Source organism: Columba livia, chromosome 1, assembly GCF_036013475.1.
Source record: "Columba livia isolate bColLiv1 breed racing homer chromosome 1, bColLiv1.pat.W.v2, whole genome shotgun sequence".
Classification (NCBI taxonomy): domain Eukaryota; kingdom Metazoa; phylum Chordata; class Aves; order Columbiformes; family Columbidae; genus Columba; species Columba livia.
In genome coordinates, this window is record NC_088602.1 from 129425219 (window position 1) to 129482177 (window position 56959).

A 56959-nucleotide genomic window follows, 5' to 3' on the forward strand; every position below is an offset into this window, starting at 1 on the left:
TTGTCATCAAGTAATCTATCTCCCTGACACAGACTCCTTAAGCTGAGGGCAGTATTTTCAGAACAGCAGCCATTCAAAAATCCTTCGAAAACCTCACATAAGCCTTTCCAAATACTGTTTCCCCCTCCTTGTATTCATGCTGTGTCTCTTCAAATGTTTGAGACAAAAATCTTCTGATTATGCACAGGAACACAGTTATTCCAGTTCCTCTTTCATTGGACAGAAAGGCATCTGATGTTGACTATTCCTATAAACCAACAACTTCAGAACATAGTTAGCAACATTGGCAAAAAAACCCGCAAGTAATTAAAATTGTGGGTGGCCAACAGTAACACCACTTGAAGGAGTATGTTGTGCTTTCAAATGTGGACTGATGAGAAAGCTTTAATAGTTTAGAGAAGAAAAACAGAATTAAGTTCAAGTTAATTGGCTGTTTCCTTTTCCTGTTTCCACTCTAACGCTTCAGGCTGAGTGGCAGAGTAGGACAGCAGATGCCTGTCCATGAAAGGAAACTTTAGTCAGCCTCCGTCTCAAGCTCTGTATCTTCCAAATTCAGTTATGTTTCAGCATGACTCACACAGCTTTGGGACATCTTCCACTACAGTGTCTCCTGGGCATCAGTCACCTACCAGATAACTGAGCATCCTCAGCCAGGATGTTCCCCATCACAACCTCTCAACAGCTCATGGGACATAACCCTATAAAATACCCTGACCCAAATGTATTGTCATTGATGGCAGTGCTAGGAACTCACGAGAACTACATATAAGTCCAGTTCTTTCTGAAAGCTAGTGAAGTCTCTGGCTCAACCACTTTCCTCAGCAATGAATTCATCAGTGTAATCTCAAGACATGGAGAAGTGTTTCCCCGTTTTCACTCCACAGTTTCATTGAATGGTCCCTTTGTTCTCATATTATGATACAGGAAGAACAGAGGCTCTCAAATCTACTTTTTCTACTCTAGTGATTTTTTCATAAACTAAGTGTCTTCTATTATATTCCTCCTTTCTGAGATAGCGATCTCAGTTTTATTAAACTCCCAGAGTTTTTACATGCCTTAATTGCTCAGGTCACTATTTCCTGAAATCTCCTCTTTAAGAGCAGACTTCTGTGTCCTCCCCAGAGCATTCAGACAAGATTGTCCACACTGGCACTGAAATATCACGCCTGTGATTATTATAGAGTTAATTTAAACCCCACAAGGGGTAACATGAGCCTAAATGTTTCCCTTGCCATTGCACTGTTGACATTGAATTTCAATTAATGTTGTGCTGCCTAGTCACCTTCCCTGTTTAGGTCCGACTGAAGTCTTCCAGAGTCCTCTCTGATACGGGTATACTGAATTACTTTGTCTTCTGCAGAAGTTGTTGCTTGACTGTTTGCTTTTCTCTCCCCTTTCCAGATGAACAATAAACACAACACAGGGCACAGGATAAATCCTTAAGATATATTGCTTTTAACCTTTTGCCATGATGAAAATTAATTTTTCAATTGCACTCTTTACTTGCTGCTTATAGGACAGTTCTTGTTCAAAGACAATTCATCTCATCTTACACTGTAATGCTTAAAATTTTTTAACATTTTTTGTATGCACAATTTAGGGAAGGCCACTTTGGAAAGTCCATACTTCATTCTGGATTGTTTTTTTCCTACTGTTCAGCCTAACTGAGGCCACTCTATACCTATTTGTTTTTAAACCAGTAGCATTCTTTCAATTAAAAGCTCATTTCTCTATCTGATGATTACTGTTAGGTGTGTTTCTGGCTACCCATCAGATATCTTCCCTGTTTCAATTTTACTAGTCAAGGTTGTTAAGCCAAAACTACAGTGACACAATCTTCATTCTCCAGAAAATCCTAGAAGACATTCTGACATCTGTTTCACTTTGAATTAATCTTTATTGAGAATGACTGATCAGAGCTATTCACAATATTCTATAAGCGATATTTTAAATAAAACATTCGCTTGATACTTTCCTGGATCCCATTTACCTTTTAGCAGTTCAGGGTGTGTGATCAGTTAATAATTAAAGGTCCTTTTCCTCATTCTCTCTCATTTTCAACTGGTGAGGTCCCAGGGAAAAAAAAATAAAAGACCGTAATTCATGGCACTAAATTTTGCATAGCTGAATCTCATCCAAAATTCAATTTCATCCAAATCTCAGAGCTCTTTCAGTATTCATTTATAACATCCTGATCATTCTGTCCTTATGCCATCAGCAAATTTCATCCAAATGCTCTTTTTATTCATGCCAAGGCCATGAATACAAATATGAAACAAGATAAGGCCCCAAAGTGACCTACATTAGTAATCCGTTCTCCCTATCAAGATTTTGTCTTTGTGAAGCAGTCTCAAAGGCCTTTTAAAAATCGAAATATATCAGATTAATTTTTTCTCTTTTAATAACTTCTTTATTGGCACATCCAGAAAAGTGAGAAAGGGATTTAGGAGATACTCTTTGCTTAAATGATTCATCTTGGTTATCATAGTCTTCCAGGCATTTTGACATATTTTTAATTACCAGTTTTCAAGAAACAGATGAAAGTTTCGCTATTCTGCTTCCTCGCTTCATCCCTAGCACCTTTTTTAAATTGTGTGTACAGTCTGTATTGCCTCTCCTGATGCTCTAGAAGCATGGCAGCTTTCTATGAGAGACCACATATTTTCCTTACGCAAGAAGCCTAGGTGCCCAACTACTTCTTTCTTGAATTTATCTGGAACTCTTGGAAGTATGCCATAATATGTTTTAAAATCTACCATGTTTCCTTATGAGATCTCAATCTCTAAAAATTACTTCATTGTAAAAAATAGAATGGATGCAGGACAAGATTATAAAAGCCTCCTGCATCCTCGAAACTGAAGGTGGATATGAAAAAACCTCCCTTGATCCAACACATCCCCTAATTCTTTCATAGGCTTACTGGTTCTCACACCCTGGAAGACTCTCATTTATACTTTTCATTTATTTCATTGCTTTCTCTGGAACTCCCTGTTCTAGCTTCCCTCCTAATTATTACTTGCTGCGAATTCAAGCTTCTTCCTGCTGTAAATTTTGAAACCTCTTGTGTGACTCCCAGTTTCTCAGAAATTATAACTTAAGTCACATGGGTATCATTTTTTCCCTTTGGTCCACAGGGATGGTTGTCATTCAAGACTATTGCTGATATCATAGGTATCCACTGTGCTTCTAAGGATTTTTGTCTTTTACTATTAACTCTGATGTCTGCTTCTCAGTCAGAATGCAATGGCATGAACTGCTCATTAGTTCGAGCTATTGTGATTAAACTTTTTATCCTGTCTGCATTTTCACAGCATCTGCTTTTAAAGTGGTAGACAGACTGTTAATCAGACTTACTATGCTTCAGTGTCTGTGAAGTGTAGTGGCTCTTTGAAAAGTGACTTGAGGTGGTTGTACGTTTACTGTCTCACAGCAACTTCTGTCTGCACTTACAAGCAGACAGAGCTCTCCTCAGTTCCAGCTCTGGGATGTGACCACAGCTTTCCTTTCCTGGCATTGCCTAATATGAAGACCCAAACTTTGAGGCACAAAACATGGTTTGTCTTTAAGGACAGCTACTAATTGATCTTTTGGTTAGTTCACTTTAACTCTCTGAAACAGAATACAATTTTGTCAATCCAATACAGGAAGGAGTAGTATCCAGCTTCTTCTCTCAAAGCTATTTTAATTCTGAAGGGCTAACAAGCAAGAAAAACAGTAAAAATTATTTCAAGTCAGAAGATTACTCAGAACACACCTAAGCATCTTAACTGCTGAGTAAGACGGTACCTTTTCACATACAGCTTTTTAGTTGAGAATCAGTTTATAACTTTCCTGCACATTGCTTTGTATTCATTGAGTCTATAGTAACATAATGTGTAACAATACCTCTGTGAGCTCTTGGGCCCTAGAATCTGATATTATCAGTTTGTCTGTCTAACTTCTGAAATGTCTTACTTGTAAGTACTTCATCATCTTTAATGTAGTAACACTACATACACCTTTTGAGTCAGTAAAGTGCAAGGTCAAACCGAGCAACTCCCTAACGGAACTCAACCAAAATGGAGCAGTACTGGAACAGGTCTCCATTTCTATCTCCAGCCAGAAAAACCCAGTTCTCCCTAAATATGAGTCATGATGCTAAAGGCATGGAATATTCTTATTGATCAGTCTGGATGTCAGTCAAGCTCTGCCCCATCCATTCCCGCCCCGCCAGCTGCCTCACACCTCTGGGCAGGGTCCTCAGAACAGTCCTTAGATCCCAGACAACAGCTAAGATAACAGTAAGCTCCTGCATTCTCTTTGTTCCAACTCTAATACACTGGAAAGCCACTTGAAGAAAAACATTAACTCTGTGCTGGGGTGTTATCTTCTTGTTCTCAAACTAAATCCAAACAATGACCATGCTAGCTACAAAAAATAAGTTTATAATTGCATGAAGAAAATTTACTTCCTTTCAGTCCAACCAGCACAGAAGTTTTACACTGAAGGAAAACCAGTATGAATTGAAAACATAGGTAGAACAAATCTACTTTGTTCACTGACAGTCCTCTTCCTCAGAAAGCTGCTTTTTCTCATCCAAGTCTGCTAGAATAGCACATAGCAGACCCCAGACCACTGGAAGTGCTCCAGACGACCGTGATGCCCTGGTCTGCTGGACCGTGACAGCCAGGAATCTTGTCCCTAAAGGTCCCCCGCTCTCTGGCCTTACAAATGCTGAAATCACAAAGGAGTCAGAATTTAACTATTACTTATTCTCATGTAAGCACTTGCTGACTCTTTCAGCTCTGACTTCATCCTCCAAGATTTTCAGCTTGAATTGAAGCTCCAGAACAAGACTCCTCCAAACGATTTTCTCCTACCCATCTGTCTAGAAGACGTCACTCCCAAAGGCCCACTCAGAGCACAAATCGACCAGAGGGAACCTGTAGGAAGGGCTGGGGCAGACCAAGCACATCATGGTTAAAGCATTTTCTCCAGCTTGTAGGAGCAGCTTTCCTGCCAACTCCTGCCTCCCCACATTGTTTTCTGTCAGAGATATCACAGTATGAACATGCAATTACTTACAGTAAGTATTTGTCATTTTGTATCTCCCTGGTACCTCCCATTTACTGACTCAATGTCCTGAAAACCAGGGTTTATAATCCATCTATTTTTGTCTCTATGCATATTTAATCATTCACACAAAGAAGAGCTTCAAGAAAAAAAAAAAAAAGCCTTAAGAAAGCAACTGCCTCCAGTTATCCAAAGCTGGGTAATGAGAGCATTTGCCTGGTATATGCTGGCACGTCTCTAAAACAGGCATTTGACTTTGGGCAGACATAGAAGGAGCAGCCTCCTCCTGCTCATGATACTTGGAAATGAGCCCTGATCTGCTCTGGTACCTACCTACAGCCACTGTGCCTGTCTGAAAGATAAGGGGAAAAGCAGGTGACCCAGGTTTAAACCTTTGCTATAAAGCTATGAGAAGAATCAAAGTCTCTTGTAGAGATCTAAAAAAAACCAAGAACTCCTGTAGGGTTCATGAAAATAAGAGACAAAATACAGGATACTTCCTTTTAGTCCTTGCAGACAGAAAGGTCATGGTTCAGACTAAAGATTTAAAGGCACAAGAGAACCAGAATGAAATGAGACATTACAAATACACCAGTTAGGGGAAAAACTTCAGTTAGAACTTGTGCCTTATCAGTTGTCAAAGAATCCAATCAAGAGACCAGAAGTAATCAGGAACCAGGCTTTGTTAGTTCTGCAATTCACAGAACTACCAGCTTCAAAGCACATTAAAATGCAGCTGTAGCCTGAAAAAATTACTGTCACAACAACGTGTGATGGCATGGAGCACGCACAGAGTCAGGCTTGGAAGAAACAAAGAACAAACCACTGGTCACTAAGAAATGAAGTCTGGGACTTTCCTTCTTTCGAAAAAGACTTTCTGTATTGAAAGCATAGCCAGCGTACCTGTCCTAGACTTCTGAGGATTTCAGAGAACGATTTATATGGTTGCAGGTCCTATTTGATAGCAGCAGTGGGCCCATGGCAGAGACAGGATAGTCCACGTAGAAACTGTACTCTTCCGGATGGAGAGAGACAGAAGGGATTCTGTCCACCTGAAAGAGTCCGTTATCTTTCCCAGTGACCAAAACCTCTGGAGCAGGGCTGATGTGATTTTTTAACGTAACCTTGCAGGGTTACACTGGCACGCTCCTTTAACAGACACAGTTGTTAACCAATAAAACACACTCCACTGCTGAGAGCCTGAGTGGAGTTTTAAGGATACGCTTCATACTGTGAATTCAGTTAAACCTGCTGTTAAAGAAATGTTCTTGACCCTAGGATTTCCTGTAGCATAGTCCCAGATGTCTCTGCTTAAAAAAAATAATCAAAAGATAAAAGATAAATGGAAAGGTACAGCAAAGAAACAGTCCAGACTTGATGCATCTCAAGGAGGGTGACCCTGAGACAAAAAGTATGCTTGGGTTTTTCAACCCTCACAGTCCATGCACCTGCTCTTCACTTGTCCTTCATGTGCTGACCACACTTCTTTTAGTCCAATGATAATTCTGCGTCTGGGGGTTTCTTTCTTATTGGATTCTCCTCCTCTGTCCTCCAGGCAGCTTTTTTTACTGTTTTTGATGGTTTGTAGTTTCTACTAACAGTGTTTCCTCTTTATGTCCTGGTACTGGTCTTCAGTGCGCCACCATCACCAAGCAACCAGGTCGTGACAGGTTCACAGTATGTGGCATGGAATTCCAGTGATCCTAGCCACTCATGCTAAGTTTGGCTACTCATGCTAAAACAGGTTATTCAAACAAAACAGCACAGCTGAATAAAATTTAAAAGTCAGTTAGATTAAACATATCCTGAAACACCTGCTGAGCAAGGGATAATATCAGATTTAATGGCTTCTTTTACTCTCATCTACAGGGGGACGAACACCACTCTGACAGTAACAGCATCACTGCGCTCCCTCATGTGTCATCACCACTACACACCAAGTGCTACACTGGAGTTGGTCACAAAGCACGAGAAAGGCCTGGCAGATGGGAACAGCCCCCTCCGCTCGCACATATCACAGCGTGGGCTCTCCTGCCAGAAGACAACATGGATCCCATTCTGCCATTTTGCAGACGCCGCTCCCCACGCGTGGGGGGGGTGACAGAGGTGTGGGGAACGGACGCCCCCGCACGGCTCCAGCGGCAAGGATGCTGCGGAGGGGAGGTCCCCGCCGCAGCCCGAGTGTCAGTGCATGTCGGCAGGGCCGCAGCTCCCGGAGGAGGCGCCGGGACGCACCGCTGCCTTCCCCAGCCCGCCCACGGCCGCCACACGCGCCGCCCAGCGCCGCCGGGCCCGGCGGGAGACGGCCCCACGCCGCGCGCCCCGCCACCGTGCGCGATGTGACGCGACGTGACGTCCGCCGCGCGGCGGCGGGAGCAGGGGCAGGCACCACCACCCGCGCCGCGCATGCACCAGCCGAAGGTCGACGACACCCGCCCCAGACCGCGGAGTTAACCGGAAGCCGTCGGGCCCGGACAGGAAGTGGCTCTTACGTACAGTGACAAACACCCCACCGCTGGGGCCCGCGTCCCGCTCCAGCCGGACGCGCGGCCCTTTGTGACTCGTTTGACTGACGCAGGGGGGATGACCAATGGGAGCTACTTCTCCCTCGCTGTCTGGACCACCTTCTCTCGGGCCACGGCCAATCGGAAGGGCAAATTCCCCTCCGTCGCCGTTGCTTTGATGGATGGAGGCAGAATCCAACCAGACAGTGGACTATGGGCTAGCCGTGCCCACACCTTCCGCCAATAGGCGCTGTGGAATGAAGGCTCTAGCGGGACTGGGGGGAAGGAGGCGGTGCGGTAGAGGCTCTTGTCCCAGTGGACCTGTGGCCGCCCGCTGCGAGACTGTTGCCCGCGCTTCGCTGAGCGGGGGAGCCGCTAACCCTGTCTAGGGGGCCGCCCCCGGGCCGGGGCAGCGTTGGCGGCGCATCCCCGCTCCCCGCCACACGTTCCCAGGCTGGATGCGACACGGGGCGAGGAGGAGCCGCCCGACCGCTGCGGGGGGGGCTGCCTCGTGCTCTTAAGGAGGCGCGATGGCCGCCGCCGCGGGCCCTGCGCTGCCTGGCGCTGCTCGCCCGCCTGGCCGCGGCGAGAAGGGGAGCCGCCGGTAGTGGGGCCTGTGGCCTTTGCCCGGGGTGCGAGGGGACTGTTCCGGGGAGGTGGGGACGGGAGACGCGCGGTAACGGCGGCCGGTCTCGCGTCAGGCGAGAGATGCCTGGTGTGAGCGCGGCGTGCGGCAGGGCCCCGCTGCTTCGTTGCCCCAACGGGCTTCCAGGGCGGGGGCGGCAGGGGGAGAGTGAGCCCGTTTACCGTCAGGATAAGGGGGTCGGCTCGGGGAGAAGACCAGTCCCGTGGCTATGTACCAGGCGATAAGAGTCTCGCAGGAGCCTTCCTGCTGTGGGAATGGGGAGCTGTCACACCGAGGCAACGCCAGGCATCTGCCTTTGCAGGTGTGCAAGGCTCGGCCAACAAACACATCCCTTAATGCTTATCCAACCTTTGAAACTGCGGAGCTCCCAGTAGGTGTGTCTGTGCTGGTAGTGATGCAGAGCACATATCCTAAACACATAGTTTTGAAACGTTTTTAGCCTCTTGATTGTGTAAGACACATAATTACACGGGGCTACCTGGAAAAGGGGGCAGATACATAATTTCCTTATAGCAGTCTGAGAAATGGTTCAGGGGAGGCAACAACAGCAACTAAAGTAATTTTTTTAATATATGTTTACATAAAAATATATAAAGGAAATATTTTCTTGGGTGAGAAGATGGTTTGGAAAAAAACCACCAACCACCAAACCCTACTCTGGGAGAAAAATGTATTAGGATACCTGTATGTTACACGGGATTGGTGAGGTGTCTGTTTATTACCAGTTGCGAAGGGAAGGGACAGGCTTTCAGCCAGGATGTGGAGATAATTCCTTTCCAAATACCATAAGTTTCGGCATTCTAACTGCCAAAAAACAAAGCCACCTCCTACACCTTCCTGGAGACCAGAAGCATCAAATGCCCGCTACCCATCTGTCAAAATTTGTAGCTTTCCTTAGACAAATATTAACAATTTTGTCATTCACAATGCCAGTGGCATCTTGGAAAAAAATAAGAGAAGGATAAAATACATTGAATGTAATGTAAAAATAAGTTATGTGGTGGCTACTTCACATTTTTTGACATGTCTCCATCTGCTATATCTTCTACTTAGCTTGGAAAGGCTTTGGGATGGGTCTTTTTGTTCTCTGAATGCTAAAATATGATAATGGATCATGGTTCATTCACTTCTGCTGTTTCTACAACACTGATTTCTTGGCCTGCCTCCCAATGGCTTTTTTTTGTGTGCTGGATGGCATTTTTGTGTTTACATTCTTTCAAGTAGTGGAATAAGTTACTTACAGCATATATTTTTGTTTGATTGTTTTCATCTATAAAAAGCTGGCATACTTCAGACATTCATTTGGGAGAGAGGATCCTGAAAACCAAAAGGAAAAATAAATGGGGAAGACACACTGGATGCCTGGCACGTGTTCAGTTCGACCGCAGTTTTCTAACACCTCTGCAGTTGGCTATAGATCAAAGTCACAGACACCACCCATTAGTGCCTCCCAGCACAGTGGTGCTTCTGCCTTGTCTGTCTGTAGAGTTAAGAGGAGCACAAGTCCTAGCTAGAGGGAAACTGGAGAACTTGCTGTGGAAATACCAGGGAGACCCAAAGAGAAGTCCAAGTAGAGGCAGAATGACAAGGGAACTGGAGCAAGATGTTTACCCAGGACTGGAGTGAGAGTAGGGGAAAGGACAGAATAGGACAGAGCTCTGCTGTGGAGGTGGGAGGGGAAGAGATGGTTGTTGGCCCTTGGTAGTGACTAGGAACACTGTAATGGGATCTGTAATGAGATAACATGAATAATATGGGAAAAAGGGCAGGAAACCCTCCTTGACAGAGAAGCGCAGAGAGGACAGCTATGCCCAGAGCTGCTGGCCTAGGGGCAGAAGAAAGTTTTGGTGTGGGAGAAGACAAGACAGTATCCTGAGAGGATGGAGGTTGAGCATTCATTCTTGTGACTTCCTGATACGAGGGCATGGGACTTTGGTACAGCTTTTGACCTGTTGAAGAAATGCAAGGAGTCATTGCAGGTGCAATGGTCAAATAAGCCCTGCAAAAGCAGCAAGTCTTACAACACTCCCTCTACTATCAGAACAATTTTCATATTACAGTTTCCAGAAGAAAAAAAAAGCAAACTCAGAAAATGTCATTTTCTTCCAGCATGTGTCCTATCCTCCACTCCAAGCCTTACAGCAGTGTTACCATTTGGAGGCATGTGAATGCAAAACTACTCACAGAAAGAAGACCTTATCAAATACAGCGGGTCTTTCAGATAACTGGGGTAGGGGCCCCAAGGGAGGCTCTTTCATGGTTGTTTTTCAGATTTCCATGTAGAAATCTGAGCTCAGATGTAGGGGGAATCTCAGGCAGTGGCTGTTCATCCTCATAGATACGTTGTGTAGCATTTGATCTAATTAGTTTACTTCACTACACAGTCCTCTTTCACATTGTAAAATAATGGATAGTTGCCTCTGCCTGTGTCCCTAAGACCAGCCTTGCAATGGACTGACAGGAGACTCACAGTTTTCAGTCAAATAGGTGAAAGCAGGACAACACTGTAATTCACAATGTTTTCTATCTGGTTTTAGTTGGTTGTAACACGTTGGAGAGATAGCAATGAGACTTGTAACAGGGTTGCAGCAGAAATGCTTCTTAAGATCTGGGGATGTGACTGCAATAGGTTTTTGGCCAATACAAGGCACCAGGAAAGATTACCAAGGATGGAGGGTCTACTTTTTTGGGGGGCTGGAGAAGGGTGCAACCATTGCGGGGTTGGTGCAAGTTGCCCAGGGCGGCAAGCCGGAGCTGCAGTGGTGGCTGCCAGGCCCAGGCAGCCATTTGGGAGCAGCATCCGCGGATGGAACGGGGAGCCCTCTCGGGCCGGAGGAAATGACGGCCGGGTGAGTGCGCGGCTGCCGCAGGGGTGGCCTAACACCTGCCGCCGCCAGCTGGGAGGCAGCAAGAGACTGCTGCTGGCAGCGGCCTGGCGAGGCGAGGGCCCCACGAGCGGCGGCCACCTCCGGGGCGAATTGAGCTCCCGGGATGGGGTAGGCTGTGATCCCGACGGGTAGCCTGGCTACCTGGGCGGAGCCGGGCTCTCCCTCCACCGGGTACCGTGCGCGCCCCCGCGCTGGGCAGCCATATCTCCCGCAGACCGGCGCCTCCTTAACCCGAGGAGGCGGGGGCGGCCGCGGCCAGAGGGTGCCGGGGAGGCGGAGCGGAGGCTGGGGAGGAGCTGGGGCCTGCAGTGGAGCCGCAGCCCGGAGCAGCAGCCGCGGCAGCGGCGGGGCCTGGAGAGACTCAACGCCGCTCGGCCGGGGCCCCCCGCGCCGGAGCCCGGAGAGCCCCTGGGGAGGAAGCCGAGGCCCGGCGGAAGTCGGCGGAGGCGACCGCTCAGCCCCGCGCAGGCCCGTGGGCCGCCGCGGCCTCCCGTGGTAGTCGGGCCCAGGCAAGAGGAGCTGGGGCCTGGGGGGGAAGCCAGGGACAGCCTCCGGGCAGCCGGGGTGGGGGGACACCCTGCCCGCCGCCCCCCTGCCCCATCCGCAGCCGTGAGGGGACACCCCGTTAGACAGCCCCACTCCCGGCGCGAGGGACGCCCCCTCGCCCCTCCCCACCCTTCGCTGGCAGGCCGGGGCGCACCCGCAGCCAGCCGCCTTCCCCGCACCTGGCGAGAGAGCTTAGTACTTGCCCCCTTCCCCCTAACCAGCCAAGGCTGGGCAGAGGCCCCTGACACCAAGCCCTGTGACTTATCTAGAAGCGGGTCTGTTCTTCCTCACTGTGGAATAGAGCCTGCTGGAGCTCTTTCCATACCTGTTGAGGGGAGAGGCATCCTCAGACCACAGATTCTGAGGGCTGTGAGAACAACCCTTACCACCCACTCCCCCCTGCTACTGAGGAAATTCCTCTCTCAAGCAGAGGAGACAGCTCTTACCAGACCAGATAGTAACAGGTGAGTCTCCGCAGAAGAAATTGCATGTGCCAAAGAGAGGCAGTCCTCAAGGCAGAAATAAGTAGCACCTCTAGATACTTACCTAGTAATTGTAATCATATTTGCTCAGGAGGCAGCAGAGAAAGCAAAGGAGAAAAAGTAGAGCCAGTTTTAGATATTCTTCCCTTTTCCAGTTGCTGTAAACCACTGGAGATAAAGGTAATTTCCAATACTGACCTCATTCTTCTTCATCCCAAGGAAGATCCCTCATTCCCCAATCCCAGGAGGGTTTTCTTCAAATATCCTGTGCAAGGAGAGAAGACACACCTCCCAGTTACAGGGAAAGGAAAAGGCCGTCTTCACTGTTAATAGTCACAGAGATAGCACGATTTTTTTCAGAGAAAGAGGTTTGCCCACTGTTAAGGACAAGGTGCAGCTAGAGGGAAGAAGAAATTTACAGGTAGAGAGACTGAGGAAATTGATTTTTGAAATAATCTGACAATCAGTGAAAAGGCTGCCTCCCAGGGGAATACCTTTTTAGTCCTTAGCTGCCAGAAGGGAGAGAAGATCTCCATCCTGGGATAAAACCAGCAGTTTTAGGGGACTGACAATCCCACACAGATTGTTTTAATACTCAAGATCCTGAATTCATCCACGATCGCTTCGCCCTCAAAATATTTCTTGAAGAAGGTCTTGGAATATTTGACAGCAACGGTCTGAGGATGGGCCTTCGAGAAAGAGTGTGAAGGACAGTACCCCAGAAACCAACACTGAAGATAAGCCACCTTCCTCCAGAAAATCTTCCAGACAGGGTGAGTGACCACATTTTATCATTTCTCTATTCCTAGCTGTCCTTCTCTTTTGCCTTAGCTCTTTGTTTTCCATGTCTCTTCTCTCACTGTACCTGCTTTCCTTTTAATCTTTTTTCTCTGTTCCTGAACCTCTCCCTAGCCTTATTTTTCTGTATGTCTTTCTCCATCTCTCTCATTTTCCCGTATGTGCTGTATGGAATTGACTTAATTCTTTCCCTCACTATTTAGCTTATGGGAGACCTCAGCCCTGGTTAATTGTGAGAAACCTCTTTGCCCATTTCCCTCTTACTTTCTTTCACTGGTGTATTCATCCTAGGTACAGCCTTTATCGTTGCTGGTGTGAAATTAATTTCTGTCATTTGGGGGCCATTGAGAAGGATAATACTGGCAAAAAAAACCTGTTGAGGAGACAGGAGCGGTGATTTGTACCACTAGTGTACACGAATCCACCTGTGGGGTTGGAGTGTCAGTTTTTCTCCATATGGGTCCTTCTGTGTTTGTAACTGTGGGAATAACTGTGTGATGCAGACCTCTACTGTGACTTGGAGCTGAATGTACAGATCCCAGTGCTAGAGCTCAGAGATGTGTGTCGTGATGTACCTGGGGGCTGTGGGATGAATTCTGGAAAGAGTACCCTTGACAGCGGGTCCTGTGGTGCTCCAGGGCCTGGGAATGAAAGTGGTGACAGTGCTGGTAGAATCTGCTCTGAAAGCCAAAAGAAGCCATTTGTTGCCACTAGTCTTCATCTGTGTTTTTTATGCTGTGTTTAGGGGCTAGGAATGTGACTCCTAATGCTAGTGATATGGTAAGCCAAGCTGGCTGCTTTTTGTAAATGAGGCAGTTAATTTCAGTCACAAATGAATATTCTGATACTAACTTAGTGATTTCCTGAGAAATCAAGTCCAAGGGAGACTAAATCTCAAATGAAGCCCAAGCAGATTCCTGTACCAGAAGAATCATGCCTAAGGATGTCTCACCTGAGATATTCCAGTTTATGTTCTTGAATAAGATAGCAGTGAGGAAATCCAAGACCAAGGGGTCCTTGGCCCAGACGGAAACCATTCTGGAATCCATTTGGGAACATAGTGGTTAACAGGGAGTCCCTGGAGAAGGAACTCCGTGGTGTAATTTGCAAGCAAGATCAGACAAAAGGTGCCAGGGCCCTCCAAAGTGATTTGTCGTTTTGTCAGAGAATTTTTACAGTTATCCCTAGCTTCAGAAGGTGCCTCTTTATAATGGAAGGTTGAACCATGAAGCATACATATGTTCTGGGGGTATTGTTAGATGCCCTCCTACCTGTTGCCCTATAGTTATGCAATCAGCCTGTTTTGAGTACAGCTGTGTTATCTAGCATGAGGGAAGAGATAGCTGTGGCATTTTGGCCTTTGTACATCCAAGGGGATAACTGACTTTTCATGCTCTTGAGGTTAATTTAGCTCACGCTGCCCCCTTCCTCACAGTAGTGACTTGACATTTTTTCAAGTGCTTTTGGCTCTGATGGATGCCAGGGTACTTTACAGAATATATATGCCAGCCTTACAGAATTCTGCTCTTCCACAACAATTATCTTTCTGTATATGAAACTTTTTTCTTCATTATTAATGATAAAAATTAAGATTTTGTATTTGCTGCTTGGGCTTTAAATATTCATGACAGACATACAAGGGTGAAAGTCATATGCTGTAGAATAACTGTTATTTGTTAATTGCTGACAGGGTATTCAGTGTTGACTTGGACACACAAAATTAAGACAATGCTCTGCAGATCTCATAGTCTAAAACACAGCTATACAAAAGCAAGGACATACTGATAAATTTAAGGAAGGGACTCATTTTTAGAGGACATAGCTCTTCAGTGTGATCGTGGTATTTACATCAAACTTTTATCACAAGCTAAAATGCATCTTCTTAGGTGGAATACTGTAGCTGTTCTGTACCATTTATTTTATACAAAAGTACCCATAAAAGAAAAAGGGAGAGTATTATTTATCTTTTTAAAAATGTGAGATACTTTATAGACACATTTAAATGAAAGTGCTACGTCTTTAAAAGTTTCCATTAAGAATGTGAAACCAGAACACCTAAAATTAGGCTTTAAAAACCACATTTAGGTACCTAAGTAAATAGCCTAATTCTTTTAAGTGCCCAAGAATGTAGAGTTGACGTGAACAGAAGCAATGAAGTCTTCAACAATTAAAAGACAGTTATGTGTGTACGAGTTTGTAAATTTAAATTTAGATATTCATGCTTCTAAAAGCTGACTTGTAAAGTTGAATTAGTCTGATCTTGTCCTATGTGCACTCTGGTCCCATCTGAGAATTGAGTGTGTGGCATTTTTAAGGTCAGTCCCTTAGGTAAAATGAAATGAGGTGGTCTAGAGAGTTATAGGAAAAGGATTATGTTACTGAAAGATCATGAGGTTATATTAATGTTTAAGTATGTGTTCTGTAAGTTCTTGGGTTTTATATTGAAATCTGGTTCTGTAGGCAAGTTTCTAGGGTAGAATAAGGAGTCAGAAAACTTGCAGTGAAATACAATAAACAGTTTGAGGAGTTTGGATAGAATTTCTGAGTCCGAGGTGGTGTTGTGACTGTTATAGTACCTTTTTTTTTTTTTTTTTTTCTTTAAAAATATGGCTGATGTCTCTGGCTAAGTTTTATTCTTGCCCAAGAGGTACAAATGTCTTTGCCTACTACCTCCTCCCCTAAATTTCAGCTGACCTTCATAGAGTGGGAGATTCAGTGTACATCAGGGTTTAGATTTTTGGCCCTTTATTTCAAGTGTCAGAAAAGGGATATGGTTAATGGCAGCTGTGATATGGACAGTTGTCCCTCAAGAGCAGGACTGCACTGATTATCTCATTTTACACAGCTGTCAGACAGGAGTTACATCTCCATCATTAGAAACCAAAAGATGCAATCCTTTTGGACTCATTTTTCCAATTGTTTCTCCCAACCTTGGGTAGAACTCTAACTGGTGCCTTTCATACAGAACCTTCTCTGTTTTATAGTACTTAGTTTGCAGAATCTATTGATGAGTGATGCTTCAGAATTGAAACTTTAAAAACTATTGTTTCTAGCACTTTCAGTCTGGAAGACAATTTTCAAAATACAAGTAGTGCCCGGATTAATAGACAGCCTAAAATGGTATCTCCAAAATGTTTGACCTCTCCAGTCGTGCTAACTCTGAAGCCTACAGAAAAGCATTTAAATCTATATTGCTGGCTGTTGCACATCATGTTACTTTAGCAAGGATATCCAGTTGATGTGTTCAACCTTGAAATGCTTATCATCTTGGTAGGTGTCAGTATTGCTATCTATTCTGCTGTTGTTTTCTTCTTCATTGATGAACTTAGAAATCTATAATATATTTCTGCCCTGTAGTCATGTTTTTTCTTTTAAAGGCAGTTTGTGTGTGTATTGCTGAGGGGAGAGCAAGCATGCTACAGTATGTTTTCACAATTAAATAATCACAAGTTTTCATTTTAAGTTTGAAATGAAAATGTGAAATACTGGAAGTGTTTCAAAATTTGGAGACCTCACAACAGAATCTAGGACAGATTTAACGTTGTGTCCTGTGGTGCTTTGCCAAGATTTGGACTAGGCTGTCGTTTTATCATTCTGTCTTTGACCTGCCCCGTCCTCTACCCCATCCTACTATGAACATTGGAGTTGGTGTCTTAAAGGTAGACCATGAACAGATTTTGCTAGTTCCTGACCTTTGTGAACCCTTTCCTGAATCCCATCTTGGGCTTCCTAGCATCATGTCACAGTCAGTTTCCTTCCCTGCACCTTAAAGGTCCAGCATGTTTCTACCCCTCTACTCTCATTTCCTCCTACACCCCGCTCCTCCTCCCACTTCTCTTTGTACTGCCCTTTACATATAGTTTTGTGCTACCCCTTTGGCATTCTGTCCTGTGGTCTTGTAAGCCTAAAATGCAACTTCTCGCTTCATCAAGCAAGCATCCACCTCTCTAGGATTCTTCACCGGCAGGAATTCTTTCTTACTGCCTCTCACAGGCCCCACCCTTACTTCCACATGTGCATTTTTACCTGTTTTTGGTTTGGCTTTCGTTAGATTATATGGTTGTGGATATAAAGCATTTTTTTTTGGTCTGAGATTAGGTCAAGAAACCTGTTTTATTTTTATCACTATACCAGGTGTTTCAAAACGATGGGCCCATCCATGGAGGTCTATGGAGGATCAGTACTGCCTCTTATAGTGAGTGTACTTGTAAGTGGATCTCATTCCCATATAAGGTTCGATAGATTTGTACATGGGTTTCTTTCCCAACTTAATGCAAAGTGCATATAACCCCACTGTGGGGGTTATACTTCAGGTCCATCTTTTGAAACACCCTGTATAATAGATAGAATTTTGTTCATCTGAAAATTTCCTGTTCCGCTAGGCTGGGAAATGGCACTTTGTCTCCATAATCCAACTCATTTATTCTCTCACCCTCTCTTCTCCTCTACCCCCTTCCCTTCCTCAGGAATAGCTGGATGTTAGTTGGTTAGACTGAAAAGCCCTTGCATTACATTTTCTGGTTCCTTCCAGCACTTCAGGATCTTGGTTTTGAGAACTGGGGTGAACAGTTTGTGCAAGGTGCAATACCTCGTTCCTCATCCTTCTAAGCTGGTCAGTTTACTTGATGTGAAGTCAAGAGGTAAGGGGATATGTGTTCTTTTTCTCTTTTTTGTCCCCTTTTTGTACATAAGAGAGACTGAGTAATGAGGGAGAGGTAGAAATGACAAATGAGAGCTTTTATACCTCAAGGAAAAAATATTTGCCTTTTTTTTTTTTTTACAATTAGCAATTCAGATTTTGTTTATGCTCTCTATAAAGACTGTGGCTGATTATGTCAGAAATATGTAATTACTGTTTAAAGTTCAAATCTGAATAATTGGGAAGGAATCTGAACTTTCTGTGGTCACAAATTAAAGGAGCAAAGTTTCAGAATTCTCAGTTTTCCCAAAAAGCTATTGTTAAGTAGAACCAAAACAATGCTCCCTCCCCATGAGGAACTTGCAGAGAAAATAAACAATTTGCTAAAATAGTTACCTCTGAAATTCCCTTTATCTCTACCTGAACAAAGCAGATGAACTATGAATGTAGGGAACTGGTCTGGGATTTGGGAGGCATTATGTTCTCTGCATGGTTCTGCTTCTCCTTTCCTGGCTGACCTTGGGTGGCGCACTTCCCCATGCATGGCTTCCCATTTGTCCTGAATAGGTTATTGATCTTTTGTAAGGGTTCCAAAGTATAAGGATGAAAAATACTTTATAAAGGCTAGCTGTTCTTCTTACTGTTGATTACCTTAATTACAGTGTGATATTCAACTCAAAATCTCTAGATGCAGCTTTTCATGGCATTACAAAACAGTGAATTGGGACATGATGCCCCAATTAATTTTTATTTCATGGAAGGATCTGTGACTCCAAAACTGAAAGATCCTGTACCATGTCTGCCACCTAGAACTGTTTAAGTTTCTTTAAGTATAGATATTTGGACTCCCTTCAAGCTTCTTCTAAGATCTCTAATGACCTTTTCTTGGCCAGGTCTCAGGGTCTCTATTCCATCTTCATCCTTCTTGGCTTCCCTGCTGTTTTTGACACTTGATCGTGCCCAGTCTTGAAATCTTGTCCTCCCTTGACTTTTGTGTCAGTATTTTCCTGGTTTCCCTCCTGCTTTTCTAGTCATTCATTCAGTAATTTCTGCATTAAGCTGTTTACCTTCCTCCATTATTTTTTTTTTGTAAGTTAGACATAAAGACCCACCTCCGGTATCCTCTCTTTTCTTTACCACCTCCATGCCAGTGATATTAAATTATGCAATTTGGCATACTGTCTTAACATACTTTAGAACAATTTGCAGCAAGTTTAAGACTGCTGAGGCCAAGATGGAACTCCAGAAAGCTCCTCTGAGATTTCCCTTTGTTTCCCGCTTTCTTCTGTTGTGAGTCTCCACAGTTGGGCCTGTAACATGGGTTTTCTTGCATTCTTCTTGCTCTGCATATACAGGGTAGGGGTTCATCTTCCAGGTTCATGGCCCGAATCTCCTTCTGCTTCTTAGTCTCTTTGAGTAACCATTATGCTTCTTCATTTACCATCTTGGTTACTGCTAGCTGTTCTTGCTGGACTCTGACAATTGTGTTACCTTCTTGTCTTGTTAAAACCACGATTACTGAAGCTATCTTCCTGTTGTGTTTTCTCAGCACGTTGCCTTCTCCTCCTTGACAAGCCTGTTTGTTGGCTATCATCCACTACATAAGATGCCAGCTTCTTGTACTCAGTCTAAGTGACCTGCACATTTATGTTTTTCCCCTATCTGTCGCTGTCTCTTATTGTCCTTTGCTCTGCTACGAACACAAGCATGACATTGTGCTTTTCCATTTCTTGCATGAGCATCTTTCCACATTCTTCCTAAGCTGACTCATACCTTGATACATATCTGAAAATTGCCAGCCAATAGAGGCTGGATGTACTGGAAACTACTTATTTGCATATTTGAAAATTATTCAAAAGGTCTAACTGATACTCGGAGGTAGTTATCTTATTACGTGTACCCTCCTCTCCCTGGATTCTTTTGTAAAGAAGGATGATTACAAAAGTAAATGAAGATCATCATAAGCAAGAGACACATCGTCTCAAAGACTAGGAAGGTCAGGGCTGGAGCAGAATAATATTTACTTGCAGTTGCAACTATGTGTGTGGAAGTAAGGGGTGTCTTTCAATATCTGGAAGAAAATGAACAGGACGTTTAGTTTGAGGATGATAGCCAAAATGGAACATTTTATGAGTAGGGTGCAGAAAGGCAAATAGCAATATTAGCTTTTTAAGCCCAAAGACACTGTTAATGGGTGTGTGTTCCTTGCTGATGTGGTTCTGAATCCTCTTCACCTTCAAGCCTGATACGAACCTTTACAAGGTTTGAACCTGGCTAGGGATTGTTAGGTGTTTTGTCTCCTAGAAGACAGTTCAGTCAGTTTAGTTCAGAATAACAACTAACAGAAGAGTAAAAAGGAATTATGTTAAAACAGCAGTTGAGACCTGATTTAGGAGTTTCATACAGTATTTCTCAATTCTTCTGATAGTTCTGCAACTTCAATTTCAGCTGCACTTCCAAACTCATCTTTAACAGTCTTTTCTGCAGTACTTTGGTAATCTTAACTCTGGAAGCATCTGCTGTATGTACAGTTTGGGCATGTGGTATCCGACTAATCTGCACTTGATGCTAGTTTCCTTATTTTCTATGAATTCAGTACATAGTTCTTACTAGTGCTTGATACCCATTTCCACAAGTGGAACAAAATGGGTTGTGGCTTGTTTCAGCAACTATTGCAGAGTTCATATTGACTAATCTGTTTTCAGTGGTTCAGCCTTTGGTGAACAGGTTCTGACCACTTGCAGATTTTCATTTTCACTATGCCTGACTGGCATTCATTTAGCCCTGGGAGCTCTCTTACACAGAAACTTTGTAGTAGTATTATTATTAAACTGTAAGCTTAACAGTAATTTTTCACTGATAGACCCATTTTTTAATGGGAATAAGAATACAGTTTTCATTTGTAGGTGCATGTTGCATTCTTTTAACCTGGCTTTCTGTACCTATCTGCAATTATATGAAGATCATCTGAGAGAGATATTCTGCACACTGAGCTACTTCTGATGTTGTCTCTAATTTCAGAGACAGTCTACTTATCGTATCAGTGTTTGCATATCCTGTACTGAAGGTTTAGTACTGAATGTGATTCTGATAGGCAGCTAAAATTGAAATCCTTCTATTAAATCTGAGTATTCCCAGGAAATACCTTCTCTTAAATACAGCTTCTCTACCACAGACTTCCTTGTTGCCAAGGGAAAATTTCATTCCAGATATGTGCTTATAAATTCGAATTATTCCGAAACCAATACCCAATACCTTTCTCAGTGTAGGAGTAATTGCTCTGTTAATGTTCTTAAGGCAAATGCCAAAGATTTCTCTTGCCTGCCTTGGCATATGTGTAGAATTACAGCTGCTACTTCAAATGGTAAAATATTGCATAGTGATGCAGAGGATGGAGGGATGCTGTAGACACATTTCTGCTGTGGTGATGTATTTTCATTGTGCTTCTTCGAAGTGCTTGGATTACTTTTACTTCAGATCTGTTATTGTGAGGGTTGTCATGGGACATTTGGCTTATTATTAGAATAAATCTTTTATAGTAGTCTCATTACAAAGAAAATAATTTTCAGCTCAAAAGTATTTTAGGCATACCAGTATTCTCAATATCACTTGCTATTTCTTTTGACAGGTGTTATATATTCCACACTTTCACTTACACAGCACCATAAGTAAGTAAGCTAATCTTAACTTTGAACACATGTTTTTCAGACTCTCTGAGGGGTCTCTTCAACATTTGTGTAGTATTTCTCTCTGCATTTTTTACTCCATGTTTATATGGCAGACAACAAAAATATATGATTAGTTGGTCTTATTAAAATCTGGCAAGGCACTGGCTGTGCTTGATCCTAGCCATTTATGTCTGTAAAGATACTGTCCCTTGACATGAGAATATTTTAGACTTTAGCTGTAATGCCGTCTATTGACAAGTTTGAATAAGCAGGTCAAGTCTTGTAAACTATACTGGTTTGTCAGTTTTTGTACAAGAGGAGTACATAATTGCTTTTGGAATTGGATCCTGATGCTCTTCCAACATGGGGGTTTTGGTGACTTTATAGTCCCCATAAGACTGCATGCTTCATTTGTACCGAGAATGCATGCACAGTCAGTGCTGTTCATTCACTAAATTGAAAATACAAAATTATACTCTTCTCGTGCACCTCTCACAAAATGGAGTGAATCGAAAAATCCTATGTTAAAATATGCCATTATGATATTTATGTAATTAGTAACTACTGTGAAAACATTTGTTTTCATTTTTTCTTGAGACTTAATATGAACCTTATGTTGCCGAGATTACTGTTTGCTAAAGGAAAACTGTACCTGTATAACAACTTAATTGTAATAATTACATCAGTGAATCAGTGATTTTTATTAGGCTATATGTGATCTCAAAGTTATTGTACTTCTCTAAGTCTGACTTTTCAATACCATCTTCTAGTGTTGTGTTGTAACTTTTAGCAGATTTCTAATTCAGGATGCCGTAATTACTGAACCACCTGTGTTCTTTTACACAAAATAGCACTGAACATTCAAAGCCATTCCATCTTGCACACTAAGTAGTTTTGAGTAGGGGTATAGAGTCAGACAACTGTGACATGGACAGGCACAGATTGTGACACTTTGTATTCATATAGGTGATACCACACTATGTGCTCTTAGGTGACTGTGTGCTTCCTTTGGTTGAAATCTTTCTTCATTGTGGTTCATGACTAGTGACAACCATGTGCCCCTTATTATCACATCTGCATATCTATAGTTTGTTGGGAAAATGTTTTTGGCTTGTTCTGCTGCTCCCAAAGAAAGGAAGCATGGTTCTGGAGTATGATGATTTCTCTTCACTCTTTACCACAGGGACTGGTTTCCCTCCTTTTATATGGCATTGCAAACAGGAGTGTACTTTCAAACTGCACTGTGTTTCTTTGGTTTGCTGATACACTAACATGACACCTGCCACTCCTTCAGGTCAAGTTTCATTTTATGAATAATACCCAGCAGCCTCTCTTTTCCTTCTGTAATTGATTGCAGAAAGATAAAAATTTTCTGAAGGCTTCTCACAAGTAGTTGCCAAAATGAAGGATAAAAATTTCAGACTGTCCAGGGTGATCAATATCCTTTTGTATGACTTACATGAAACAAATATCCCTCAGTTAGGATGTTTGCTTAGAGAAGGTAAGATTTTACATGTTTTGTTCATGCCCTCTTAGTTCATACCTCCTAATTTTTGAGGGGGCACGTGTTAAAATGTAAAAATTATCTTCTGCCAGAGTTAGAAAAATTGATTCTTTTCCCCTTTTCTGTATTGGCTTAACAGTACGAGTCTCTTGCATGTGTACTTTACACAAGTATGTCAAAATTGCATTTTTTCATCAAAGTATCATAGAATCATAGAATGTCCTGAGTTGGAAGGAACCCACAAGGATCATCAAGTCCAACTCCTGTCCCTGCATATGACAACCCCACAGTTCATACCATGTGTCTGAGGGCGTTGTCCAGTCACTTCGTGAACATTGTCGGGCTTGGGGCCGTGACACCTCCCTGGGGAGCCTGTTCCAGTGCTCCACCACCCTCTGGGTGAAGAACCTTTTCCTAATGTCCAACCTAAACCTCCCCTGGCACATCTTCCTGCCATTACCTCGGGTTCTGTCATTGGTCACCAGGGAGATCAGCACCTGCCTGTTCTCCTCCCCTTGTGAGGAAGCTGCATCTGCCATGAGGCCTCCCCTCAGTCTCCTCTTCTCCAGGCTGAACAAACATAGTCACTTTAGTTGCTCCTCATATGGCTTCCTCTTCAAACCCTTCCCCAACTTTGTAGCCCTCCTCTGGACACTCTCCAGTAGCTTTATACCCTTTTTATCCTGTGGTGCCCAGAACTGCACACAGTGCTCCAGGTGAGGCCGCACCAGTGCAGAGCAGAGCGGGACAATCACCTCCCTCGCCCGGCTGGCAATGCTGTGCTGGATGCACCACAGGACACAGTTGGCCCTCTTGGCTGCCAGGGCACACTGCTGGCTCATGTTCAACTTGTGGTCAACCAGAACTCCCAGATCCTTCTCCATGGAGTTGCTTTCCAGCATCTCATCCCCCACTGTGTATGTACAACCAGGGTTGCTGTGTCCCAGGTGCAAAATTCAGAACTTGCCCCTGTTGAACTTTATGTGGTTGGTGATTGGCCAGTTTTCCAACACCTTTGTGTTTCAGAAAGTGTGCAATCAAATGATTCTTTTTTTTGCCAGTTAGTTGGGTTTGAGGTTTTTTTGTTCGTTCATTACCTCGGAAGCTAGGTGTGTTTCTGAATATATTACATGGATATCGTTAGGTAGATCACTGGATCTGTGTTTCAGGAATGTAAATAGAGGTGACCTTACATTTATAGATGTTCTACAGCAATGTCTCTCGCTGCTTGAAAGCCTGTTTTGCTGTGCTGTTCCCCACATTTCCTACATTTTTCGGTCCCGATATATAAGTAGTAGTGATCTTGGATAAGATCCGACTGTCTTAGAGCAAGCATTTGCAAAATAGCAGGGCAGGCAAAGTACAGATTTCTTCAGTCTGGCAGGGATAGTACAATATGATAGAGAGAAGGCTACCTTTTTTTGCAGCCTGAAGTTTGATTTGCTAGTTGCAAATGTTCGAAGTAAGGCAGTAGCTTTCCTGGAAAGCTGTAGTGGAGTATTACTAGTCCCAAGTGGATTAGTGGTTATTAAAAGGTATTAAATGCTAGGATTTTCTTTAATGATTAATACATTTCTTTATGAGTTACAGATTCTCATATGTTTAATTGTAGTTTTGGACCAGTGTTTGGCTGTCATTTTTGCATCCCTGTCTTGACTTGGGGTTGTACTGGAACTAGTTAGCGCTTGAGAAATGAAGGCTTTGCAGTCAGTTTCCAGCTGTTGATGGTGGTTATGACTTGGCTATCTTACCCTTGGTTTTAAAGGCAGCCAAATACATTAACAGATACCATTTACTATGTAAAGTCAGAGATTAGAAATTCTGGACTTCCAACTTTCTTTTTGCTTCTTCAGAGTTAATTCTGGTTTGCTAATGTGGTAGGATTCTTTTTCAAACACTCTTGGTTTTAGTTCAGTGTGTTTGTTAGTCATAAGGTTTTTTTTTTCTTTGAGTGGGATCATAAGATAATAGCTTGAAAGAAGATTTGACAGGCAATGAACTGGGAAGGGAAAGTTGGAAGAATCATCAACTGTTCTGGTTTGGCTTCAGTCTTGTTTTATCATACCATTAAGTAGTGTCAAGCTGGTGTATTGCTTGGATCAGGTAAATGGGATACGCAGTACAAATTATAGCAGGTGTTGCTGTTATAGTAAGCATTATTTCAAATAACTTAGTAGTCAATTACACCAAATATATTTTTGCACTGATAGTGTTCTGGAATGCCACCTTACCTATGTTTTGACTATGCCTGATTATTACAGAACCCATATTGCCAGGATCCAGTGGCATGATCAAGGTTAATGAAAAAAAAATCTTATTCCACTGCTTCAAAATTTCCCATGTGATTGTTATTGGGTCTAAGTCTTCAATTTCTGTCCTAAATTACTGTCTGGTGTATGTGTTGTTAAAAAGCTGCTGTTTTTTTCCTGAAAAGTAGTTCTTTCAGATTGGTATCTTAATCTGCTGTAGGTTTTTGTAACCTAATTTTCTGGATTTCTGTGCTTCTCTTAAAAGTGAAGGGGTGGCTGGGAAATTTGTATTTACTTTACTTTGTATTGGTAGCACAACTGATATTTCATAGTGGTTTAACATACACAGGATGAGCAGCAGTAATTTGTTCTCTGATTGCACTGTGGAAATTAAAATTTATATGAGGCAATGAGGCATACTTACAAAAATAAGCATTCAACTGATATTTAGTTCATGTTTGTTTTCTTCCAAGTTGAATACTACTTTTAGTGATGGCTAATGCAAATGCAGCTGTGTTTCAGTCACTGGGATGCCTCAGTGGTCTGGCCATGCCCACTGGATAAAAATACATTGTTGCTTTACTTTTGCATAATTCCAGAAGGAATAGTGCTGCTTAAAAAAAAAAAAAAAAGTTTGAGATTAGATCAATGCAGTCAAAAAGAGCTATATTCAATAAACAACAACTTGAGGAAGGTGGATAATGGAAAGCCTTTTGCAGCTCTGATCATCTAGTTAGCTGTGTAGCAAGCAGTCATTGCTGTCATATGTGATAACGTGGCAGATGAGTAGATAGATAAGTTAAAAGCAGTTGGGCTTTTCCTTTCCTCCACAGACAGAAGTATGTTTCCACTCTTACTGTACTGTTGCAATTTTACTTTTCAGTCTGTACATGCACGTGAGTGTGAGTGATAATGTTAGCTGTGCAACTACCTTGTTTCCCTGAAAATAAGACCTACCCAGAAAATAAGCCCTAGTGTGATTTTTCAGGATTTTTGAGGATGCTCCAAATATAAGCACTACTCCAAAAAAAAACCCTACTTACAGTTCATTAAAAAGTCAGTTTAAATAGTGTCCAGGCGGATATACAAGTAAAAAAGTAAGAAGTTTTGGAGCAAAAATTAATATAAGACCCTGTCTTATTTATGAGTAAACAGGGTAGGAGATGCTTTCTGAGCCCAGGGCTTTGGAACCACTGCCTGTGGTGGTTGAGGGGTGGATTTTGTTGTGGCGTTGTGTAGGTATTTTAGCCCTAAGAGCTGTGATGAGCCCATACATGAAAATGGAAGGTTTAGTGCATACAAATGTGTTAGAGTGTAGACTCTTGAGTGCTTTTGTGCTGTGAGAGCACTTCAGTGAAGAAGTGCAAGGTGTAATGCGTGTAGTTGTGGGGGAAGAACAGGGAGCTTCTGTGTCAAAATGCTGGTTGGTCTGTCTCTGGATCTGTGCATCCACACTGTATTATTGTCAAAAACCTATTTTTAGAATGACGATCTAATTGGTATTCATGCAGATGGGTGTCTCCCTGTCTCATCTGATCCACTCATCTGAGTGATGCACTTAGTGGGAGGTGTCTGCTGATGAATCTTTCCAAAGCATAGTGTGTTCATGTGCGTCTTTTCTCTCCTACATGTATGCATGTGCTTAATGTGTTCCATGACCGTGTACGTGTGTTTGTGCATTTGCCTTTTGTATGCACTAGCATGCTTAAAGATAGTATCTAATATTTTTAAAAGATTAATTTCAGAAATGAAAGATGCAGAACTTACAGCACTTCAAGACATGTTTCTTCTCTTTAGGGAAAGAATAAGTGCAGAGCAGGGCAGGTTGTGTCCATAGAAACTTAGCTATCTCAGTCCAGACTTTAAGGGATTGCTCCTAGTATAGGGATGCAGCCAGTTATGAGTAAGAATTATGATCTCTCTGCTTGCCTTGACTGCTACAAAAGACAGCATACAAGCTTGTGTGCTAAGTGTACGAGTTTATGCTGCTAAATATTTTCTTCATATAAAATAACTGTGAGGTAGAAAACCTGTGGTACAAGTGCTAGCCATGTTGGACATGTGTGTTTTATTTTTGTGAGGGGAAATATATAATACTTATGAGAGGAAAGATCCTGAGTCTGTTTCCACCCTGTGACAAACTTCTTATGTGACTTTGGACAAGTAAGTTTTTATTGTGTCTCAGATTTGGGGAAAATACGTGCCTGCTACATTGTGCATTAAGTGAGATTTAATTCAATGAAATGTATATTTAGGAAAAACGGGTTATGGTAGGCAAAGCTTTAACTATTATGAGCTTAATATAGTCTGTTCCACCTTGACATGGTAGATGTAATTATCTGTATACAGTACTGCGCATGATGTTGGCATTTTAAAATAATATGTAATCCTAGCTCTAAGGAATAGTATTCATTATAATGTCACCTGATGCAAAAAGAGAGACTAGGCCTTAGGGAGAAGTGAATTTCCCCACAAATTAAGATAGTCCCAGTTCTGACTTTTAGAGATGATCTAATTAAACTGTGGTTTGTATGTGGCATGAAGGAGTATTCCCTTTTAACTATAATTTTCCTCTTACCTGACACAACCTACTGGATCACAGGTACTCTTGGTGAAGGGTCACAAGGTTATATTGCTTATATAGTAACAGAGCAAATGTGATACAGCTGCTGAAAAGGCTCAACTTCCTTTGACTAGTTCTCAGTTCTTTACCTGGGAACAGTTGGGACGCTCTGGGTAGGACTGTCCTAGCAGTGTTACCATCATCACTGTCCTGGCTAATATCAGCAAGGATGGTCCTTCCAGAGACAGTCATAAGGCTTTTTGGATTATTCTGTCTGGCTGTAAATAAGGTATATGAAGTAGGATAATCTTTACACAGGTACTTCTGATGGGGGAGAAGCAGAAGAGGAATGCAAATGGATGCTTCTGTTCTTAAGGTTCACTTTGTTTATATCTCAGGAGTTCTCTTTTGGCTCCTTTCTTCTCACAGGTACTCCTGCATCCAGCATCATGGCCTCCGACCTGGAAAGCAGCCTCACTTCCATAGACTGGCTGCCACAGCTTACTTTAAGGGCTACTATAGAAAAATTAGGGGGTTCCTCACAAGCAGGACCTCCAGGGGCTGCCCGAAAGTGTCCCCCAGGCTCACCAACAGATCCCAATGCCACCTTGAGTAAGGATGAGGCTGCAGTGCACCAAGATGGGAAGCCACGCTACAGCTATGCCACTTTGATCACATATGCCATCAACTCATCACCTGCCAAGAAGATGACGCTTAGTGAGATCTACCGTTGGATCTGTGACAACTTTCCCTACTACAAAAATGCTGGTATTGGTTGGAAGGTGAGGACTCGCATTGCTCACAAAAAGTACCCATTTTGTCTGATTACAAGAATTATCTTCTTAATTCTGTGCAAAGTATCCTCACTGAGCAAAATAAAAAGACAGATGTGAAACTAAGTTGACCAACTGGAGAAACTGCAGAGCCAGAAATCCCATTTTCTCTGAGAATTCTGTTGTATGTGGTGGCCCCTGAAGAGGGAGCCTGCAAAAAAATCACCAACAACAACCAAGAAAAAGAAAACAAACCCCCCCACAAAACCTACCTCACTAGCAACCTCTGCATCACACTAATACTATTTTCATTGCACCTTCTGTAGGTGTATATGTGGTTCAGCCCCATATTGTTCATCCTAATCCATCCCTCTCCCTTCCGCAGCTTCTGTTCTGCTCTGTTCTGTGTAGATGTAATGAGATTTGGCTTTTGAGTATGCACCGTTCTTCTGTTTTCTCTACTTGTTACCTGGACATACTCAGAAGGCTGTATGTTTTTGTTGTAGCACTTACCTGTGTCTCTTATTCTTTCATCAGAACTCTATTCGTCATAACCTCTCTCTGAATAAATGTTTTCGGAAGGTGCCTCGACCGAGAGATGATCCTGGGAAGGTAAGAAATCTGCATGCTCCTGGGCACGCAATTTAAAACTGCAGAGAATAAGCCGGGGTTGCCCTTTCTAACTCATGGCTGGAATTTGAAACCTGAAGTGTAGGCAAAAATGGAAGCAGCAGTAAGATTTACTGCAGTGCTTTGGCTACAGAGGCATTCACTTAAAGGGAACCGGTATAGGGGCCTTAATGGTTTTAGCAATTGTTTTTATATGTGATCTCTGGTTAACTTTAGAGATACTGAAATAAGGAAAAAATGGGGTTGAATATATTTTATTAGTTTTGTTTCTTTTTCTTGATTTTTGTGTGTAAAATGTGGGTCTAGGCCAGATTGATCTATTATGGAAAACTGTAGTTGCTGCTGGTGAATGGCAGGACTATGATGTTACATCATGGGTTTCATGGAAGCAAGATAATGGAAGTGAGAGCAGAACTGCTAACTATTTGGACTGTAAAATATTTGGTGTTGAGGAAAAAGTGTCACTGCCAGTTTGAATCTGCAGAAGTCATTGACAAGTAAAACTCAGGAATTTAGGAATTTTTTGGCTAAGTAAGGGCTAATAAAGTTCTGTTAGTATATAGAGATTGTAAAGGTAATTGCTAGCAAAACCAAGACTTGGCATCTTGGTATACAGATATTATTACTGTTAAAAAAACCCACAAACAAGCAGGAGGAGATGATGGGGACAAGAAAGATTGTCTCCTCTTCCTCCATCCTAAAGTTACCAGAAAGGGCCACTTGCTCAAGCCTTTTACTTCAAGTTATATTTAAAGGACTAGGTGGTGCTCAGTTGGCATCTATAAATGGAAGTAGTATATCTTTGAAGATCACTGCTCAAAAGTGCAATTTATTATATGGCTTATTCCAGCAAATCCTAACTGATTTCAGGGTATATGTTTGCAGGTGTTCATTGGCATGTTCAGCTGGATTTATAATGAAAACCTGGCCTGTGTTTGTCACTGATTATTCAGATTGGAGGTTAAAATGGGCTAAATCAGACTCTGGAGTTCTCTTTATACTTAGTCTTTAATTTTGTCTGCTGTTTTCTGAATATTTTATGTTGAAAGGGACATCTGGAGGTCAACATGCACCCCAACTCTCTTCCCAGAAAGGGACAGTTAGATTGGGTTGTTGATGTCTTTGTTGAGTTTTGAATGTCTCCAAGGATGGAGATACCACAACTGGGCATTTATTCCAGTGCTGCACCACCATCATTGTGAATAATTATTTGTTTATATCTGATTGTAATTTCCCTTGCTGCGACTTGTGTTTGTTGCCTCTGTTTCTTGTGCTGTGTATTTTTGAGAAGAGTTTTATTCTTCTTTATAGTCTCCTTACACAGTTGAAGACAGTGGTTAGATCCCCTTAGCCTTCTCTTGTCTGGGCTAAACAGATCTCTCTATGTGAACTGCTTGTATATCATGTGTTTTGGTTCTTAGCCATCATGGTGACCCCTCTTTTGATGCATTCTAGAGTGTCAGTATCTGTCTTGCACTGGGAACCCTCCAAATGGGCACAGTACTCAAAGTGGAGTCTCACAAGCATGGACAAAGTGTGATCCTTCTAGCTGTTTCTGCCCAATCTAAACATTGAGTTGGTTCTCATTAGCCAATAACAAATTTGTGTTGTGAGGAAGGTACTGAAAGGGCTGTACATGCCCAAAAGAATTGACCTATCTTGGGTCAAGACATCCTTTGTTCTTCATGGTGTCCTGTCTTGGAGTGGTGGAAATGTAGAGCATTCTGCATTCCACCAGTAGCATCAAACCTCATTGTTCAATACAACCCAATGCAAGAGGGAAATCTCTTTGCAACACCCAAGTCTCAGTTGTCTGATGTTCTGGAGGGTGGTCCTTGTGGTCCTAATGTTTGGTTGAGGCTGCATTCTTCTAGTGGGTAACTCCCTGCTTCAGGAAGCTCTCTGATTTAATCATACATTCACCAATTGGTCTTCTTTCCAGGGCTCTTATTGGACAATAGATACATGTCCAGATATATCTCGCAAGAGGCGGCATCCTCCAGATGATGACGTGAGTGTTGTTTTTTCCAGACAGCATGGAGTGGGAGGGGAAATTCCCTCCAGCACCAGACCATGGTATCATTTTGGAGGCAGCATGTACAGATGGGGATAAAAAGGCTAGGGCCGAATAAACTAGCATGTATGTCCTGCCAATTGGCTGTTGTTGCTGCTGCTGTTCAGTAGCAAAGTTAATCTTGTTTAAAGTCCTTTATCCTGGCTCTTCAGTGACTAAGACCCATTCCTCCTCTTTTCTAAGCCATGAACTTCCACAGTGGGGGAGCTGGCTTCCCATCTGCAGTTTCACTTCTCCCTATGTTCTTGATTTCTGCTCCTTTCCTTTTCTCTTTCTTCCCCATCCACAGATACCACAAGACTCTCCAGAGCAAGAGGCCAGTAAAAGCCCCCGAGGGGCTGTTCCAGTTAGCACAGAAGCCTCTTTGCCACCTGAGGCCACTCCTCAGCTGTCACTACAGACCACCACCCCCATTACTAACTACAGTCAGGTGAGCAGCAGGGTAAAAGGTACAAACCTTATGGTGGGGAAAAGTGAGAGGCGGAGGAGAGTGTGAATGGAAAAGCGAAGCGGTGAGAAGAGAGGGAATTGTGAAAATGGTGACATAGAGGCAAAAAAAAAAAAAAAAAGAGAAGGGAAGAATGTGAAATAGCAGAGTCAAAAAATAAAGAGGAAGTGAATTTTAACAAAGGGCTGGATGGGGATAAGAATAAAGGTATAACAGTATTAGATAGCTGAAGAAAAAGCTGGAGCCAGTGTGCTCTAGAGGGAGAAGGTGGTGATTGGTTTTCCTCAAGGAAAATGGTATTTGGGAAGACTTGTTGGAAGATGAGCTCAGTGATATGGGTTGCCAGTACATGTTCTACCTGTATCTAGTCTCTGGACCCTGGTCTCAAGTTACAAAACCAAGTACAATCTAAAGTCATTACTTCTGACTTCCTTAGCAGGGTGCAGGGCCTGTGGATGTTGCCTCTACTGTAGCAGGGGGGCAGGGCCGTGAAGGGGCTGATGTGCCGTCCCCGCTGTACAGTGCCAACCATGACTTCAAGTTCTCCTACTCTGAGATCAACTTCCAGGACCTCAGCTGGTCCTTCCGAAATCTCTATAAATCCATGCTGGAGAAATCATCTTCCTCTCAGCACGGTGAGTAACTATACATATCACGTCAGGTGGGGAGGTATCTGCCCACACACTGTTGTTGACTTGATCTACCCTTGGTATCTTTCAGATCTTTCCTTGTTTAGGAGCCTGTGCAAACAGACTTTTCTTCTTTGGCATGTTGTCTTTATTTCTGCCAGGACCAGATAAGAAATCTGCATGTCCTTTATCTATTGCTCCCCCTAGTTGTCTCAGAATAAAGAGGATAATGATTTAAGAATACCTTGTGTTGATATAAAAGCAAATACTAAAATGGCAGAAGCTTAGCAAAATGAAGTCCTAAAGAAAAGCGTGTCAGAGAAGTATTCACAATCTATCAGGCTAGGAACCAAAAGAGGGACGGGACTGTTATATGTAGAATTTCTTCAGAAGGAGAGTGGAAAGTCATTATTGCTCAGATCTGTTAAAACTAGGATTGTACAAGGCATTGGAGAATTGAGTTTTATGGGTTTGGAGCACAGAAGAGAGCAAGCCTCAGCTCCATTCACAGCTTGCCTTTTTGGAGTCTGGGGGAGCAGCCACCAGAGGGCAGAACGGCTATAGGGATGGGTTGTCCACAGAAAACACTCCAGAAAAACCTCCAGTTGTCCTGCCTTTAAACACTCTTCTAAATATTAGTCTGGTGTAAAAAGGAATATATTGTTACATGAGCCTCTTGTCTCTGTTGTCAACTATGATATAGTGTAGGCAAAGTTTGCTACTCTAGGAAGAGCCTGAACTGACCTGAACTTCAGTAAAATAATCTTTTTTTACTTTTACTGCTTTCATTGTGCTGGCACTTGAGATTCCTACTAGGAGCCTGTTGTGTGAGATGTTGTAGAATAAGCAAGCTACATGTATGTAGCCATAGGTAGAGAAGAACCTTGACTGAGTGTGTACCTCTGTTTGTAAAAGCTTAGCAGCAGAATTTTTTTTTTTTTTTCCCCCAAGTCTTCCACTGTAAGGTAGTCTAGGAAAACTTGTGATTTTGGAGGAAATTTTGTAGGCAGTGTTTGAGTCAGGATGGCAGTATTCATCCTTTTGCCCCATCACAGTAGTAGGATGCTCTAAGGGTTGATTTTGGATATAGTGAAAAACTGAAGCTTGCTTGCAGATGGCCAAGTAAGGGTGCTCAACGTAAGAAATAGATAGCTTAGTTTAGTGGCTTGTAATGCCTTTCACTGTGATTTTTCACTGAGGTCCCACAATGTAAGGGGAGAATGAACTGGGGAAGGAGACCTGATGTGGGGAAGAGTGGAGAACACCTGATGCCATTCCGTGTAGTGGGATACCTGAAATACAAGAGGACAGAAGTGAGACTCCCACTGTGTCAAGAGGAATGAAAGTGATAAAGGAGCCCTGATGCATGTAATATGCTCTGTGTATACAAGCAGTAGAATGTGTGACCTCTAATGATCTGTGTGAGAAAAACTGTGAAGGTTCCTGACCAAACTTCTTGAAAGACAGGAACTGAATAGAGCTTTTTGGAAACAGCAAGTCAGATTTATCAAGTTATCTGGTTTCTAAGTGTTTTATTGTTTGCTTAATGGTCATTTCTAGGAGAACAGCACGTGTGTGAAATTTCAGGAAAGCATGGGTTACTTTGATAAATACAGGAAAAATCCAGGGAGGAATTTAAGTGCCTAACTCTCTATTAGAAGTTTAAATCCTGCTGGGGCTTTGTTGTAGGGCCTGTTGTTTTGAAGAGAATCTGGAGCACAGTGAGGGCATAACTGTGCAGGTGATAGTTGTTGGCAGCCTGCAGAGGGCACTCCAAAAGCTTCATAAATAGCAGAATAGGCAGTGTGAAATTAGAGATGGATAATTTAAGCAGAGGTCTGATCCAGGCAGCTCTTAAAGCTCCCTCCTCTTTTTTTTTTTTTTTTTTTTTTCCCTCCTACTCGGCAGGCTTCTCTTCTCTCCTTGGTGACATGCAGCCCTCCAACCACAACTACTACATGTACCAGCAGCAGCAAGGTCCCTCATCAGTGGGTGCTGCTCCCCCACTCCACACTCCAACCCCAGAGGGTTGTCCATCCCAAGGGGGGAAGCAGCAGGGTGGTGAAGGTTATGGCCTTCCACCAGTGATGTCCATGCACCCACCCCCAATGCAGCATGGAGGCTACCACCAGCATCAACATCACTCGCACTCCCACCCACAGCAGCAGCCACACCAGCAGCAGCAGCAGCAGCAGCAGTCGCAGGCTTCAATCAACAATGCTGGCTTTGGTGAGTCAGGGTGATGGAAAGAACAACTGGGGAAAAGGCAGCAGAGAGGAGTCCCCAGACAGAAATGCCACAAGTGAGCTTTTACTATGTAGTGCCTGTGTTTTATGTGGAAAAAGGGCAAAGGCCAGTTATGATTGAAATCTGAGGGGGAAGTTGCTTCCTTACTGAAAGAAAGGAGGATACATCCACACTGGGTTTGGAATTCTCTTTAGGGATGCAGGATAAAGGCAGGGGCTAAATGAAAAAGGCCCCATCCTTGGTCTTCCAAGGGAAAAAGGATTTCTAGCTATTGTAGCATTAGGCTAAAGATGGTGAAGAGGGGCCAACCATTTTATAATAAGGAATGGAGGGAAGGAGGCGTTGGTATTGGAATAATCTTGTCCCCATTTCATTGCAGCATTTCCCCCTGATTGGTGCTCCAACATTGATTCCCTGAAGGAAAGCTTCAAGATGGTAAACCGGCTGAACTGGTCTAGCATTGAGCACTCCCAATTCTCAGGTCAGTGTTGGCCTAGTGGCTAGATCTAGTGACTCTGACTAGGGCTGTAGTCTAGAATATGTGAGTGCTGTGGCCAGATCTTTTTTTCAATGTAATCGTGTCAAGTGCATGAGTTTCTCAGTGACTCAGCTCTTCTGTTTGTAAAATGAGGTTCTGTTAAAGACCCTGAAGTGCTTGGACACTGCAAGAATTTGGGGCAGGGGGAATTAATTCATAAAAGTATGTCAGAAATCTAACTGAAATTTTTCCCTCTTACTCTTCCCTTCCCTACTTGAGTCAGTGAGACAGTATCCTAGATATGGAGTTCTCCAGGAGTTTGGTGACAGATTCAAAGCAATGAAGTTGGGTTTGTGGGAAGAAGGTAGGATTTAGAGGCAGAAGACAGAAACTCTTTGCAGGGAAGACCACAGTGTGAGTACTGTGTTTGACATTGCCCTTTGTCCCCTGCAGAGCTGATGGAGAGTTTGCGCCAGGCTGAGCGGAAGAACTGGACACTGGATCAGCACCATATTGCCAACCTCTGTGACTCCCTTAATCACTTCCTTACCCAGACTGGTCAACTCCCTCATCTGGTTGGCCCACAGCAGACCCCCCGAATCTCTGATTCTTGTGCCCTGAACAGTGGCAAACAGGAGCAATCTATGAACCAAGGTAATGAAGATGGAGACTAAAGTGACTTGTAAATAAAGGCCCAATTCTACGAATATCCTAAACTACTTCCTGCCTTCCCGGGCAATGTAGCACTGAGCAACCCAGGGCTGGGCTGTTAGCTGTTTGTAGCAACTCAACTCCCTCTGGCTTTAAAGAATTAGGCTGTCCTATGTCTGTGGCCTAGACAGACTGTTATTATGTGATGCATAGCATTGACAGGCAACTTCTCCAGGCAGAGATAAATTTAAAAGGTAAACCCATAAAAGGAGAAGGAGGTGGTGGTGTTTGTAGGTTACCAACCAAAAGGAATGGCAAGGTAAAGAGGTTGCTGTTCCAGGTGGCAGGAGCTGTAGGAGGTGTAAAGAAGAAATCTCTTGCACCCAGTGTTGCAGAAAATACTAACTGGACAAGGAGTAGGAGGAGAGCACAGAGGATATCATGGCCTTGATACAACTGTGATGGTGTGTGTCATCTAGTACTGAACTAAATGGATTATATTGAGCCAGCTTGTGGTGTTTCTGGATGAACATTTTCTTATTTTACAATAATAGATAAACTCCTGCTGGTTCCAAAAACAAGATCTCTGACCAAGCTATAGCTTGCAGTTAGGACCTAATAGCTGAACGTCTCTTCAGTATCCCATGGGTCTGAGTGAGTTGCTCTGTGGCTGAGCTGCCACTCAGTTGGGGCCAAGACATCTGACCTGAACATTAACAGGTTTGTTGGTTTTGGTTTTTTTATTCCTTTCACAGTGAACTCCTATGGTCAGCCCCAGCCTCCCCATCTCTTCTCCGGGCCATCTCCTATGTACCAGATGTCCACCCAGGACTCTCCAGGATATAATCGCCCAGGTAAGGGGTGACAGTAAGGCATATTATACCAATGAACATTGAAGAACCAGTTCCCAAGCCCTTTGTGCATTTCTCTAAGCACTTACTAATCAAATGGAGTACTGAGGGTAGAAAGGAAGCTTGCAGTGCAAGGGACCCTCCATTTAGGGCTCTGCCATGGCTTTGGCATGGTTTAGGATTTCAGTGGCCTGATTTCTTTCACTTCACCTGAATAGTCCTCTAGCTCAGCCTCACCCTCAGTTGGTTGCTTGAAGGCAACTTTACATGAGAAACTTCTTTTGATGAAGTCCTTTTTGCTCTATCAGCAGACAGCTGTAAGGAAAGTTAAGGAGACTGAAACTTAACCTTGGTAGAAGCTGCTGTGGAGGATTTTGTAGCAGACCACCTGCAGACATTGGTAGGTGCTGTCTGACAGGGAGAAATTCATGACAGTAGTGTTCTTGCTTGTTAGGTTTTTGGAAGGGAGAAAGCTGGAATCCCTTATGTGTTCTTTTGCCCAAGGGCCCACTGTGAAAAAGCGTGACATTTTTAATACTAACTCTCTCTTGTCTTTCCTGTCTTGTCTCTTTTTTTTTTGTCTTCATTTTTGACTCAGCTCACCATCTGGTCCCTCGGCCTCCAGGGCCTCCTCCAGGTGCCAATGAGGAAATCCCCGATGATTTCGACTGGGACTTGATCACCTAGCAAGTTACAGACTCGTTAGCCCGTCCTTCGTGAAGGACGTGGGAGGGGAGGGGGACATGGGGTGAATGGTGCCAGCACCACCCTCCCCAGCCTCCCTGCCTTGTCTGTATATAGATATATATTCTCTATCTCTGCCAGAGAAGCCACCGCAAGATGCTGCCGAAGATAATCCTTCCTTGCGTCCTGTTTTATCTTCTTTTTCTTCTTTTGTTTATTATTATTATTGTTATTATTATTATTATTACCAATAATTGAGCACAGCTCTCCCCCGCCTCTGGTGGCCTCTGATGCATCAGATCGGCTCTTTCATGTTGTGTGGTGCCCTGTGGAGGGTGGAAAGATGGGTCCTTGGTGCCATGAAAAGACCTCGGAAGGCTGAATCCTTGAGTGCTTCTTTCCCTCATCATTTTGCGTTTAACAATCCCTCTTTCCCTTCAAGGTGGCTGGTGAATCTGTTGTATTGGCTACTGGAGTGAGAGAGCCTAGTGGACCCTGGGAGCCTGTAGTTATGTTGTTTCATAAATGTCGTAAAGGTCAGGGGGCTAAAGGGACACTGGAGGGGTGATCTTAGCTCCATGAACTTCCTTGCATGAGCAGGAAAAGCAAGAAAATAATTACAGTTTCCAAGCACAGAGAGAGGTTAGTCCCTGAGGGCAGGGGGAGCTTCAGCTGGGAGGGTAGACCTGAGTTTGGAGAAAGGAAAATGTAGCAGAGATGGCGTTTCAGCAGAGAAGTTTGGTTTCAGAATGCAGTGCCATCTGTGAGGACTGAAAGAGATTCTGAAGGAATCCTGAACTGTTTCTACACTGCCTTTGCAGTCTCCAGGTGAAGCTTACACATCCATCACTAAACAAAGCAGTCAGGGGTGTCACATGTGATTCAGCGAATTCTGTTTTCCAGAGCTTTTGATTTCACCTCCCAGCCCTTCAGGCCGTTCTTCAAAATCTGTGGTGAGGCTCTTACTTGCATATGCAAATTTGGAAATTTTCTCCCATCAGTATTTGTTCTGTTGTTATTCGGCCCTCTGCCCCTCGTATTTCTTTGAAGACTGTCCTTGCCTGTGGTTTGGGAGTGCCAGCAACAGGAGCCTTGTTGTGTAGGTGCCAGTTCTCAGTCAGTGGTTCCCACTTTGCGAATGGGCTGATGGTGGGAAGAGGAAGCTGCTGCTCAGAGTGGAGGTGAATTAGAGGACTTAGAGATCAAGGGGCTGGACCCTCTGGTCAAGTAAGTGGGTGGCCCTCACAAGTGTGTTTTTTTTAAGAGGTGCATTAGAAGAGAGAGGATGAAGTGGGGGCAGATTTTTAAACTGAACAGCCAAAGAGCGTTGTATAAAAGGGAAAAGGGTGGGTCAGACCCCTTGTAGTTCAGCTGGGGAGATGATGGAATCTAGGGTAAATCCAGAAGGATGAGTTTTGTCAGCACTTGCAAATCAGGAAGGTGGAAAAGGTTCTGGAGCAGGATTGAACGTTGAGATGCCTCCTCCCCAAAGCTGTGTCCTGTGTTTCCCTTTTTTTCTGGTATGGCTCTGTTCTGTCAAACCTCTTGTTTCCTCTTAATAAAGCCTTCCCCCCACCCATATTCCCTGTTTACCAGTGAAGAGAACCAAGCTGGAAATAAAACATCATGGCTATTTGACAGACCTGGAGCAGGGGAGTTATAACCTCTACTCTGACTGCAGGAGGGTAGGGAACTAGTACTGCTCTTTAAATTTGCTGTAGGAATAGATCAATTGGATCTTTGTCAGGGAAGTGGACAGAGTCTCATTGTGTTGCAGGGGTGATGGGACTTTTTTTCTTTCTTTTTAAAGTGTGTGTTTGGGGGAGTGTTCATCACTGAGTGTTTCCAAGAGAAATTAATCCCAGACAACTACAACATGGAGTCAGTTGTTATCTCTGCTGCCTCAGGATGGGAATGATAGAGCTTGGAAGCAGGTGTGTTGGGTTTATGTGGAAAGTGGTGCCAGAGACAGCCTCTGGTAGATGCCAGTTCATGCTTTGCAGAGGATGTTACTGAGAGACGGCCCTGTAGAAGTCTGAAAACACCACTGGAAGGAAAACAAGATGGCTCCTTCGCGTATCCAAGTGTCCCTGATTTGCATATTCACATCATTTGCATATTAAGTTGCATCTCATTTGCATATGTAAATACATGCCGGTCAGTGTGCAAATTAGCCTCGTTCCTCTGCCCCTGAAATAAATGTGTGTTGTTAGTGGGTGGGAAGGCATCGGGTGGGTCGCGTGGAGCTCTGCAGGGTGCTTGGGTACCAGCCTGTGGGGAGGGGAGGGGAGGGGAGGGGAAAGCAAGGCAGCCTGTTCTGGAGAGGGGTCCTGCAGGCCCTTGCAGTGTGTGGTGTCCCCTCCAGCATGGTGTGGCCCCTTGCGCTTTGTTCCAGTGGTCAGGGAAAGAGGGGCGTGGTCTCACAAGTTTATTTTTGTGCATGCTTTCTTAATAAAAAGAAAAAGTGAATGTTTATGGTTTAACTCTTTTGGTGCCAGTATTGATTTCCCCCGCCCCCTCCCCCAGTCTCGTTGTTCAGGACCCCACTTGAAATGGTTCTTTTTCTGAGTCACTCAACAGAGAGGGCTCACGATCTGGCTGTAGTCAGGAATATGCATTCTCCAAAAATCTACAGTGCCCAAGAAAGGTTTTATTCCTAAAACCTGGATCTCTTGTGCAGGTCCCTTGACCTTGCTTCGTTTTATGGCAAAACCAGCATTCAAAAGAATCTGAATTATTCTCTCACCTTTCTTGAAGACTTCTTTTGCTGAGTCGCCCCATACGATGATGTCATCAATATATTGCAAGTGTTCTGGAGCTTTACTTTGTTCCAGCATGGTTTGAATCAGTCCATGGCAGATGGTAGGACTGTGTTTCCACCCCTGGGGCAAGTGATTCCACATGTACTGGACGCCCCTCCAGGTGAAAGCAAACTGCGGCCTGCACTCTGCTGCTAAAGAAATAGAGAAAAATGCATTAGCAATGTCGATTGTAGCATACCACTTAGCTGCCTTTGACTTCAGTTCAAATTGCAATTCTAACATGTCGGACACAGCAGCGCTCAGTGGCATAACTGCATTCAGGCCACGATAGTCTACAGTTAGTCTCCACTTGTCACTATACTTACGCACTAGCCAAATTTGGCTGTTAAAAGGTGAGCGAGTCTTACTGATCACAACCTGACTTTCTAGTTGATGAACAACTTCTGGATAGGAATCAAAGAGTCTCAATTGGTGCGATATTGCCGGTGATGCACTGTTGTGGTAGCAGTTGGCACCTGCTGATCGTCAACCATCAGCAGTCGTACAACAGAAGCATTGTCTGAAAGACCAGGCAAAACAGACAGCTGTTCAATATTCTCAGTGTCCACAGCTGCTATACCAAATGCCCACCTATACCCTTTTGGGTCCTTAAAATACCCTCTCCTGAGGTAGTCTGTGCCAAGGATGCACGGAGCATCTGGTCCAGTCACAATGGGATGCTTTTGCCAGTTTTTCCAGTTAGGCTCATTTCAGCCTCTACAAGAGTCAGTTCCTGGGATCCCCCAGTCATTCCAACAATATTGATGGATTGCGTTCCTTTATAATTAGAAGGAATTATTGTGCACTGTGCACCAGTGTCCACCAAAGCTTTGTACTCCTGGGGGTGTGTTGTACCAGGCTATCATACCTGCACAGTCCAATAAACTCTGTTATCTCTTTCCTCCACCTGGCTGGAGGCAGGGCCCCTCTAATTTGTGTTTTGTGCAGTCTCTGGGTATGAATTAGAGGTTCCTTCAAGAGGATCAGAATCTCTCTACCCCTTCTGGAAACTGGAGCAGCCATTTTCCTAGGAGTTTTTCCTTTTAACTCACATGCTCATTCCTGAAGTTCTGAGGTAGGTCTTGTATCACACCTCCTCATGTTTTCTCCCTGGTCATGTAGGAAGAACCACAATGTGCCTCTTTTTGTGGACTGCTTCTATCCTCTCTCTTGAGATTGGAAATGCCTTCTCCTAATAGGTGAAACTTATGTTCGTACAGGTTGTGAATGGAACCTGTCTTCTCTCAGTGCTCAGATTTCTTGCAACAGCTTTTCAAACTGGTCGTCAGGTTTTTCACACAGTTTCTCCACAGTCGAGACACAAGCCTGTAGAGAGACAGCAGGGCTGTCCTCAGAGTCCTGAAGCTGCTTAATCATGTCAGAAATGCTTTGTCTACCTCCAGCTAACCAGACGATTGCTGCCAGTGACTTAGCATATGCAGGTGGTGCGCTTCGTACAAACCTGCGCCACATAGGTTGTGTACAATTTATTCTATCTGGGTCTGTCCTCTCTTGGCTGTTTGGCCCAAAATAGATTATTTCCCGCACAGCTAATTCTCTCAGGAACTGGATACCTCTCTCCATGGTATTGCATTTCCCTGGATTACATATAATATCTTCCTTGAAGGGAAACCTTGCCTTCACAGCTGTCAGGAGTCAACTCCAGAGGGTGGTGGAGTTGTTCTCTCTTGAAATTGCCCTCTCAAGGGTAGCAGCCCTTGTCAGAGATGCCAACGCTTGGCTTCCCCACCTTCTAGTTCCAGACTATCAACTCTGTTATCCCAGCATCAGAGCAGCCAGGTTACAACATTCTCACCTTCATGACGACTAAAGTATTTTCACATATCTCTCAGCTCACTTGGAGAAAAGGTTTGGGTGGTCACTTCCTCTCCTCCTTGTGTTGATGATGCTGCCCCTTGGGTTGATGGTGCCCCTTGGCCATCATCTGCAGCACAAATAGTGTTTCTTGTGAGTCTCTTACAGCTGGCAACTGATGCTGATATGGGCTCACCATCTCTTGATTTATTTCCAGAATCTAAATGACTGTCACTGGCATTGGTATAATTACAGTGGCTGTTGTGGTTACAGCAGCAGCAGTGCCCAGTGTAGGTGGTTACAGTAGCTGCCTTGTTAGTCTTTGAGGCTGGAGAAATAACAGTATCTGTGGCTGGCGAGGCAGCGGCCTTGCTAGCTTCACTCTGTGTGGGAGCTGGAACTGCCTTGGCAGTTGCTTGAGAAGCCACAGTGTCTGTGTTCGGTGGAACAGCAGCAGCTACCGGGGCTGTAGCCATAGCCTTGGCTGCCTTGCTCTCCATTTGGAGCGGGCAGACGCAAGTCTCAGGACTCAAAAAAGACACAGTCCTCCCACAGTGTCGAGTTAAAAGCTGTCTTAACTCGACACTAGCACTCAGTTCCTGAGATTAGCTGATCGGAGCCAGCTCGGTGGGTCCCAATTAAGCGAAATCTTCGAGGTACAGAGAAGCCTTTTTCTGATTTATTTTCTCTCTGATTTGGGCACTTTCATTCTCGAGAGACCCGGAAGCTCTTGGCAGCCCTTGCGAGAGCAGCTGACATGGAGTGGGCATTACCATGGCGAGGGCCATCACACCCCCACCCCTCGCCTTGAAAAAGCCTCAGGGAGGCCAGCGACGCGTCACTGCCCACCAGGCAATGGAAGGGGCAACTAGTTTTTGGCGTGGTTGAGTACCAGCCACGCTGTGCTGCAGCAGCGGTTGTGGTAACTTGTGCACTAGAGCGCAGAGGTTGTCACTTTTTGATGGTTAGACTCTCTCACCTATTGCCACTGTCTCATACTGCTGCCAACCATGGTCTTGACCAGAAAGAGAGCTTGTCTCAAAATGACTGTACCAACTCAGACCAACCGCCTGCCCCGAACCGTGGCTGTTCAGGTTTCTGGTTGCAGGGAGTGCCAGAGCCTGCTGCTGCCAGGGGTGGGTGGCCAGCATCCCATCTGTGTGAGGATGAGCAGGAAACGCAAGAAAATAATTACAGTTTCCAAGCACAGAGAAAGGGGAGTCCCTGAGGGTAAATGGGATGTCTCATGTGGATGGGATGGAATACTTAGTTGGTCAGTTTTACTCATCTGTTCAGTTCACCCCTTCTTGCTTATGGGATGTGCATTCTTAACAGTGACCTTGCATACCATTGCTATGTCTACCAAAACATGTAGCCAAATTCAGAAAAGTACAGTTACTAAGAATAACTTAGCTGAAAGAAAAATTCACTAAAAGAGAAACTTTAACAAAACCAGGACACCCAGCAGTGTGCCCATCATGTGGGCTCAGTTTCCACCAACTTACCTTAGAAACAGAGTTTGGGCATGGACATGGCTAAATTGCCAGCCCACACTTTACAACCAAGACTTGTTAGGATGGTGAAACAGAAGTGTTGAAAGTTCTCACAGCTGGCAGTACTCAGGGCACTGAGATCAGCAAGGCTTTAAACTCGTGCTCACCAGAAAGGCAAAGTGAAAACTATATTGATGCTTAGTGGCTGTTTGTCATTCTATTTGTTGACCTTACTCCTTTAAGGAAGGACTAACATAAAAAGCAGATTTTAAACCACTTCTTTAGAGTACCTAGTAAACATGCTTCTGCTTTTCAGGAGCAGGGGACATTCAAGTTTGGGAAGCACAGCCAAATAGCCTGACTGGATGAAATTTTTCTCTTCCTCTACTGGAAAGACAGGAAAAGCACATTTCTTGTAGAGAGCAGGACATGACTATGCAACAACAGGCTCATTCACACCTTCTTGGGGTCAGACTAGAGGTTATCACTTCTCAATTCCAAGTTTTTATCAAACAGCTGATAGTCCAGCAGCCACCTAATCTGGTTTATCAATGATTGCAGTTGCTCAAATTGTGCTCATGTGCCATCTTAAAATGCAATAGGTACATTTGGATAATCTTCGACAACTTCCTAAAAGGAGGATTTGGGACATTGGTGGTGGAGGGAGCATTAGGGAGACAGTGAGCGCACACTAGCAAAGATAGCTACAGCATGTGCATTGGACCAGTTACTACTGTACAGTGATGTATTTGCTGGGACAAAGAAATACCTTGAGCATCTACCAGGGCATGAAAGTCAGCTCAATGCAGCAGCTGACAGGGGCAAGTACTGTAAGAAAATGTAGCACTGCCCTCCAGGGAAATCTTCAGAAAACAAACAAACAAACAAATAAACAAACCTCAAGAAGATAGATTTGAATGAAAGATATCAAAGTTAGTTTAATCTCCAGTTTATCAAAGATGGGAGATGTAGAACATAGACATGCAAATAGCTATAATGACATTCTCATCTAGCAATTCAGAGGTTAAACTACATGATCCCACCATAAATCATTCTGCAGGTGTGCTTTCTTCTTTAAAGTGCTGTGTCTCCTGCTTCACCAGGGTCTTCCCTGGTATGCCCTCAGATACTCTTGGTACTTCCAACTTCCCAACTCTCTAGAGCAGGATATAAAGGGTCTTAGCTGTTCTTATCAGAACTGTCTCAGTGTGCGGATCTGCAGATTAATCAAATGTGTTAGAGCAAAAAAAGCTGTTAAATGTAGTGACTGATGTGCAGGGCCAAAGCTTGCTCTTTCTACCGTGGGGATCAGAAGTCCTATATTACACTGTGCTGCTACCGTCCTTCTCTGTTGAAGTCTTGCTTCTGTCAAGGGCGGATGGGATTGCACGTGTTAGTTCCTCAGTAAACGCACCTTCCAAGATTCCTTTCACTGTTTGCCGTGCCTTTGTCCTGAAGTCTTGTCCCACAAAAACATAGAGCAAGGGGTTGATGCAGCTGTTGGCATATGCAAGTGCTGTAGAGAGGTGATCCCAGAGGATCAAATTTTCCCTCAGTCCTGTTCCAAGAGTAGGTACAAGGGACAGAATCCCTACTACATGATATGGAGCCCAGCAGATGAAGAATAGAGTTACTACAAGCACAATTGTTCTCAGCATTTTGTTGCATGGCTTGTGAAACTGACTTGTACGCATTTGGAAAGCAATAAGGGCATAGCAAACTGCCATGATGCCAAAGGGGAGTACAAAGCCAAAGACAGCCCTACTGGTGTTTATTGCCACTAAGGCAGGGGATACAGAATAATCACTTTCATAGAAATTTCCCCATGAGTCATTACCGTTGTAGGTTAAAAGTGAGTTTTTTTCCAATAGCTCATATACAGCATCATCCACGTAATCCAGCACTTCGTTGTCTCCAAAATTGTACCCACACTCAGTTTTGCCATCATGAGTGCTAGTCTCACGGTAGTGAAATACAGGACAGCAGAAAATTAAGGCCAGGATCCAAATGCCACTGCATATTAATGATGTACATTTCACTGTTCGGTGATTTTGACACCAGACAGGTTTCATCACAAGGAGGCACCGGTCAATGCTGATGGCCACAAGTAGGAAGACACTAGTAAACATAGTAAACACTATGACTGAAGGAATGACTTTGCAGAGGAACCAACCATATGGATAGTGTTCATAGAGGGCCAGGTGAGCTATGGAAAATGGCAAGGACAAGCAGCACATGAAGTCAGCCACAGCAAGGTTTAGGAACCAGACAATGTTCACAGACCTTTTCATTTTCAGACCAGCTACCCAGATCACCAATCCATTGCCTGGGATACCTATGATGAAAACAATGGTGAAGACAGCAATAGAGACAATGGATTCTGATGCATAATATACGGCAGCCTGTCCATGTGAACTGCTGTTACCCAGGAGTTGAGGCATTCTGTACCTATAAAACAGAAAGCAAATTAGTAGGCAATTCACACCCTTCTTCCAAATTATTCTTTTTATCTTTACTGAAGCATCTCTGAGTCAGGTGACAGTACAAAGCTGTCAGGGTACAAAGGCATCAGTCTACAAAAGTTTTTGCTTACAAATCTGACCATTACACACCAAAATTCTCATGGTGGCTAAGCTACATAAGCCCCACTATTCAAACAGGGAGATTGTATACACCTAAGTTCTCCTGCCTCTGTCATCCCCTTTGATTTCTGTTCTTTTTAGTCTCAGCTCTGGAGTTCTCTATTCATATGCCTACACTATCAACCACTAGCTTTCGTGACTGACTTGCAGCTTTGTATACAGTTAACTTCTTCAGAAAAGTGAGTCATCATTATAGTTCCTTAATCCTTTAAAACAAATTAATTTATTCTAGCATAACCAGTGAAATAGGTTTAGGTTAAGAATGCAATGCTTGTCTTAATGAAATAACCCCACTCCATTTTCTGGACATCTATAAATAGAACAGATGGGACAGCAATTCTGTTTGCTAAGGGTATTTTTAGGGAAGTCTCAGAAAGCACTTCCTTCTCCCTGCTTTTGTTCTGAGCTCTCTCCTGGTTCTTTAGAAGGCTAGTCTTGATGAGCAGAAAGGCAATAAATGAATGCTTTAAGAAGAGCAGACAGAGATTTAGTTATAGAAAGAAAAATTAAAATACAGAGTAACAGCACTAATGTTCTTGATCTATTTTGGATGGCTCATTGCAAGACAATGAATCTGAGCCACAGAATACTGTAGTGACATTTTAAAATTATGAGAATAGTAGTGGAAAAACTTTAATTGCTCAGTTATTCTTGGACTTAGATATTAGTAAATTTTGAAAGAAAAGTATAGGAAATATAGCAAAGTCAAGATAGAACTGAGAAAAAGAGCCTGATCTTCATCCTGTAGGCATTAATAGAATTGTTTATAAAACCCCTGTTAACTAAACCCTTGCCAAATCAACGAAGACAGTTGTGTTGCTGAAAGGTTCCTAAAAGGCTTACCGGAATGCAAGGAAACTGCACAGGTAAGAGCTGAATACAGTCTGCAGAAGCAACCAAGGAGACATGAATAAGGCAACCCAGACTGATTCTATTTTAAACTCCATTATGCTAGTACTTAAGAGCCAGTCAGGGATTGTTGTGTGCAGGACTAATTATCAATATTGTTAAAGAAAAATATTAGAAATCATCAATCTCTTTCTTGCATAGCATATAGTCTAAATGTGGAGTGATGTATGAATGTTAGAACCGCTTCACCACAAAGAAACTGAAATAAACAGTTATAACAAATGTCGGTAACACTTTTCGGTAACAATTGCTAAAAGGTTGTTAGGTGAGGGTGACCTGCAGGGAAAGCTATGAAAGCAGTCACTGTAAGGCAGCTAGGGACTTAGCTTGAAATCCTAACAAGTTTGCTCCATTTTGCGTGGTCTTGCTGATATATGCAGAACCGACTTTTACAGGGACAACTGGAGAACAGTTCTGCAAGAGCTGAATCTCGCTGCCTCCCCATATAGCTACAGAAGGTGGTTACGAAGAGGACTGGGAATCAAAGAATGCTGTAAAAATAGTAATACAAATCCTACTCCACAGCAAACTGAGGGATAAATCAGTAAGAAGATACTGCCCACACTGTTTTCAAGAGTGCTGAGAGGGCTGCTATGTGGTTATGAAGGTGGAAGAGGGAACTGAAGCAGGGAGAGAGGTTTTCAGGTGTGAAGAATAAGAAATTGCAAGTTGAAGAGGGAGGCAGAATTCTGCATCTTATTATACCTACCCAAGTGAAGCAGATGCTCTAGTGTGTCAGGGAGCAAGTACCATCAGTTCTGTCTCTCGAGTGACTGAAAACGGAAACTCACATGCCATTTTAGGAACTGCTCTTGTTTCCTGTGTTCGCAAGCGTGTGCTAAGCATGTTCTTGCACCCTGACGGAAAGGCTTAGAATGAATCATATTTTCAGTTTTAGATATGATCTGCTAATAAAGAGTCAAACCAAAAGAAGCTGTCTCAACACTGTCAAAATAAAATAGTGCCCTGAGACAAAGAATAATAGAAAGCAAGGGAATGATAGGCACAGACTATAAACTATATACTTTACTACAGTTTCCATAAGACAACTGAATCAGATGCCTGTTGGTAAAATGCTGGCCTTTACTTGATATAATTCACAGTTCCAAACCCTGTCATGCCACCATCAGGTGTCTGATCTGTTGTCTTGTAGCCACTTTCATGTTTTATCAGAACAGCACATTCACCTAGTTAATCCAATTTCTGGGATGTTTACCAATATATATCAGCTTCTGTCCCAGCTTAGTTCACCAAATACAGAACATTGTGCTCACAGAATCACAGAACGTTAGGGATTGGAAGGGACCTCGAAAGGTCATCTAGTCCAATCCCCCTGCCAGAGCAGGAACACTTAGATGAGGTTACACAGGAAGGTGTCCAGGTGGGATTTGAATGTCTCCAAAGTACTCCACAACCTCCCTGGGCAGCCAGTGTTCTGTCACCCTCACTGAGAAGAAGTTTCTTCTCAAATTTAAGTGGAATCTCTTGTGTTCCAGTTTGAACCCATTACCCCTTGTCCTACCATTGGTTGTCACTGAGAAGAGCCTGGCTCCATCCTCGTGACGTTGCCCTTTATATACCTGTAAACATTAATGAGGTCACCCCTCAGTCTCCTCTTCTCCAAGCTAAAGAGCCCCAGCTCCCTCAGCCTTTCCTCAGTAGGGAGATGCTCCACTCCCTTAATCATCTTTGCTGCCCTGCACTGGACTCTCTCCAGCAGTTCCCTGTCCTTCCTGAACTGAGGGGCCCAGAACTGAACACAATATTCCAGATGCGGTCTCACCAGGGTAGAGTAGAGGGGAAGGAGAACCTCTCTGGATCTACTAACCACCTCCCTTCTAATACACCCCAGGATGCCACTGGCCTTCCTGGCCACAAGGGCACAGTGCTGGCTCATGGTCGTCCTGCTGTCCACCAGGACCCCCAGATCCCTTTCCTCTACACTGCTCTCTAATAGGTCATTCCCCAACTTATACTGGAATCTGGGGTTGTTCCTGCCCAGATGCAAGACTCTACACTTGCCCGTGTTATATTTCATTAAATTTTTCCTTGCCCAACTCTCCAGCCTGTCCAGCTCTCGCTGGATGGCAGCACAGCCTTCTGGCGTGTCAGCCACTCCTCCCAGCTTGGTGTCATCAGCAAAGCTGCTGGCAGTCACTCTATTCCCTCATCCAAGTAATTGATGAATATATTGAATAACACTGGGCAAATAATACTGCTCAGCAAACCATAATTGGTCATGTCAAAGGGATTTTTATCTGGTTCTTTATCTTTCAGGGTATTGGTTGCTTGTTTTGTTTTGTTTTGGGGTTTTTGTTTGTTTTTAGAGAAGGAACTTAACCAATGAAAACTTAGAAGTGATTAACTGAAATGCTGACAGCGCAAAGTGTGGCAAGACTATAAAAATAAAAGACATCTGGGCCAAGGCATTTCGAATGTGCAACAATAGGATTTCCCCTCACTCCTCCCAGTTTGGGAAATCAACACTGTTAGCAGAAATGACAAAGCTCAGACACACAATCAGCCTCAGTATTTCGGTTTTGGTCTGGAAAATGAACCAGAATGGAGCAGAGTCCCGCTCCTGAGCATGTCTCTGTGAAACACATGAATGCTGCCTCCAGCATAAAACCCATGAAAACTGAGACAGGAAGGCAGGTCAGGGCTGGGCTGTCAGCAGCCTGCCAGGAAAATTCCTCCAGCTGCATCTTATTCTCAGATGCCACCTTTCCTGGAGGACTACTCAGGCCCAGACCGACAGTGCTGATAGGAGGGTACTCCTATTACTTCCATTGGTCAAGGGACACGCAGCCTTTTCACCACCATGTGACTCACTAGCTCTAGTCAAACTTTCCTTTGCAAGAAGGGTCTTCTCCACCAGTTGGCCAGCTCTGATCCTCCCAGTTAAAACCTCTCTCCTGCAGCTGACCTTGACATAGCAAGCACTTTATCTTTAGTCCAGCCAGCTTACCCTGGACAGTGATGAGATGATGTGGTACCTCTGTCTATAGGTTTCCAGATCAACAAAGATTTTAAGCAGTTTGACTAGTAGAGTGTTTTGGACCTCAGCATAAAGGGCCTGAAAATGCAGACACTCAAACGTGCAAGGAGGGAAAAAAAAACCAAACATTTCATTACTTTCATAAAATGGTTACTTAGATCAGACCAGACCTTTGACTTGCAGCTTTGATGGTAATCCCAAATCACCACACAGCACTCTGTTCTTCTCTTCACAAAATCACAGAATGGTTGGGGTTGGAAGTGACATCTGGAGATCATCTAGTCCAACCCACCTGCTAAAGTAGGCTCACCTAGAACAGATCACCCAGGAATGCATCCAGGTGGATTTTTAATGTCTCCAGAGAAGGAGACGCCACAGCCTCGCTGGGCAGCCTGTTCTGTTGCTTCTCTTCTGGATCTCTCCCTTCCCCTCACAAAAAATGGACTGAGTTAGCATACAAAGGCTCTGATTCACAGAATCATGGAATAGTTGAAGTTGGAAGACTGTCTGCAGACAATCTAGCGCAATCCCACTGCTCAATGCATGGTCAGCTAGAGAAGATTGCCCAGGACTGTGTCAAGTCAGGTTTGAGCATCTCCACAGAAGGAGACTCCACAAACTCTCCAGGCAACCTGTTCCAGTGTTCAACCACCCTCACAGTGAAAAACTGTCTGATTGTGTTCAGACGGAACTTCCTGTGTTTCACTTTGTGCCCCTTGTCTCTTGTCCTGTCACCAGGCACCACTGAGAACAGTCTGGCTCTGTCTCCATTAAACACTCCCATCAGATGGACGATAAGATTCCCCTGAGCCTTCTCCAGGCTGAACAGTCCCAGCTCTCTCAGCCTCCCCTTGCATGACAGGTGTACCAGTCCCTTAATTACCTTAGTGGCTCCCCACAAGTAGATAGCACAGGAATGCATCCAGGGGGGTTTGGAATGTCTCCAGAGAAGAAGACTCCACAACCTCTCTGGGCAGCCTGTTCCAGTGCTCTGTCACCCTTAAGGTAAAGAAGTTTTTCCTCATATTCAGATAGAACCTCCTATACTTCAGTCTGTGGCTGTTGGCCCTCATCCTATCGTTGGGCACCACTGAAAAGAGTCTGGTCCATCCTCTTGACAGCCACCCTTCTGATTTTTGTAAACACTGATAAGATCCCCTCTCAGGCTTCTGTTCTCCAGCCTGAACAGACCCAGCTCTCTCAGTCTAGTGCACTAGGTTCCTAATAATCTTTGTAGCCTGCCACTGGACTTCTTCAGTTCCTTGTCCTTCTTAAACTGGGGAGCCTAGAACTGGACGCAGTACTCTAGATGCGGCCTCACCAGGGCAGAGGGGGAGGAAAACCTCCCTCGACCCTGTGGTCACACTTTTTTTAATGCACCCCAGGATACTGGCCACAAGGGCACATCGTTGACTCATGATCAACCTGCTGTTGACCAAACGTCCAAGTCCTTCTCTGCAATGCTGCTTTCCAGCAGGTCCACCTGTACTGCTGCCTGGGGTTGTTCCTCCCCAGGTACAGGACCCTCCCTACACTTGCCCTTCTTGAATTTCATCAGGTTCCTTGCCTAGTCCTTCAGCCTGTCAAGGTCTCACTGAATGGCAGCACAGCCTTCTGGTGTGTCAGCCCTTCCTTCCAGTTTGGTGTCATCAGCAAACTTGCTCACGGTGCACTTGGTCTCTTCGTACAGGTCATTGATGAACAGGTTGAGAAGGACTGGACCTAATACTGACCCCAGGGAACCCCACTAACTACAGGATTCCAACCAGACTTTGCACCATTGATCACAACCCTCTGAGCTCTGCCATCCAGTCAGTTCATAATCCATCTCACTATGCATTCATCTAGCTCACTTCCTGAGCTTGCCTATGAGGATGTTGTGAAAGATGGTGTCAAAAGCCTTGCTAAAGTAACAGCAATACAACAGCAAGAGTTACAGCAATACAACATCATCATTTGCTGCAAAGCTACTTTCCAGGTGGTCACCCCCAGCATGTATTACTGCATGGGGTTATTCCTGCCCAGATGCAGAACTTTGCACTTCTTGTTGAACTTCATGAGGTTCCTGTCTGCCTAATTCTTCAACATGTCCAGATTCCCCTGAATGGTCACAGAGACACCTGGTGCACTAGCCACTCCTACCAGTTCTGTATCATCTGCAAAGCTGTGAATGTTGCTTCATTATCCAGGTCATTAATGAAGAGTTAAACAGTACTAGAACCAGTACTGACCAGAGCCAGACAGCGCCAGTGACTGGTCTCCAGCTGGACTTTGTTCTCCTGATCAGCAACCTCTGAGCCCCGCAGTTCAGCCACTATTCAATCCACCTCACTATCCACCTCTAGCCCATACTCCATCAAGATGCTAATACTGAAGTTTATCTAGATGTACAGACTCAACTGGCCACCAGAACAAGAAGGTCAAAACCTTGATTGCTGTTTCAGGTTTGTTATTACAAAAGTGCATCAGCGAATCAGTTACTAAATAGTTACACCCATACACAATTATAAAACTGTGATCAGTATGTTTACAAAAGCCACCCTCCTGCAAGAGTATGCAGGTTATCCCCAAGACTTTGGCAAGAACTGAGAATTCCACTTGTATTTCCTATTTCTACTAATTTTTTTGCAGTTCTACAAAGCTTTGAAGCCCCTCTCAGATCTCCCATCCTTTTCTCTGCAGGTAGAGTGACTAGATAGCTATGATCTTTCACAGATCCTGCATGTTCCCTGAGAATATGGCAAACCCATCTTCCTAAAAAAACCTGCCCAAATCTCCCCCTATAAAGCTTAGCTGTAACTAGAACAACTGTTTCTCTAGAAAGCATACTGCAGTGGTCTGGTGGCCATTCTTTGCTATGTGCTCATTGTCAATACTGTGCATGTACTTTCACAGGGATGCTACGGTAACATCCAGTATCTGCAGGGTTGCCCTATGCTGGTATTCCTCAGACTCTCCACTTTAGAAAATCCACTGAGTGACCCAAAGGCATTTCTGTACGTTGCTGAGTAAGCTCAGGTAAGCACAAGCTTTGGATACCAAGCAGGGAACAAAGCTTGGCAAAACTGGTAGATCATAGATTATAACTAATTAAACAGTAGCTCTTCACAGTAGTGGATTCTCAGTACTGAGAGAGTTGCTCAGGTCAGATGTCTTGCCAGGGAATATTCAGTGAAGAAAGCACAATTTGAAATAGTATTTTGATTGTTTAGTAAAAATGCTTATCTTGGGATTAACATTTAAGTTATCTAATGGTCATTTTGTGCGACTGGCTTCCCCTGTACCCCCTGTGCAGAGAAGAAAAATTTCAGATGTTTGGTCCATCCACTAAGTACATTCCTGAACAATGCCCTATTTTTTTTTTCTTAAATAAGCAAAGCAAAAAGTCAAAATTATTCTTCTGCATGATTATCAGGCTACCTACAGATTGGCATGACCGTGCATTTTACCCTACTTGCGTAGGTCTTTTTATTTGCACATCTCATATGATTGAATATTGTGGAGCTCCATCCAAGATTTCTGTTATTCCTTAGTTTTAATTAATTGAAGATTCCTGTGTGACAATAATATGAAACTTTCATTGCTTTCATAGTCTGGTTTTAAAAATGTTCTCCTTCAATGTTTCAAACTCACTACTTGATTAAAACATGTTAGCTGTTATTGGCAGTGCTTTCTATTTTCTTGGTCCAGAGATGCTTGTTTGAAAGAAGACAGAAGAGTGTTATGTTCTCTGCTGGTTAAGTCTCAATGGAACTGAATGGGAGATGTATTCCTGGTGTCCTGGTGCTGCTTATGCATCTTTCCTTACATACCTCATAAAAGTTGGCCCTTTGCCACTCTCTCGTCTTCGATGCTCTCCTTCTAGAAGAACAGTAGGAGGACTGTGGCACACTGAATGACACCACAATAAAGAAGCAGACAATTTAATATTGCTAATTGTGAATTATTGAATTTGGAAAATGTTGTGGTTTAACCCCAGCCAGCAACTAAGCCCCACACAGCTGCTCCCCCTCCAGTGGGATGGGGGAGTGAATCAGAAAAGTGAGAAACTTGTTGGTTGAGATAAAGACAGTTTAATAAGTAAAGCAAAATCCACACACACAAACAAAGCAAAACAAATAATTAATTCACTACTTTCCATGGGCAGGCAGGTGTCCAGCCCTCTCCAGAAAGCAGGGCTCCATCACGCATAACTGTTACTTGGGAAGACACAATCACTCTGAACATTCTTCCCTTCCTTCTTCTTCCCCCAGCTTTATATACTGAGCATGATGTCATATGGTATGGAACATCCCTTTTTTCAGTTGGGGTCAGCTGTCCTGGCCGTGTCTCCTCTCAGCTTTTTGTGCACCCCCAGCCTGCTCGCTGATGGGGTGGTGTGAGAAGTAGAAAAGGCCTTGACTGGTGTGAGCACTGATCAGCAATAAGCAAAAATCCCTGTGTTATCAACACTGTTTTCAGCACAAATCCAAAACAGTGCCTCATGGTAGCAACTGTGAAGAAAATTCACTCCATTCCAGCAAAAACCAGCACAGGAAAGCAACCATAACCAAACATACCAAGTGATGTACTCTGGAAAAGTTTTTACCATCCAAAGAAAAAACCTAGCAGTCACTGCAGGAAGTTCTATGAAAAATCAAGTCAACATGCAATGCTATTCAAAAGGTAAACGTAATGGGAAGTATTCAGTTGCTTCTTGAATACAGAATACTGTGGTGGTCCTCGATCTTAAAAACAATTATAGAATCAGAAATTATAGAGAAAGTAATGACTAGACAGCCATGGCTCAAAATGGCTTCTGTTGGTGGACAAGCTAAACAGATGAGAATGCATTACTTTGGGAAAGAGACATCTAAGTGGCAGTATGAAAGACACATGGAGAACATGACACATGAATTCTTATAGCACAAGAACTAGGAGGTATCAAATGAAATGATCAGGTAGAAGTTTGTAAACAACAAATTTACACTTTTGCGTATTGCATGATTCATGGCTCCAGGGATGCTATGAGTAACCAAAGGCATAAATGAGTTCAAAAAGGCAATGAGATTAAGACAGAAAGTCTATAAAATGCACTAAGTCTAACAAATGCACACTGACAAGAGGAACAAAGTCTTTTAGACATCTGACTAGGCCTAATGTAACAGGAACTTAATAGAGAAACAATAGCTATATGGAAACTGGACAAGAGGCAAAGTGGGATGACCTTGGTTTGCAAGCTGGGAAAATGGAATGTTCCACTGAATTAAGAAAGAACTACGTGACTTTTGCTGTGTAGTAGCACAAAACAACAACACGCATGCTCAAGAAATCGGGTCAAGAAGCTGACACTGGGGGGGGGGCACCAGGCTGCAAAGACCACGGGGGCCACTAGAGACCCCTGATGAAGACTCTCGAATACCATAGATGGACTTCTGGCAAAGGGTGCGATTATGTAAATAATTTATGCTTAATGCATGAACTAAGCAGTAGAAACAAATGAATATGCAATTGGTACATGTAATACATACCAAGAAGTGCGAATCATGTGCACTTTCGATTAGAGGAACGATCCTCTGAGCATCCGGTGTGCTGCAATAAAAGTGCCTGCTTTTTAACACTATCAAAACAGTGTTAAGGAGTCTTTTTGCCAGCTTTTTGGTATCAGCACTAAACCCCTGACCCATAAAGGCCTTTACACTACAAATATTGCTAGGCCAGTATACTAGGCAAGTATAACTCTGTATTGTTTTATAGGCCTTCTTTAAGCAGCTCTGTTCTTCTCCAAGGTTTGCCTCTCATTAGCCTCTTTGCCTTCACTCTGGCAGTCTGGCAAACAACATAACACCAGCATATAGCAAGCAGGCAGGCAGACCCTTCTTTAACACTGTGGCACTTAATCTGCATCAAGCATTGGTGCAGTGTATTCCTACTAGTTCTCAAGCAGGCTGCGTGAAAAGATTCAAGTTTCTTTTCCCAAGCAGGTATCTGTCCACCACAGCATGCAGCCTGGCAGGGCACCCACAGATCAGGGTGTGGGCCTCTGCTCCCTAGGGCATCAAGATCTGCCACAAACCAGAGTGTCTCAGAGTCCCCTTCTGCTGCAATGAAGCAGTGTAACCCGGCAGAGGGGAAGGGGAAAAGGAAGCTGTGCATTTGCATCATTCCGTATCTGTTTGAGTACTTAGCTTACACTGGTCATGTATCTTTCCTGTGTATCTACTCGTACAGCTGTCAACATAATTTCTGGGGAAAATTAAGCCAGGTATACTTAGTTAAACAGTTAAACAGCTAGTTAAACAACAAGTATCTTACTTTGTTAGTCCAAATGACCCAAGACTATTCCTGTTCTTGGCTTTAAAACAGCTTCACTTGCCAGATCTATTGAATGAGTAGTGCAGACTCTGTTTCTCTCTTTCAGAATTTTTCTGCACAGGGCACTGTCAGACATACAATGCAGGTGATGAGAACAGCTGTCCCATATCTGTACAAAATGGAGTGCGACAGACTTTCAGGTTTAACCAATCAGTTAACAGGGAGTGTTGGTCGGGAGACATTACAGGGGGCGTTGCTGGGGCAATATGAAGGGTGGATCAGAAAGCTAGTACCCTCCAAGTACCTCAACCAAAGGGAAAAGGAGGAGAGATCACCTGAGACGAGGGATTAGGAGGCTGTGTCTTCCCGCACTTTCGAGAGACCCTGTAGGGATTCCTGTGGACTTTATTCAAATAAAGTTTTATTTTATTTTTGTATTCCTCTGTCTCCTCTTTGAACATTTACCTCTAGTGAAGCCAATTTTCACACACTGAGCTAGTTGGATGTTTGACCTGACAGGAGAACAGCTTGTTTGACTGCTATGATTACGTTTCATTACCATCCTGTTCCACTTATCTCTGGAAACGGCAAGAAACAAATCTCCAGATACTGTTTCAGCTCTCACTGCATTAAGTAACATTTTTCCATACCAGAAAAGAAACAAAAAAAAAGAATAATTCCTCAGACTTAGTGCTGTTTCATTCACTTGTTTTACTCTCAGCAATAAACCGTGCTAAGTCTTCCACGGATAACTTAAAACACTTCCTAGCACAATCAGCTCATGCTATGCCCACCCTGGCTCTGTGGATACATAACTGTCTTTGTAATGTTTCTTATGTCTTTTCTTCCAGTTTTCAGAGTAAATATTTAGTACTTTAGACACTCAGTTGCGCTACCACATAGCAGTACCCTTAAACACTGGAAAGTCACTATTAATAAAATAAAGATGCCCTGCTATTAATAAAATAGCAGTTTAATTGCTACTAGTCTTTCTCTTATTTGG

General features: G+C 43.6%; 2 protein-coding genes across 8 annotated transcripts; one reads left to right on the forward strand and one right to left on the reverse strand.

Moving 5' to 3' along the window:
- The first annotated feature begins 11015 nt into the window (after nt 1-11015).
- Nucleotides 11016-39487, forward strand: FOXJ2 (forkhead box J2). Of its 6 annotated transcripts, none has more exons than XM_065029035.1 (12): nt 11016-11051; nt 12719-12891; nt 27969-28321; nt 28850-28924; nt 30885-30953; nt 31306-31446; nt 31901-32099; nt 34002-34322; nt 34720-34821; nt 35272-35472; nt 36225-36323; nt 36919-39487. In XM_065029035.1, exons 3-12 carry the CDS (start codon nt 27989-27991, stop codon nt 37005-37007), a joined length of 1629 nt encoding a protein of 542 aa, XP_064885107.1. In that variant the 5' UTR covers nt 11016-11051; nt 12719-12891; nt 27969-27988; the 3' UTR covers nt 37008-39487. The 6 variants fall into 6 exon arrangements, with proteins under 6 accessions (XP_064885107.1, XP_064885117.1, XP_064885087.1 ...); XM_065029015.1 differs by lacking the exon at nt 11016-11051 and adding an exon at nt 17448-17556 and having other exon boundaries at nt 11111-12891; XM_065029045.1 differs by lacking the exon at nt 11016-11051 and having other exon boundaries at nt 11110-12891; nt 31904-32099.
- Nucleotides 39488-44025: 4538 nt separating this feature from the next.
- Nucleotides 44026-47513, reverse strand: LOC102083630 (C3a anaphylatoxin chemotactic receptor). 2 transcript variants are annotated; one of them, XM_021297640.2, is made up of 3 exons: nt 47374-47485; nt 45539-45561; nt 44026-45448 (listed from the first exon to the last, which is right to left on the reverse strand). In XM_021297640.2, the coding sequence occupies exons 2-3, from the start codon at nt 45552-45554 to the stop codon at nt 44436-44438; spliced, it is 1029 nt and encodes a 342-aa protein (XP_021153315.1). In that variant the 5' UTR covers nt 45555-45561; nt 47374-47485; the 3' UTR covers nt 44026-44435. The 2 variants fall into 2 exon arrangements, with proteins under 2 accessions (XP_021153315.1, XP_005509824.1); XM_005509767.3 differs by having other exon boundaries at nt 44026-45561; nt 47374-47513.
- Between the last annotated feature and the right edge of the window lie 9446 nt (nt 47514-56959).

Coding starts and splice junctions, on each gene's coding strand:
- FOXJ2 (XM_065029035.1), top strand. CDS start 27,989: ATGGCCTCCGACCTGGAAAGCAGCCTCACTTCCATAGACTGGCTGCCA. Junction 28,925..30,884: donor CGAGAGATGATCCTGGGAAG/GTAAGAAATCTG, acceptor TCTTCTTTCCAG/GGCTCTTATTGGACAATAGA. Junction 32,100..34,001: donor ATCATCTTCCTCTCAGCACG/GTGAGTAACTAT, acceptor CCTACTCGGCAG/GCTTCTCTTCTCTCCTTGGT.
- LOC102083630 (XM_005509767.3), bottom strand. CDS start 45,554: ATGCCTCAACTCCTGGGTAACAGCAGTTCACATGGACAGGCTGCCGTA.